This window comes from Lycorma delicatula, chromosome 2, assembly GCF_047948215.1.
Source record: "Lycorma delicatula isolate Av1 chromosome 2, ASM4794821v1, whole genome shotgun sequence".
Classification (NCBI taxonomy): Eukaryota; Metazoa; Arthropoda; class Insecta; order Hemiptera; family Fulgoridae; genus Lycorma; species Lycorma delicatula.
The window spans coordinates 213,232,304-213,304,392 of NC_134456.1; the positions used below are offsets into that span (position 1 = coordinate 213,232,304).

The 72,089-nt window shown below is 30.5% G+C and overlaps 1 protein-coding gene and 1 long non-coding RNA gene across 2 annotated transcripts; both read left to right on the top strand.

Moving 5' to 3' along the window:
* Positions 1-1,554: 1,554 nt before the first annotated feature.
* On the top strand, positions 1,555-33,674 carry LOC142319633 (nitric oxide-associated protein 1-like). Its single transcript, XM_075357145.1, has 10 exons — positions 1,555-2,529; positions 6,109-6,287; positions 10,159-10,408; positions 11,919-12,125; positions 17,344-17,495; positions 20,100-20,244; positions 23,483-23,658; positions 26,126-26,295; positions 28,765-28,985; positions 33,377-33,674. The coding sequence occupies exons 1-10, from the start codon at positions 1,977-1,979 to the stop codon at positions 33,562-33,564; spliced, it is 2,241 nt and encodes a 746-aa protein (XP_075213260.1). The 5' UTR covers positions 1,555-1,976; the 3' UTR covers positions 33,565-33,674.
* Positions 33,675-49,572: 15,898 nt separating this feature from the next.
* On the top strand, positions 49,573-56,200 carry LOC142320362 (uncharacterized). Its single transcript, XR_012755355.1, has 3 exons — positions 49,573-49,641; positions 50,884-51,038; positions 55,994-56,200. It is a non-coding gene; the product is annotated as an uncharacterized LOC142320362 (long non-coding RNA).
* Positions 56,201-72,089: the final 15,889 nt, after the last annotated feature.

Sequence of the window (72,089 nt, forward strand, 5' to 3'; positions counted from 1 at the left end):
ATTCCCGTCTACTCAGAGGACTCTGCCCAATGGACCCTGCACTGTTCGTTATCCTCATGATTGTGAGAATACTGCTGATGCATAACAATTAAAGTATTTAGGCTTTATAAAAACCTGAAAAAGAGACTAAATTACAAAAGACAGAATAAAAGTAGTTTTATTGTAATTAAAGTACACATAACTTTGACGACGAAAATTTCATAACTTATTTCTGTGCCATGGAGGCAGAAATATAGCAATGAAGTAAAAGGATTAATTTTTTTTCCTTAAATAATATCTTTAATTTACAACTTTACCCTCCTTGGTGGTGAAGAAATAATGTATATTTTAATGACACTAGGCCCTCAGTCTTATTATACCATGTTTACTCATGGTACCATAGTACTTATTATATCATGAGTACAATGGTTATATCATGGTACTCAGTATTATACCATGGAAGGTTTAAAACCTTCCATGGTGTAATACCAGTGTATCCTAAAACTTTGAAAGCAGTCGATCGGTTGGTTCTTCGAGATGAAATACATCCTAAAACCTTCTTAGTTATGCCAAGAAACATGGGTAAAAATTTGTTTGCGATTGAACGAGTAGTTTTTATTTCCTTGTTCGAAGTAACGGAAGTATTATGTGATTGGAAAAATTTTCGGTTTTCAAATTTCAAACGCAATATCCATTTTGACTACCCTGAATCCATTTTGACTAGTTTCGGCGTGACGTCTGTATCTCACATAACTCAAAAACGATTTGCTGTAGGATGTTGAAATTTTGTATTTAGGACTGTTGTAACATCTAGTTGTGCACCTCCCATTTTGATTGCAATCGACTAGACAAAAAGTGTCTAAATCCAAAATCATTTAGATTTTGGAATTTTTCTTAACTGCAACAATAAGCCCATATCATTGAGAGATTCTCAGTGATATGTCATATGTGGTACTTATTTTCATTGGTTCCAGGGATATAGGAAAATGAAATTTTAATTAATGAAGTATTGGATCTTACAAGAGAAAGGCACATCGATTCAAATCAGACTTCATTTTCTTTTTGCAACCTTTTTTAAAAATTATATTGATTTATTAATAATTATTACCTCTGAATGTAAAAAAAGATTTGCAATAAATAATAATTCAATAATAATAATAAATATATGGTATTTTTCATATGATGTATGAAAAAATATCATAAGTTATTAATGAAATAAAATTTTATGTACTTTTCATTTAAAAAAAAATGTGTATGTGTAATTTATCAGGCGTACAAGGAAGTTATGTAGTGTCCGCATCAAATTTTTTTGTTTATTCTGAACCAGTAAATATCCTTTTCTTCTTTATATAATAGTATAGATTGTATTCTCCTATTACATATATTTTAGTAACATATATATTAATGAGTTTAGAGTTACAGCGAGCTTCAGCTGCTCGGCAATATTGAATATACTATCCTTCGACAATGAATAGCTGTTGAGAGATCAATTAATTTTATTTTCTGAAACGAGCAATGGGCAATGCAAAGAATACTTAAGGCTTAAAAAAGCTAATTAACATACTTTTTTTATATAATTATGTAATAAAAATGTAAGTGGTGTAAAAAAGGAGCTATCTGACCGTTATAATTACTTAACCGAAATCTGAAAATTACTTGTTAAGACTACTAGTTTACAAAACTGATTCTAGTGAACGATAATAATGATCGATATTCAATTAATCAGCGCAGTATAGAAGATGGGCTACTAAAACGTGAGGTTGTGTTTGAACATGTGTAAGTTTGTATAAGTACGAAACCAAAACTTATGCATATTATGTGAACGATATTTAGTTTAGAATGTAAACTAAGCTAAACGATAATTACGGGAGATATATTTGATCCTATTTGGACGTAAAACCCGTATTTGATGGTTTGTCAAAAGTGAAATTATTGTGAACATAACCATACTTTTATGATGTTTTGATTATCGTATTTTATTTAAGTTTTGTATAAACATGAGCGGTATATTATTTTTTCGTCGCGAATTTTTGAGTGATTCAATATTTTTGAAAGTTTTAAATAAATCTTTGTATCGCAATTCATGTTTCGTTAAACGTAATTATTCTTTTAAAAGTGCATCAGAATTGAAAACAGATTATGAAAACTATGTAGCTTTTAAGGAATTGAGGAATAATTTTAGAGAAAAAGTGATATATCATTCGTTTTATAAATATGAAGATTTTTTGCTTCAAAAAAAGAAAGAGATTGGAAGAAGTAAATCAGAAGAGAAAAATCTCAGTAGGATTTCTTTAGCTCCAGCCTCATTGAAATATATTTTAGAGGATGACAATAGATCTTGTTTAATTACTAATGAGCAAAAGGATGAATTAACAAAAAGTGAAGAAACCAATTCCGTTGTGTTACCGTATAATGTATCTAAAGTAAAAGTGTCAGGTACCGATGATGTGAATTTTAATAATGCTGATGAATGCAACTTTCCAGAGAATGAGAAAGAATCAGTGAACTGTTTGTATAAGGAAAGTGATGTTCATAACTTAATAAAAGACAGTAAGATGTTTATTTATAATTTACACACACATGTTTATATTTTTTCTTAAAATTTATTTATTATTTTCTATTTTTCAGATTTCATTATGTTTGGTTACTTAAGTGCTAATTGCATTTAACAAAGTAGTATTGTCTTTCAAATAATTTAAAAAAAATTAGTTTAAGTCAGTATATGTAAGAGAAAGATATTTGACTGGTAGCTTTAGTTAGGTATGGTAGCTGGGGAATGCTTTGTAGCCTCAAGACTTAGGAAAGTTTCCATTGTTATCATGAATATGAATTTAATTGTGTTTAATCCAAAATTATTTAACATATTGGTCTGTTTGAACTGCCATTCTGACATTGTCAAATATTTTATTTAGTTTTTCTGAATTTTATTTATATTTAATGTGTATTCTTTATTGTATTAATAAGGAAATATTTTATATTTGTTTTCTCTCAAGATTTAGTTGAAGCTGTGCTGCTATTTTTTTAATTTTCTAATCAAAAGACAACTTTATTTCATTTTTTCTAGTTGCATCAATAATAACAGTCATTAGCAACTTAAATAAAGGTAAATGATCATACATAATTAGATAATATACACCAAACATTGAATAAAAAACTGGAACATGAATAAAAATGAGTAATAAATAATAGAACATCACCATTTGACTATTTTCACTGCTCACACAGTATTTCATAACTAACCTCATCTAAGAAAAATCGCTATATTGTGTTCTCCATCTCACTATCACATAGAAATTGCAACAGTCTTTTGGTGTATTTCTTTCGGTTGAGTAAAATACCAGATTTGGCACCTTGCGATTTTTACTTCTTTCCACAATTAAAGAGGAATGTTTCATTTCACCACAGACGATGAATTGAATGATGCAGTGTGATTGTGGATCAAGGAAATACTGCAGTATTCTTTAGTGATAGAATGAGAAAATTTGTTTACCGTTGGGAGAAATGTGTAGCTTTTAATGATTATAAGTGGAAAAATAAATAAGTTTTTTGTAGCAAATAAAATGTACTTTTACAATATTTGTTTGATTTGACTATCTTTTTTCATTTGTCGGTTTTGAAGGACTGTATGTTACATTTCAGCTACCCCTTGCATTACTTATATTTAGCATAATTTACATTTACTTTAACATTATTTCACGTGTTTGCATCTTAAGTATAATTATTTTGGCCTTTTTAATCTTGCATATTAACTACTTATAATTAATTGTATATCTTGTGATCTTCTTTGTTCAAAGTTTTACTGTGGTTTCCCTTGATTCATCCAGGCAAATATTGATCAGTTCCTTTTTTTTCTGTGGAATAACATACCACAAAATTTAATATTTATTTATATATAACTATGTCAAAATTTATACTTTTATAAAGATCTCTGCTTGATCAAAGCCTTTTTTTATATAATTTAATGAAAAATATAATTTAAAGTTATAGAGCGATATGTTTGTCCTTTCAGTTACACATATAAAAATTAAGGGATTGATGCAAAACCCACCAGGTTGGTCTAGTGGTTAACGCGTATTCCCAAATCAGCTGATTTGGAAGTCGAGAGTTACAGCGTTCAAGTCCTAGTAAAGCCAGAGTTTACACGGATTTGAATACTAGATCGTGGATACTGGTGTTCTTTGGTGGTTGGGTTTCAATTAACCACACATCTCAGGAATGGTCGAACTGAGAATGTACAAGACTACACTTCATTTACACTTATACATATCATCCTCATTCATCCTCTGAAGAATTATCTAAATGGTAGTTACCGGAGGCTAAACGGGAAAAAGAAAGTAAAAAGAGATTGATGCAAATTTGTGCATCCTTCTGAATTTTCATCAAAAAAATTGCTCACCGGGTTTTTAATATTTAAATAATAATATTATTTCTCTAAAATCAATCAGATAATTTATCGATCATAACCATAGTGGTATTTACCATGTGTAATGTTGTTCCGTCATATTACCACAGAAATTTTATTCTGATTCTCAAGAATGAAAACCAACCTTACTACAGGAATGAGAAGTGAAGTGGTTTCCTTTTTGCCGTCTCCAAATCAAATATATGGTTACATATCTGCATAAGAACGTTAAAATGTAGGTGGTATTCATCTTAACAAGCGATACCTATCAGTTTTACCACGAAATGCTCCTGCAATTGCCTGGTTGGATTAAGGGAAACTGTGGTAAAACCTTGATCAGAATATCATAGAATACATGATTAAGAAACAATACAGAATATATTTTATTTAAAAGAAAATTTTCTAATTCTATTTTAAATGGTTTGGTAATTTATTTAAGAATAATAAAGCAACCACTTTATTGTAAGCTGAATTATTGTTCTTTAATTATATGAAAACATTGCTTGGTTGTCTGGTTATGTGTAGATAAGGTTTTTTTTTTTTAATGAGCGACTTCAGTTTTTAACAAAGCTTGCATTTTATAAACACATTGTTAATTAGGTTTATTTGAGGTACCAAACAATGATCTGAGACTCCGCATTTTTTTATCTTGAAAATGTATGTATTCTGACTTTTTTTTTGGAAATCCCAAGAGGTGATATTTTACTTCAGAAGGGAAGATATAAATAAGTAAATATAAAGGGAAAATATAAGCTTAATAAATATTTTTAATAATCACTATGGCTTAATGTTTTACTGAAATGCTTCAGTGGAAAATAACTTGGTTAGGGATATACCATTAATTGAAATAATGTTTAGCATCTATCTGAGAAGCAGAATGAAATGTTATGTGTATTTAAATGGTTAAGATACATTCATTGAATAATTATTTGAACTAGTAGTGTAAAAATTAGAAATCCTTTTATATAATTATCATCAGGTATGGATTTAATTTTATAACCTGTGATGAGGGTAATAAATGGTTCTTGATTTTGAGGCATTAATTAACAATAAGAAAAGCGGAAGTGACTGAGGAGACTTCCCTGCAGCATTACATATTCTACATGTTGAAGTGAGGATCTATGTTTTACATGTGAATTATCAAAAGATAAAATTTCAGCCGCCTGTTTATGGTCAGTTACTGTAATCAATGTAAGCAAATCTACTTATAACATTGCTACTAAGTTTTTCATAATAAAAAAATGTAAAAGTTATATATAATAACTTTTATCTGCGATATTAAAATTATTTTTGGTACTTACGTATTAACGCCACCGCAGCTACAGCTTTATTTAAAAACAAAGTAGTCAATCGGATTTTGGTGGAAAATGAACAGTCTCTTTATTAATTTTAATAAATGGTTATTTATATTTATTTATTTTATAAATATAATTTAACCAAACTTAACCTACGCTTGCATCGCGTATAATAATAATTTGATTATTTAAATAATAAATAATTACTGAATTTATTAAATAAATATCAAAAAATTATGGTGTTAATTAGTCAAGGTTAGCGAGCATAAGTTAAGTTTGGTTAAATTGTATTTATAAAATAAATATTTATTTATTTATGTTAAACTCTATATCGGCCCATTTTCCACCGAAATTCGATTGACTACTTTTAAATAAAGCTGTAGCTGCGGTGGCGTTAATACGCAAGTACCTTATTTTTGACTGACTTTTCAGATACTAAACATATATCTAATAAAAAATGGATGAAAGATTATGACATATTTGAGGAAGAACAAGATTCAGATGAGGAATTATTAGAATTTAATAAACGTTCTGAATATGGTACACCAGACAGTACTATACCAATGAGCAATGTTCCTTGCGGCGGTTGTGGTGCCCTTTTACATTGCCAAGTAAGTTAATTCTCAGATGGGTTAAAAGAAAATATTTTTGTTATACTAAAATCAGATAAAACATGTATGCCATTGAAAAATATAATAATTCAGTTGAAAAGTATATAACCGTTAATAATTTTAAGTAAATAAAAGACCCGGCTAATAAATTTTTAAAGATTACAAAACGTTTAATAACAAATTGTAAGACAATTTTGGATTATGATTATAAATTGTAGTCTCCCACTAGATTATATCAATTTAAACCATTTGCCCTGAAACTTTCTGGTCTTCCTAAAATACACAAGCAAGGTAACCCAATGCATTCGTTAATTAAATATAAATCTGTACCTTGTTATTTTATTAAAAAAATAATCGATAAGATACTTAGATCTAAGATTGATTTACCATATAAATATATTATTATATAATATAATATTTTCTTAGTCAAAACTCTAAGTGGGAGTGTAGTGTGACAAGGTGAATCGTCATGATGCAGCATCCAATTGTCTTTGATGGCTGGTCTCACACAAGCAACTCTTTTCCGCAGTCTCTCAAGAATTTTTCAGTAAACATATTGATTTACAGTCTGTCTTGTAGGCAAAAACTCATTATGGACAATACCATTACTAATCGAAAAAACAAATTAGTGTGGTTTTGATTTTTGATTTCCTCATTTTTGCATTTTTGGGATGTGGTTAGTTTGAAGTGTGCCACTCCTTGCTTTGTCGTTTTGATTCTGGGTTGTACTCAAATAAACAAGTTTCATCACCAGTAATAACATTTTTTTAGAAAATCAGGTTCAGTATCAATTCACTCTAGAAGATCACGGCGCAATTCCACCCTGTTGTTTATCTGTTCAACGGTGACGCTTTTAGGGACCAATTTTGCATAAAATCTTTTCATGTCCAATTCGTTTGTCAAAATTTGACGGACTGTGGTATGGTTCAAATTCAATTGTTTTGCAATCATTCTGATAGTTAATCACCAGTTGTATCTTATCAAGTTTCTGATTCGCTCAATATTGTCGTTACTTTTTGATGTTAACGGTCTTACCGTTTGCCCTGTTTGATTATGTTTGCAGTTGATCGTCCGCAACTGATTCCCAACCCTCTGAAAATGGTAACATGAGCACATGACAGAATGTCATCTCCATACACCTTTTCAATTTTTAAAAATTGAAAATATCATTTTCTCAGAGTTTAACACAAAACCTGATCGAACAACATTGCTCATAATTAGTATCACTCATTTTTGTAACACAACAAAAACTTGTTTCACGAAAAGTTTATTGACGTCTCATGTGGCAACAACAAACTAAAAATATTAATACCTGATATAAATCAGCTGTTCATGTAACCATATGTTTACTAGTAACTTTACAGTGTTGCCACTTTGGCTGCTAAAAAATATTAGTCTCATTACTTAACTTACAGATCTCGTATATTCCCTAATATTCCTGTAGATCATACAATTTATATAAAAAAGATAAACTAAAAAATAATAATGAAATCCAAAATCTATTGATAATTTTCTCACCTTTATTAGAACCATATGTCAACAAAACTACTTCTAATTTAATAATGCATATTATACACAAGAGAATACTTTACTGATGGAGATTTCCTTTATCGAACGTCATCTCTGAAATTTATTTGCAGAAATTCGAAAATAAGATAAAATAGTTTATGGTATTACTCATATACACAAAATGCTATTGTGGATTCGATATGTTGATTACATTTTGGTTATCTTTGAACCTGTTATAAATGATGAACATCTTATAATATTGAAAAACTATCATGATAATTTAAAATTTACATTTGAAACAGATAAGCGCAGAAAAATAAGTTTTTTAGATGTTAATATTGAAATCAACAAAAAGTATCATATTATAACATCAATATACAGAAAATCTACAACATGTAAAATAACTATTAATAGAAAATCTAATCGCTCATGGTCACCCAAAATTGATTTATTTACAAAAGTGTTAAATAGAGCGATACATTTCACACAGAACAAGAAAAAAGTGGATGTAGAAATAAATATTATAAAGAGTATTGCAGTAAAAAATGGATGTAAAGCCTAAAAAACAAAATCTAAAAACTTAACAACGTTGTAACCTATAAATAATATATATAACACTGATAATATCTGTATAAAATACTCTTGTACTAATAATATTATTGAAAATTAATTAATCATTTATAATGATGAAAAATATAAACCAGCATATAAGTCCAACAATCATATAATAAAGCATTTAAAAAACCATGATAATAACAATTTTAATCGTTTATGTGGTATTTATAAAATAATATGTAATGATTGTGTTAAATTTGTATTGGAAAAACTAATAGATCATTTAAAGTAACATTTTTAGAATATTTTAGATATTATATAAACAATAAATTGGATTTTTCTAATGTTGCCGACCATCTAATAGTGAATAAACACTTTATTACTGACACAGAATCTAATTTAAAAATAAGTCACAAAAGAAAATGATAATAAAAAATTGAACATTTTAGAAAAATATCATATATATAAATAGAGATAGAAATTTAGCTTAATCAGTCTGCAGACAGAATGTGATAATGATACTCTTATCAAAGCTGCTATAGATAGCAGCACTTTTGTCAATATTAGGTAAAGTGTACATTGTATTAGTACAGTGTTGTATTTAGTGACTGGCCACAAACATGTTTAAAAAAATACAAAACGTTTTAATGTTTTTCAATTTTTAATTATTTGACATGCATATCATGTCTTATTTGTAATTATATTAATGTTTAGCATTTTATTGTGTAATTAATTTTTAATTTTAATTAACTGATGATGAGGAATTTCCTCGAAAATGCTTTTGATATGTAGAAAAGAGAGAGAAAAATAATAAGATAAGGTAAGAGCTCTTATTGATTCTGTATTTTGGCAGGTTAAGCTGAATTTTGTTTATGCTTTTGGAAATATATTATATATTAAACATTTAATCATTTTGATCTTATTCTGAATGCCAGACGTTTCTGTGCCTAACTTTCTCTATTGTGTGGTGCTAATTAATACACTATTTTTAATTTAGCGTCTACTTTATGGAATAGGAAATGTAGTTGAGGTCATCGGTCAGTCTTACAAGTTGACAGTTTACACGACATTAATCAATTATGATTCTCCTTTCCAGGAGAATGTTAGGAAACTGGACTTTCGGTTAGAGTTGCCCACTTCGTTTGGTGCTTTATTTTGCAACAAAGAATGATTTTTTGAAAAAAATATTAACTAAAGAACATTGTTCAGAAATTATTACAAATTCAAGCTTCACCTCAAAATGAAGAGTGAAACTGCTGGTTACAAGAAAATGGTCCTACTTATAAATTAAGTACTACGATATTTAACTTTATGAACATTGTATTTCATGGCTTCCATAGGAAACCTTGCATATGGTATCCTTTCCACATGTTCTACTGAATCTTTATATTAGATTTCAATTGAAGTGGTGTATCCAGTCTGGAAATATCAAATAAAAAACAGGCTAACATTTAAACATTCATCCAGAATATTCCAATGCAAAAATTATGTTTCTTTTTTTGAGTGGAAGAGGTCATGAAACATCAAGACCTACAAAAACTCCATGATGCGAAATTATACCTTATTAAGGCATATTTCCTTATGTAGTAGAATTATGTATCTGAGAAAGTAAAAAAAAATCATTTTGTGACTCAACCAACATTTAATCATTGTTTTCATTTTTTTTTCTTAGATATTCATTTTTGTGGTTTAATACGCATTATTTTCATTTAAATTTAGTGTTTGCTTTATCCTAGAATTTTTTTTTATGAATTTTGTTATTAACTTTTATTATAATCGTATTATTACATTTTTTGATTTATTTTAGGATCCAGGTATACCCGGATATTTACCGAGTAAAATATTTTCATCATGTACTGTGCAAGATTTACGTAGTATAACTTGTCAAAGATGTCATTTTATGAAAAATTATAATACAGCTTTATCTGTTTCTGTCGATCCTGAATATTATCCACGTTTATTATCAAAAATTAAAAATGAAGAAGCGTTAGTTATTTTAATGGTGGATATTACTGATTTTCCTTGCAGTATATGGCCTGGAATACTTAATATAATTGGTCAGTATATTTTATAAAGATTAAAAAAAAAATTATTTTACACGAGAACTATCTTGAAAGTAAGATTGTTCAGTATTTTTCTTTTGCAGATGCCGGTTGACCGGTTTTATTCAAACTCGATCTTCTATAAGTGGCCATAAAGTCCCCTTATATTTATAGGAATAAACATTTGTTTAATATATTTACTGATAAAACTTAATTTAAATTAGATCTGTGTATGCTCTTCCATTGTCTGCCCACATTTTTTCAATCACCAACTGTGTTTAGACATTCTTTCCCATGTTGAAAAATAAAAATTATACAGTCCCTAACAGCAGTTTTCAATTCATCAATGCACCTTACTTGAAAACGGGAAATGTTTCCTTGAATATGCTCCGATGGGAGTTGTCACCGGTTGTTAAATCTGGATTTGTGTGCAGCCACTGAATTCTGTGTCCCTACTGATCCACTGTTCTTCAAAATGTTCATTTAAAACGTTTTTTAGTGACTGAATATAATTAGTTGGAGCTACATGTTGCTGAAACCAATGGGTTGCTTTAGTGATGAACTTGTCATTACAGATCAGCTGATTTTGAAGTCGAGAGTTCTAAGGTTCAAATGGTAGTAAAGGCAGTTACTTTTATATGGATTTGAATACCGGTGTTCTTTGGTGGTTGGTTCCAATTAACCACACATCTCAGGAATAGTCAACCTGAGACTGTTCAAGACCATAGTTCATTTACATTCATACATGTCATTCTCTGAAGTAATACCTTGCTAAACAGAAAAAAAGAGCTACATCTTGCTGCAAAATTACAGTTAATTACATATCAATTAATCAAAGCCAAAGAATAAAATAATTTCAAACATGTTGAGTAATGAAATGCAGTTAAAACTACATTTAAAAAAAAATATTGTCGTAATAGATGAATTTCAGTATCGTTGTCTACATCATTATCTGCCCAGTGTAATTGAATTGAGAGAAAAATCAAAATTCGTTTGATCCCCAGACAACCTCTTGACCAAGTGATGTTTCTGTAGTCAAAATTATACTGTATTTAGAGTATAGTTGCTAAAAAAAAATCAAAACTTTTGGAAAAAAAAATTTGGATTTGAATTCTAGATCGTGGATACCATTGTTTTTTGTTGGTTGGGTTTCAATTAACCACACGTGACAGAAATGGTCCACCTGAAACTGTTCAAGACTACAGCCCATTTACATTCATACATATCATCCTCTGAAGTAATAGCTTACAGTGATTCCAGAGGCTAAACAGAAAAAGAAGTAGAAGTATTTGCTAAATTTCATGGTTTTAATGTTTTACTGTTAAGTAAAACTATATATTTAAGATATACTGGTTAATTATTGCATGGCAGTGTTTTTTGGTAATTTATAGTATCAAGAATTTGTCAGAGATTAGATTTAATGACATCATTTTGAAATTTAGATCGTACAACATATAACTGTGTGTTTATTAATTAGAAGTTGAAGGAGACTTTTCAGTAATTTAAAAAAAAAATATTTTTGTAGGTAGAAAGAGGCCATTATTTTTAATTGGCAATAAAGTTGATCTTTTAGTCGGCGATAGGAAAGGTTGGATTCATAGAGCTAAGCAGTCGCTTCAAGCAGCAGTTCCTAAAAATGCAAATGTTATTTATACGTCTTTAATATCTGCTAAAAGTGGTTTCGGTGTTGAAGAATTAATTAATCAGTTGTATAATGTATGGGAATATAGAGGTAAGTTTAATCAGTTTTTAATTGATTTACTCTTATTTTATAACAAACAGTTCAATAATTAAGTTGATATAACACTTTAAAAAATATCTATAGATCTAAACGTGTTCAGTCCTTAAGTCTGTCAACCACCAGTTTTCAGAAAATATTTTGGAATATTCAAATATGAGGTACTATCCAAAAGTTCATCAATCATTATATTTGGATCTTATTTATTGGTCCACCTTCAAAGTAGTTCAATTGGGAGCTCAGACACGCTAATTTCCAGTTCTTCTGTGTTGAATTAAATAATCTTGAAAGATTCTTTTGGTGAATGTGTTTAACACTGCCTGTGTATGATTCTGCTTGAATCATGTCAAATTTTCCATTCTTCAACTTGGGAAAGAGAAAGGATTCAGATGAATACAGTGGATGAAGAATAACCATTGTGTTGGTTTGAATGTCTCTTTTTTAAATTCAGGGTTTTATAAAAAAAAATATTAAAATTTTTTTTGATACTTTGACTGGTTAGATGCAGCTCTCTCTAAGCTTCGCTATGTAATGTTATTTTAATTAGTATTATTTAAAATTCATTGACAGAGAAAGGTTGTTTCCATGTAAGAAAGTTTTCTAATTTTATTTTGTTTTATTGATAAATTTATTAAAAAGGACCTTTCTTTTAAGCCAAAGTATTATGTTGTTGAGTTACTTGAAAATAGTTTTATTGACAGTGCTTTAATAGAGCTAGTGGATATTGTTATTGTATCAAAAAAAAAGCTAACAACAAAGTTGTTATTCTTTCCTGGCGTTGGCTATATATTCATATGTGGTGAAAATATAATGATACATGATACTTTGTTGAATGAAAGAAATGAAAAAAAATTCAACTGAAAATTGTACAACCAATAAAATATTACCTAAGAATTGTTTTTTGGGGTGGGGATGAATTATGATGAAACTTTATTGTAATATTGTATGTTTAATTAAATTAAAACAGTTTTAAAAAATTCAGAAAATTTATATTTTTAAACATTGATCTCCCTCTTTCTTTCAATATTGGCCCCAAAGTATTATTGTTTTTTCGCCTTGCAGTACTACTACGCTTAGGAAGACATAAAAAAATTCTGTTAAAAGGTATACAGTTGAGAAATTTAACCCTCAATCCCTCCCCCCGCATTGGAGATATTGATCCCAAAATTTTACTAACAAATTGCTTCATAAACACTTGTCTACAAAATTTCTATCTACAAAATTATTTTATCCAGTCAAACGTTATTAAGCTTCCAACATACAACACCCTTATGTACATATGTACAAACCCTTCACTTTTTTTTTGTTTTTTGGGGTCCCTGGATCATGAAACATTCAGAAATGCAAAAAAATCCTGTACTCCATTTTTTTGAATGATTACTATACTATCCTTTTTGCACCATAGCTCTAGAGTTATGGTGCCAGGAAGGTAGCTCTTCTATTAACAAAGTAAGTACATTTATAAATATGAACACAGAGGTAAGTTAACTTTTTTAATTTTCCAAATATCAGTCTACAAGATTCATACTTAATAAAAAATAATCAAATAATCAATTTTTTGATTATTTGTGCTCACTGTCAAAATTGATCAACTTTGTACATTTTTTTAAATTTCAATTGAGTAAATGATACAATAATAATTGTAATATTTTCCTGTTGTGTGTTGGTCTACTGTAACGTGATACCATGCAAAATCTCTTTCCCATACTATACCATCAATAACTTAACATGACACACCATTCAAGGTATGTTTGTTTTTTATGTATAGATTTGTTTCCTTACTGTCAGTTAGTTTGCTTACTGTTTCCTTATTATCAGAAATATGATTATTATCATATTTCTGATAATAAATTGTGACAATCGGTAGAAATTGGATGTCTACATCTGTTGACAGTGGGTTTCAATCACTAGAGGTCATAATCTAAAACGTCTTTGGTCATTTCCTGTGCAGATTCATGATAGAGGAAATTTTGAGCTTTATCTTTGTTAAGAGAGCAGTCTCTTTATTAATTATAATAAATAATAATATAATTAATAAATTAAGTTTGGTTAAATATAATTTAACCAAAATTAGCCAAAATTTAACCAAATTTAACCAAAAATTAACACCGTAATTTTTTGAGTATTTATTAAATAAATTCAGTAATTATTGCAATTATTTATTATTTAAATAATCAAAACACTCCTGTTAATTAGTTAGTCAAGGTTAGCGAGCGAAGCAAGCGTAGGTTAAGTTTGGTTAAATTATATTTATAAATATAAATAACCATTTATTAAAATTAATAAAGAGACTGTTTTGAAACTATTTTAAACTCTATATCGGCCCATTTTCCACCGAAATCCGATTTACTTTGTTTTTAAATAAAGCTGTAGCTGCGGTGGTGTTAGTACATAAGTACCGAAAAACCAAACAAAAATAAATGCATTCACTGGACAGAAATGGGTAAAGGTTTCTTAAATGAAAATTGTTCGCCACAGATTTTTTAATAAATTTTTTGATGATGTAATACTTGACTTTATCATTGAAAATTCAGTTTGTTATTATACTGAAAAAGGGAACAAATCATTTAAATTATCGAAAAATGATATTCACCTTTTTATAGCCATTTTGTTTATTTCTGGATACCGCCAAGATGAATGTATTGGGTGACCGTAGTTAATGTACAAAATGCCTCGGTGTGTAGAGCCATGTCCCAGAATCGATTTGATGAGATCATTAGGTATCTCATGATATACACAATCAGAGAGATCATATCAATCAGATAATTAACAAAGACAAACATATCAATCATATACATATTAGAGAGATCATGAAGTATTGTGAATACGGAATATTTTTGTTACAACTTGAAATTGAAAAATGATGATCGCTTTGGAAAAATTTTGGAATATGTTGAATGATTGATTGATGGTGTAAATTTTTTCCTGGTGATGTTAACAAATTCGTGATGCTTTATAGGAGATATGGTGCCAAACAACATTTGCATGGTAGGCCAATTTGTTTTGGATACAAAATGTGGGCTGTTTGTGTCAAACTCAGACGTATTGTTCATGCGGAACCGCTTCAAGGTGCTTGTATGGGTAATGTATACTGGGTGTTGGGGGTTCAGTGGTTGTTGACCTCATTTCTAGGATTGGTGGTAATGACTTATTTTTCAATAACTCTTATGTCATTTTGCTTTACAAATGCTTTTCAACAGTACGGGCATCATGCAACAGGAATGGTGAGTTCAGATTGTGTAGAAAAGGCACCACTCCCAAAACCAGATTTGTACAATAAAGAAAATCGAGGCAGTTACCTCAGGTTACAGATGAAGTTACTAGAGTAACAATGGTAAGACACCATGACAATAACATAGTTACTGTTTTACCTATAATGAGAAATGTGTCACCAACTGGATTAACAATATGGAGCAATGCCCTGAAAAAAAATTGATGTCACCCATCCAGCTTGTATACATCATTATAAAAATGTATGTCCGTAGTCGATCAAACAAATGAAAATATATCTAATTACTGAATCGATATAAGGAACAGAATTTGGTACTAGCTGATGATAGCTTTTTGTTTTAATGTATATGAATAATTCACGGCAACTATTTCACATCACACCTAAAGATTGAGCGGGTAACTTAGATGTGCTAGCTTTTACTAGATATTTGGTCATATGTGGTCAATTTATACTTAGGTACATGTTCTGTAGTCCGAGCACTTACTGGGAGGCCAAGTAAAAATGTTCCTTCGTGCTAGAAGTAAGGTGTGATGAAAAATCCAATTTTTTTAGAAAAAATCAAATCCTCATAAGGTGTACACAATGTGGGAAAGCAGCACAGAAAAAATGCAAAGTGGATCACCACATACACCGTGCAGAAGAATTTTACTCTGAATGTTGAAAGCCTGTAAATTTTGTCTCCCTGAATTTGTCAGGAATATCCTAAAAATTAGTAACTAGTTTTTATGTATATAGTATCAGTTAAATTTTGTTGTTTTACTAATGTCTGGATGGCAAATTACTTAGCAAAGTTTATTTGTTAGTTTAGCATGTAGATTTTTGTTATCATCTTTCTATATTTTAAATTCAGCATTCATAGGATTTAGTCAAGTGAATGATTTATATAGTAGTAGCAGCAATTAAAATCATTAAAATTAAAAAATGTTTAATGATTATATGCGATATTTATGATTTAGACTGATTCTAAATTCAGTATTTCTGTTATGTTATATTTTATTTACATAGGTAGTCTGTTTTTCATCTTGTGTTTTGTCTAGTTTTTTACTAAATTACATTCTCTAATAATTGTAATACCAGAAAATTACACGAACAGGCAAATCTAATTTTAACATTATATTTTAACAACAGTTTAGGAAATTGGAAACAAAAAAAGATTAGGGCACAAATGGGTTAAATATTTTATTACAATTTTTAAAATATTGCAAAAGGATTAACGCACATGAACATGTTGGTTTTGTAATGAGTAATTTAATATTTTATCTGGTTATTTATAAGCAAATATTCAGAATATTTTCCTTCTACTACTTGATACTATGTTGATCTATAATAAATTTTTTTTTCCATATTCTGCGATTACTCCTTTGTGAGTAATTATCTTTTCATTTATACGGTAGCGCTGTTCAGCTGCTTTTTAAAAACCCTAGTTTTATTATAACTCTCAAGAAAATATTTAAGTGTAGTCATTGGGCTTGGAGATCTACTCTGCAACTGTGACGCTCCTTTTCTGTTAATTTATCACTGTAGATATGATTCAGCCGCATTTAAACCAAAGTGAGATAGTGATTGCAATCTTTTTTGTATCAAAATATATTTGTAATATTTTAACTAAATATTAAGTAAACAACTCTAACTACCTTATTCATAAATGAAGTTGCAATCAATTTTCTATTTTTGTCAGTTTAAAAGTTATTTAATTTTTCAGGACTTTTCAAAAATACTGAGTGAAAATACTGAGTTTTGTTATAATTCTTAGGAATTGAAAATTATTGCTCTTTAAAACATTAAATGAATTAGTTTTACATTAAAAATCTAATTAAATATAACAGGATTTTTTTGTAATAATAAATATAAAAATATTTTCTGATTGTTAAAATCATTTTAGATGCATAGAATTTAAATTTTCATATTATTCGTAAAGTATATTCTCTCATGAGATTTCTGTTTATTTATATATTTATAAATTAATAATTTTTCTTGCAGGCGATGTTTATCTGGTGGGCTGTACTAATGTTGGGAAATCAACGTTGTTTAACGCTCTTCTTCAATCGGATTATTGTAAAGTGAAAGCTATTGACTTACTTCAACGTGCTACAACTGCCCCTTGGCCTGGAACTACATTGAATCTCCTTAAAGTACTGTATATATATATATATTTGAATTTATTTAGATTAAAATTTTGATAGTCCATTTTTTCCTCTATTATGTTAAATAACTATATATATAATATAATATTTTTTTAGCTTCCACAAAGTACAGAATTAGAGAACACTTTTAACTTTACTTTTTTATGTTCATCAAAACATTTTCAGGCCCATCCATCTTCAGTGATATTTTTTATTTTAATTAATGTTTCTTTGTTTACATTTACATATTAATTTTAGCATTTTAAATTTTATTGTGTAAAAATTGTTAACAAAATTTAAAACATTTAAAAAATTTCAGAACAAATATTTTGGGTGCGGGACCCAACTTAACAATTTAAAAAAAAATTTTTAATTTTGTATAATTTCTGATAATTTTTTTGTTTTTCAAGACATATACGTTATTAAAAATGCTATATGTGTTAGTTATCTAGCAAGGAGGTCAAACAGGAAAATTAAAATTTGTTTCCAAAACTTTCCATTTTTTTTATCAGTTATACTCTACACTATAATTTTAATGAAATAAATGGGTCCTTTGGTCAAGGTTATCGATTGAGGATCAAAAGAATTTTGATTTTTTTTCTCAATTTCATTTTAATACTGCATAATTTTAAACCTAAAAGTGTAGTTTTTTAAGGGCTCAAATTGATTGTATATCTTTTCTTCAATTATGCAAGTACTCTAAATATTGCATAATTAATAATCAAATTATTTACATTTAAAAACATTATGGCAAATCTGAAATAAAAATCTGTTAAGAATAAACCTATGAAAATGATATAATATATCATTTTTTTATATCGTAAAAAAAATGGTTATTATTTTATATTAAGATATAATATTATTTATCATGTTTGAATATTTAAAATTTTTGAGCACACATTTTGTTAATTTATTTATGAACTTCTTGTTTAGCCCTCTTGATATATATATATATATACTGGGTAATTATTAAAAAGTCTTTCCATTAAGGAAAAAATACGTCTTTAGTTGAGAAATAAGTCAAAGTTCGGTGGATTTGTGTGAATTATATAGAGCATGGGATAATGCTTTCCCTCATGACCTTCACTTAGTCCAAGCATTTACTTTTGTGTTGAAAAATTGGTTCATCTCTAAGCGATTCCAATTTTTGTATTCTGTATTTTATTTACAATTTTTGCTTGGTGCTGGCATCTTGTTCTACATTCAACTTTTTCTGTCGTACTGACTCTTCGATGATCATGCACAAATGTTATGTAATCTGTATTCATACGATTTTTATAAAGTTGTATAGATTCATGTTATACATATAAAAATATAAGTGTGATGTTTGGTAAAAAAGAATTGTTACTTGTGCTTTAAAAATAACAATATCTTTTTCTGTCAATTCTTATAAAAATGTGTATAACTTTTCAAGCGATTAATACTTTGATTGCAAGAAAGGACCTTGTTATTCTCTCATTACTATTTTTAATAATTTACCAAACTATTTAAAAAATAATAATTTTCCCACTGTTTAAAATAGGATTAAAATATTTTATTTAACATACTACTGTTTCAATAAATTTTAAAATAATATTAATTTAAAAAATATAAAAATAAAAATCCCATAGATTTCTCCATCTTGTTCAACGTGAACATAAAGATGTATTCAAGTAATTTTCATTAATATCTTCCGAACTATGAATTATTTTGTAATTTTTTATATTTAATATATTCATGTATTTACTCTTAAAATTAACAGCTCATTTTAATGAATTTTCTCATGAATGAAGGCGTAAAACCCGGTGAGATTTATTCGTGACTCCTTGCACAGTATGGTGATGAGACTCTTATTCACAGTAAAAGATTTGAATGGTTCAAACATTTTAAAGAAGTCCATACATCAGTGAGCGACTATCCCAGTCGAAGTGGTTCGGAGCCTATGTAGTCATTCCCGTGAACATTCAGCGAGTGGAAGAACTGATCCTTAATAATCGATGGATAACTTGTCAGTAAATTGAAGAAACAATAAATGCTTTTGCAGGAACTAAACAAAATCATTCATGAACATCTGAAGTTGCTTTCAAGAAAAAGGTGTTCTGTTTCTGCAGGACAATACTTGACCGCATGCAGCCCACTGCACGACATGTACACTACAAGATCTTTGCTGGGAGTTATTGCCCCCCCCCCCGTTTACAGTTGGACCTCGCTTCCAGCAATATTCACCTGTTTAGGCCCTAGTAATTGTTCCTAGGAGGCTAGCATTTCAACAGGAATGATGAGGTAAAGCAGTCGGTCCTATCTTGGTTTCGATGTAACGACAAACGTTTCTACACTGCAGGTATCCAGTTACTAGTGAAACTGTGGGATAAATGTAATCCAGGATTACATAAAAAAATAAAAGAATTTCTTACTATCATAAGTGTGCTCTATATTCATTAAAAATTTATAGTTCTAGATTGACACCCCTTGTATTATTAGAAGACCTTTTTGCAAAAATTAATTGTGTGTTGACCACATATCACTGATATGATTAAAATGTTTTGTCTAAACATGTTCTGGTTTTTTAAATTTATTTATTATTTTTTTTTTTTATTACATAATTTTGAATTTACTATTACAATTTATTTACAGTTCCCAATTTTACGTCCTAGTGGGGTAAGATTGTTTCTTAGAACACGTAGATTGCAAGAAGAAAAATCAATAAAAGCTGCTGAAAAACGATTATGGAAATTGCAGAATGCTCCAAAAAAACAAATTGAACCTGTCCAACTTATTGGTAAGTAATTGCTTATTTTTTCTTTCTTTTTTATTCATTCAGTTAAGAAACTCAGCTTTGGTTTAAATTTCTGGTAAAAAAATTGAACATTTTAATTTAATTATTGCTTTTTCCCTGCTAGGTTTTGTTGATTATTGTCACTAAATATTTATACCTGTTTTTTTACCAATTAAAAATAGTTTTTTTTTAATGTACTTTTAAAACATTGTTCTCTTTTAAAAAAAAATGTTTTAAATATTAAATTAAATTTTGCTACATCCTCTATGTTTCAGTAAAAAAGATATAAATAAAAGAATTTAAAAAAAATATATTATAAATTTAAAACTTAAAAAGTTGGCAAGGAATTGTATGACTTTCCCAGCTTCACTGAAAAAGTTATCCGACTCTGATTGTTAGGCCACTTCAAATACAAATTTAAGACTAATAAATTTTGGCTAATATAGTTTATTTTAAATTAGTTAAATTTTATTTTTATAAACAAACCTTACCAATACTTATCCATGAAACTGTGTGACTGTTTGACATTTGACATTTCATAACACTGGACCTCCAGTTTCAGCCAATATGCAAGGTGTTCTACACATGGGCTATTTATTCTACTTTGATTTCACGTTTTATTTTATTATTCGATTTAAATTTTGAGGTGCAGGATTCATGACAATTATATTTCTCTATTTCCTTGACTAATTGTAACCAAAATTAAATGGGCTCAATGAACCGTACTTAGATGCCAAAATTTAAAAAAAATGATTATTCCTATGTGAATGTATCAAACAAAACTGATGAAAAAACAAAAAGAGAAATTTAATGAGGTTTGTTATCCTTTATTCCGAAATGAGATTGCCTAAATATATAACCAAAGTGACATACTACTGTAATAAAATCGTCTAATCGGTACAAGAATGTGAGTTTTGAGTAAAGAAATAACAAAAAATAAAATAGTGTTTTCTACTCCTTTTTTAAGGGGGTTTGAATAAGACCAAACACCATCAGAAAGAACCATAGATACCTAAGGGGCATTAAATTATATAAAAACGTTTATCTATTTTTTGATATTTGGATCTGATGAGGTCTGTATCTCCCTGCTCCCTTAAACAATAATGATCAAAATTACACCAATTCCTCTTATACAGAAATCATAGCCAAATTTAATCTGAAATAAGCCCATCCAGTATGGAGATATCAAGAAAAAAACAGGCAAAACATATATATATTAATTAATTTATATTTAATAGATCAACTGTAAGTACAGAACAATTGACATAGGATGACTTTGACTGAAAAGTTGAACATGCATAGAGTTGCAGCAAACTTTGTTTCTCATTTGATGTTTGTCAGCAACTTCTTAAACAAGCCGATGTTGATGAAACATTCATACAAAGGATCATAATGGGAGACAAAAGTCGGGTTTATGGTTACGACATTGAGACAAAAGTTCAATCATCACAATGGATTGACAAAGGATCTCCACACCCCAAGAAAGCACGTCAGTCTGAATCCGATGACAAAGTGATGCTTTTTGCTTTCTTTGATTTTAATGGAATTGTGCATTTTGAATTATTACCTCAAGGTGAATCGGTGAACTGTGCGTACTAGCAAGGTGTTTTACAATGGTTACTTGAAAAATTTTGCAAAAAGAGATCATAGTTGTGATGGGACAACTCATGGTTTCTTCACTACAACAATGCACCTGCGTACTCAGACTTGTTGTCAATTGTCAGTTTTGTGCCAAAAATCAGATGTCTCTCCTCCATCAGCCTACCTACTTGCCAGACCTGGCTCCTTGTGATTTCTTCTTATTTCTGAAATTAAAATAAATGATGAAAGGATACAATTTTGAGATTATTAATAACATTAAAGCAAATTCATCATGGATCTTAAAGTCCATTTCAAATGAAGCTATCCAGGATGCTTTGTGAAGTGGAAACATTGCTGGGAAAAGTGTTTGAATAGAGGAAGGTAGTATTTTGAAGGAAACAAGAACTATTTGTAAAATTAATAAAATAAATAAATTAATAAAAAAAATACAGTTCAATTATTTTTTTAACAGACCTCATATATCCTTCTGGGATTTTTTCAATGCTAGAATTATGTGTTTTGGTAGAACAAAGACATGTAAAATCTTACTTGATAAGCATACACATAAACTGTATATTTATATATATATATATGTAGTAGATAGGTCTGGAAAAGCCCTGTTGGGCTGATGTTTTACCAAGCTGTAGTTTGACTTGACTTTTGTACTTCCTTACACGACAGCAGGGCATTAATTTTTTTCTCTCGATGGAGGAGGAGAAATCTCTAACAGACATAACCTTACTGTACAGGTTGTAGCGCCAGGATTGCACCGGCTAAAATTCATCCTCCTCTTACAACATGATGTTAGACCTGCCAAGATTGTTGTAACTCGGTATCACGAGTGTATTTCAGGCTCTCCGACAGATGTAATGTTTATTATACTTGCTTGGAATCCTACAGGCATCATTTACAGCAGCTACCTCTGCAAGCAGAGGCACCTACTGACTAGCCTTGCAAGCTGTCTTATCTCTGGGTACTTCGTTTACTGTCTTCTTTCTTAAGATTGTTGTCGTCATTTTCTTCAACACTGGATGATTCTACTTTCTTTTCAGCATTTTACAAACAATGTTATCAGCAGATATATTTATCCACAAAGGAAAAAGAGTTAGGGCTTCACTGTGATCTAAGTTACATGTTTGCTGAGGTCCAAGTAACTGGTCAAAGGCCGAAGAAACTAGAGAAAATATTAAACGTGTTGAAAATATTAAAAATGAAGCTGTTATATCTGGAATACAAATTATTGAACTATTGAAAAATTTTCTCACCAGTTTATCAAAAATAAATTTAAACGATTTTCTTTTTTAAAAATCAGTATTAATTGGTGGATGAATTTTTAAATAATACTCATTGAAAATTTTTTGTATAATCTTAACGTTTGGCATCTTTGTTCATCATACACATACATATGTGTGTCTGATAATTGTTCTCATCAATATTTACTACAGTTTCCCTTGATCCATCCAAGCAAATTTTATTGTAACTTTTTATTCTTAGAGTAATATATATATTTATTTATTCTTGATGTGATATGTATAATATATTCTTATTAAATACTGTTTAGAACAAAAACGTTTATTTATATAGCTTATATTAATTAATTATTAGAATCATTATTTTTTTATTACTAATTTATATTTACATGTTAATTTTTTTGTTAAAGGTCATATTGGACATTCTTTTAGTAAACGATTGGAGTCAGATGATACCCATGATCCATTTATGTATAATAAAGTTAGGGAAAATGAGTTACCAGAATCTGGTTTAAATCCTAATGATAAAGATTTTAAAAAGAGCAAATGGTTTTATGATACGCCAGGTGTTGTACACTCAGCGCAGGTATTTATTTTTATTTTTGTATATTTTTTTATTTATTTTGTCATTTATTCAGCGATTTGAATTATAAACAAAGATTGTTGTGACTGTAATATTTATGTCCAGCTTAATCAAAGTCTATTATCTAATTACAGTAGACCTTCATTTTAACAACTTAATTGGCTCCTAGATAGTTTTTGTTAATTAAATCATTATAATTGTCAGCCATATTATTGCAGATTCAACTGTAAGAAGATCCTATTTTACTGATTTTTTTTGTGTAGTTAGATTATTGTGGTTTTATTAATTAGATTCTATATTGTGAACTGTACAGGAACCAAACAGCAACAGTAACAATTGAAGAACATAAGAAAGAAGCCGTAATAAGAAAGGGAGTCCGACAAGGATGTTCCCTGTCTCTGTTAATTTTTAATCTTTACATGGAACTAGCAGTTAATGATGTTAAAGAACAACTTAGATTCGGAGTAACAGTACAAGGTGAAAAGATAAAGATGCTACGATTTGCTGATGATATAGTAATTCTAGCCGAGAGTAAAAAGGATTTAGAAGAAACAATGAACGGCATAGATGAAGTCCTACGCAAGAACTATTGCATGAAAATTAACAAGAACAAAACAAAAGTAATGAAATGTAGTAGAAGTAACGAAGATGGACCACTGAATGTGAAAATAGGAGGAGAAAAGATTATGGAGGTAGAAGAATTTTGTTATTTAGGAAGTAGAATTACTAAAGATGGACGAAGCAGGAGCGATATAAAATGCCGAATAGCACGAGCTAAACGAGCCTTCAGTAAGAAATATAATTTGTTTACATCAAAAATTAATTTAAATGTCAGGAAAAGATTTTTGAAGGTGTATGTTTGGAGTGTCGCTTTATATGGATATGAAACTTGGATGATCAGAGTATCTGAGAAGAAACGATTAGAAGCTTTTGAAATGCGGTGCTATAGGAGAATGTTAAAAATCAGATGAGTGGATAAAGTGACAAATGAAGAGGTATTGCGGCAAATAGATGAAGAAAGAAGCATTTGGAAAAATATAATTAAAAGAAGAGACAGACTTATAGGCCACATACTAAGGCATGCTGGAATAGTCGCTTTAATATTGGAAGGGCAGGTAGAAGGGAAAAATTGTGTAGGCAGTCCACGTTTGGAATATGTAAAACAAATTGTTGGGGATGTAGGATGTAGAGGGTATACTGAAATGAAACGACTACCACTAGATAGGGAATCTTGGAGAGCTGCATCAAACCAGTCAAATGACTGAAGACAAAAAAAAAAAATATTGTGAACAAAACATAAAACACAGACAACAATAACAGTAAAATATTACTGTTATTGTTGTCTGAAGAATAATTAATCTTAAATCTGGATAATCTTTTATGTACTCCCCCTGCTTAACTAGTTATTTTCACTTGTTACTGTGGACACATTTGTAAAATAAATTGTCAAAGGTGACTTTTCAAAGAACAGTGTGACCGACTTAAATAAAATTTCCTTTCTTAATTTGCATAACACTAACTATTTAAAAAACAATACAAATAATTTAGTTAAGATAAACATAATTTTTTAACCTATATTGTGTCTGAGAAGTGCCTAAACCTCTAGACAGAAGTATGTTGTGAACTAAGTACATATTTTGATTGTTTATTTATATTTGTACTTACAATTAATTTTCAAGTGCGTCTGTGTGTGTTTCATTTTGTTAAATGCACAGGGCTATGCATCTTCAAAGTTACGGTTTGAAAGGCTTCTCCCGTACTGTTAAGCAGTTCTTCATTTGTTGCATATTAACATTAAGGTACATAAGTTTTGATTATTCCCCACAGTGAGTTGTCGGGTACGGTAAGGTCGGGGCATTGTGTTGGTTGTTGCTTGCAATGGGCTGGTCATGTTTGTGAACTGTGGCTGATTCAGCAATTGTTCATTAGGAAATCACATATTCAAAGAGCAAAATTAGCTGGAGTCCCGTACTGCTGTATCCAGACAACTTCCACAGTACTCTTTTCTTGAAATCGAATTATTGATCTTATCAACATTTCCAAATAAGAATTGTCAGTCGTGTACTCTTCTAAAAACATGGCCTGAATAAGTAACATGATATGCGATGGATTTCTTTCCGACTTGGTACAACATGGCTTGTGAACTGTGACTAATTGTATAGTTATCAGCAAACGACAGCATTTGCCGCACGTGTCGTTCATTCACCAAACATGTCACAAACTGTTCCAGTCGGTGACATTCTAACTGCTTCCGCTCATATCAGCCATGGCTTTGTAACAACTGCAACAGACAACGGGTAAATGAGTGGCCTGTGCGATATCAACTGTAGTAAAGGAAGTATTTCTTAGCAGCAGGACTTGTGACTTTCAAAAGAGTAAAAAAATTTAATTGCATGGAGTGGTGTGGAGACTTCTTGGATATATTGTATTTTTAATGTAATTTTGTTACTATGTTGTGTTTATTTCTCAGATTATAGATTTACTAACTACTGATGAATTAATGCAGACGTTACCGAAAACACCGATTGTACACAGAGTATTTATTTTTAGACAAAATTGGACAGTATTCATTGCTGGCCTTGGTCGTATGGATTTCATTAAATTAACTGATAATGGTGATGGACGTGATGATTTTATTAAGTAAGCTATTTTTGTTTTTGAATTGCTTTGTAGTATTGTGTGTGCATGGGTTTGTTTGGTTTTTGAAGTTATGCCCTTAATTTGCCCAATTAACTTAGTAGTATTTACATATATTGTAATTAACAGTTTAAACATTTATTATAGGTAACAGGAATCCTGAACTTGCCTTGTCAAGATCAGTTACATATATTGGAGATTTGATGAAAGTGTTAATAGTGCTTGTTAAAGTTAGGTTTGAATCAACTTTTTTAACTCAATTTTTTGGGTTTCATGCCTTATTATTACTCGGGTTTTATTACTGCGGCTGAAATTCATCGACGAATAAGTAATGTGTACGGTGAAACTTCACTGATTGACAGCAAAGTGCGACAGTGGTGCAGGAACTTTAAAGGAGGATGAACAGATGTTCATGATGCAGGCGGTCAGGGAAGGAAGCGAGTGTCAACCGATGATCTCGTTGAGCGAGTGGATGAGGCGATTCGAGAAAATCATCGGTTCACTATTTCTGTATCGAGCGATTCGTTTCCTGAAATTTCAAGGTCGGCTCTCTACACCATTGTGAGCGAGAGTCTTCAGTACCACAAACTGTGTGCGAGATGGGTTCCCAAGATGCTTGGTAACATAGGCGGCTCCGTTCTATGACGAGGGTATTGGAAAGTTAGTAGTACCACACTACGACAAATGTCTAAATCGGAGTGACGACTATGTAGAGAAATAGTGTAAACTATGTAGTAAGTACTTGTTACAAATAAAAAAAATTTTATTTTCACTGTGGTTTTAATTTCGTGACCGATCGGACCTTGAAAAAACATAACCCTCATATAAGCATATATATAACATTTTCATTGTTTTAAATGTCTTCTACTTTTTTTCCGTGGTATAGTTTCTAAAATTACTGTCAGGCATTACTTCATAGGATGAATGAGGATGTATGAGTGTAAATGAAATCTACTATTGTTCGGTCTCAGGTGACCATTCCTGAGATGTGCGATTAATTGAAACCCTACAACCAAAAAACACGGTATCCATGATGTAATATTCAAGTAGATGAAGTAAGTATTCAAGATGATGTAGTCAAATGTGTATAAAAGTAACTGCCTTTACTAGGATTTGAACCTTAGAACTCTCAACTTTGAAATCAGCTGATCTGTGAAGATGTGTTCACCTCTAGACCAACCCAGTGGATTAAATGTCTTCTACCTGATTCACCAAACATGGTTCATGGTTCACCAAATATGATTCTACATGGTCACCAAACAGCTGATATTTTTGTAACCTTATAATTCATTTTGAATTTTGAAGAAGTACCAAGAGATGATTTACCGAAGATGTGAATATATATAAACATAAATATTTAATAATGATGCTTAGTGTTAAAGCATATTACACCAGTTGATATTTAAGTATGGAAACAGCTTTACTGCATCTGAGAGGTATTTGGAGGCAGAAACAGATTCTACGTAATTAAAAAAAATCTGCATTATGATGGGTTTTAATTTTTATCTGCCTTATTGAATTAAACTTAATTTTTTTAAATAAAAAGATGGACATATGACAATGAATTTCGATTAAAAATTTTACTAGAAAAAGAATTGTGTAACCTGTTTTTCTGTTAATGCTTTTGTTACTGAGTTATAAGTATTCAAAATTCCAATGTTGGAAAAATCTGTTAACAATAAAACACGCTGCATGAACAATATGTCTATATGTGATCCTCATGTTTCATAAAAGAAAAAAAAATTTTTCAATGAAAATTTCAAAATAGGCCTGTTTTGCTTAATATTGGATATTAAGAAATTTGGCATGATGATTTCTGTATATGAGACATGGCGGTACTAATTTTGTCACAGGAGCAAGGAGATATGACTTTATGGTTTCCATATTTAAAACTTTTACCCAAAGGGTAGATAAATGTTTTCACATTATTTAATGTTCCTCAGGTACATATTATATTTCTTATGATGGTCTTATTCAAACTTTGGTCTTATTAAAACCCCTTTCTTCTTTTTTATCATCTCGTATTTCAAAGTATTAAATGATTTAATTATGTCTGATAAGTGATACTTTCCTTAATGCAGTGTATACTTTATAAGTGTTGATTTTAATTATGCAGCTGGAAAACCAATTATTTTCTTTTTTTCTTCACAAAAAGTAATTGTAAAATCCTTTTGTAAGAATAAAAAATATAAAAACACTTATGCCCAATTTAATTGATAAATGTCAATTAATTTAAGGTTTTTTTCACTTGCTCCCCAAGATTCATAGAAAATAACAAATATAGCGTTTTTATTACCTTTTGAAGTGTAATGATAAGTATTTTTTCATGAGTAGAGACTGATGATGGACATTTTAATAATCAAAATGGGTATGTACTCTTTAGATTATAAACAAAATATGTGTAATCAGTTTTATTTGTATAATTGAAAAATAATTTACATTATAATAATTATTTGTGAAATATTTTTTCAGAATTGTTATATTCTGTCCAGAAACGTTACCTGTGACGATATGTGAAACTGAAAAAGCAGATGCTCTATATGATGAATTTGTTGGTACGCCGATATTTGTCGTACCTTCCAGTGGGAAAAATAGATTAAAGGTTTGGCCTCCGATGAAATCCTCAGATGATGTTATTCTTCAAGGAATATCTTTTGATGAAAGTTGTGCAGATATTGTTTTATCAAATGCAGGTGTGTTTATATATAATTACAGTCAGAAAACACGATAATAAATATACCAAATTAATAGCAAACTCGATATTAATTTACCTATTTATATTCAAATCCACCTTGGTTATCACATACCTTTTTTTCATAAATCAAAACTCATTGTTATTGTGATTACAATTAAGCCAGCTATCAAGACAGGTGCGATAAATTAAACAGTTCATCATTTTAAAAATTTACCTGTTCATTTTTTTTGTCAATATAATACTTTTTTAAATATTTCGGTCTTTCTATTATTTATTTCTTAATTTTTTTTTTACAGGCACTCATTTTAAATGTGTCATCATTGTTAACTTAATAAACTATAAAACCTACAAAGAATTTTAAGTGAGAAAGTTTTCCTTGATTTTTTGTTCATTAATAAAAAATTAAATCAAAAAGATTTTCCAGGAATATTTATAATATTAAAAATTAAAAACCATGACTGCTGGAAAAAAAACATTGCTCTTTTTGTTCTGGTTTGATTCCATCGTGATCTTGTATTATATTAGAAAATACTCCATTTGAATTTTGAAAATCGAACAGTTGTTGCAGAGGTATTATATGGGGTGCTGTTATAGCACCCCATTGCACCTCCCAAAACAGTGCCCCAGGGGTATCCCATTTGTTACTAGTTGATGGTGATGATTGGTCCAGCCTCACACAACGTGCTTGCATTACTTTACCACTGTAGCCTCACAGAATTTTAATTAAAATTTTTAGTCTTGCTTGAGATGTGTTTTGTTATTTTTAGTAACAGTTACACTGATGGGAGTTTCTTGTGGCATTCGCATTGGTGGCATCCTGGACCAAGGCGATTGAAAGATGTCATATACCGTAGTTTATAAGATGACCTCTGGTAAAGCCCATCAGGGCTAGGTAGAGAGGTGATAGTTTGAGGGGTGTCTTCCACTAGGAGATCAGGGTCGGGAATGAATGGTTGCACTTGAATAGACATGTAACCTACTCTGATGGTACAGGAAGGTTAAATGCAATATAAGAGAGGAAGTAGGTTTCTCTATTCCACTCTGACGACTCATAATTCGTCTCACCTCAACAACACCTTGAGGACAAACTTCATCGGTAAACTCACTGATATCAAGCTCCAAAAGGTCCCGACAAAAGATTACTCCTCAGCTAGTATTCAAGGATTTCAGGCATAGCTTTTATGTTAATACCACCCATATTAGGGAGACGCAACAGGGATCAACTCTGTTCATCACTAATTACCTCAACAAGTATCATGCTATCCCTTAGTTTCCTGATGTTTTTAGGTGAACCACTGAGCTTTATTGATCAGGAAATGTCAGACCTTTTGTAGCGAGCCTCCTTTCTGAAAGTGTGTTTAAGATCAACAAATCATACATTCTTTTATGTCAACGGTTAGCCTGTTCTCATCAACAGCATTTTTATCCTCATTAGAGAACTTATTTAAAAAGATGACATACTGAATAAGTAATTACAAAACTTCAAGAAAATGCATTTCACATAATTTCCACACATTTAATAGAGTGCTATGTACAGAATTGTTACTATAAATCTAATCCTATTGTAAACTGTGTGTAAGATGGGTCCCGAAAATGTAGTAGACTTGCATCCAGAAAAATCAGAGGATGGAATCTGCATCTCCATTGTTCGACTACTACAAAAGAAAGAGGGGAACGAATTCTTTCTCGTATCGTAACCGGTAATAAAACATGAATTTGATACATCAATGTCAAGTCCAAAATAACAGTCCATTCGGTGATGTCATTCAAATTCATCAAAGCTAAACAAAATACAAGCTGAGTCGGCTCAGACAGTTTTCTGGCCCAAAAATAGTGTCCTACTATTAAATTTCACAGACTCGGGGAAACAGTAATCAAAATGGAGATGTACTGTGACATTTTTTTAAAATAAGGTAAATACTTAAAAATCAATGCTGTCACCAGGATTTCTTTTCTTTATGATAATGCATGCTTGTGCTGATAAGAAGTTTCATTAATACATTTGGGAAGTTTTTGATTTAACCTTACAGCTCAATCCAGTGGTTTAAAATCAGCACCGTTGTAATGAAATCTTGACAGATTTTTTTTAATAGGGTGTTTTAATGCTTGTTTCTTTCTAAATATTATAAATACATAAAATATTTAGGTGACTTACTAAAAATAGATGCGTGTACATATATAGACGGGTAAACCTTTATTTTTTTTTTTTACTATATTTTCCGTTTTTTTGGCTATATTTTTTCTAATGATTTATTGAAATGTGGCTCATATTAAATACAGGTATGAAAATTTAAATAATTTTTCATGTTCAAAGTTGTGTTGTTGAGTTTTACGGGTGTGTCATTTCAACTACAAAAGTTATATTCATGTGTGATTATGCAAGAGGCAAAAAAAAAATGGGAAAATTTAAAGGATAAAATGAAATGAAATAACCTTTTTTAATTAATTTTATTTAAATCAGATTTAGGAACAAAGTTATCCATTCCATTTTCGTACTAGGTTATAACAATTATTACAACTTAAAGATTATGTATTCAGATGTCCACTTCTTATAAGTATTGATTATTAAAACCTTTTTGCTGAAGTTTCATTTAATTATCTGTGACATTTCAACAATAATGTTTGTGATCTCTTTACTAAAGTTACTTTTAAGTCCATCAATACTTCAAGGTTTATATTGTAGACTTTAAAAACCTTACAAAAAGTAATTTCATGTATTTAAATCCACAAATTGTGTTGGCTATCTATAGCCAACAAAGAACTGTTGTACTGTCTTGTTGAAATCAAGGTGACACAATGATTTGTTGTAACGGATTAATTAAAACTATTTTGATTATATTGTAGAATCGGACTGCATTAGCAATATTTTATATGATCATTCTTGTTATGGTCCAATTCTTAGTTCCTTGTATGAAAGAAAGGGAATTGTGATCTCAGAAAATTTTGGTTTTCAGATTTCAATGTAAATTTCCATTTTGACCATCCCTGAATCCATTTTGACTAGTTTTGGTGTAACCCCTGTATCTCGCATTACTCAAAAATGATTAGTCGTAGGATGTTGAAATTTTGGACTTGGACTGTTGTAACAGCTAGTTGTGCACCTCACCTTTTGATTGCAATTGATTAATCAAAAGTTTCCAAAAAAGCAAAAAATATTTGTATTTTGGACTTTTTATTAACTACAATAATAAGCCCTCATGTAGTTTTTCAACGATATGAAAAAAGTAGGTATCATAAGTAGTCTTTATTTTCATCGGTTCCAGAGTTATAGTCAAATGATTAATTTTAATTAATGAAATATTTAGATCTTTCAAGAGGAAGGCACATCAGTTCTAATCAAATTTCATCTCCATTTTTTGTATAACTTTTTTTTTTAAATTTAAATATATTAATTTATTAATAATTATTAACCTTTGATTGTAAAAAAATTACAAGTAAATAATTACTCAATAACAATAAAAAAAAAAGAAAAAAATATGAGGTTATTTATTAGTAAAATAAAATTTTATGTACTTCTAATTTAAAAAAAATGCAATATGTAATTTAATAGATGTATGTACAAGGAAGTCATGTAGTGTTCACATCAAAGTTTTTCAATTATGATTAGGTAAAACTTATGAAATGATGAATACATTTTTTGTGTAAAAAAGCTGCTCGTGAAGCTGTTATAGATTTTCTAATGTACAGTATTGGAAAATTTAATTTACTTACAAACCATTTAAGCCAAAATTTGCTTCATATGACATACATACAAACATAAATTGAAAAGAAAAGTTTACTCATTTTGAAAAAACTTAACACAAAAATTTTTAATGATTTTTAATTAAGTAATTTTTAAATAAAGTAAAATTGATCAGCTAAAAATGCAAACCTTTTGATAATATTCTTCGTAAACTTTATATAAAGTTTTGTTAACTAATCTCGAATGACTTTGGTCATCAGGTTGGATTTAACAAAACAGGTGTGTAAACTGTTTTTGCCTTACTGGTAGGAATTTTTATGCTGAGGATGTTCTTTCAGTACTAATCCAGGTATTTGTTACATGACCGGTAAGTTTATGATTATGAAGATATGTATCTGTGAAAACTCCGCATAAATGACTTAAGAACAGTCACCATTTTTTAATATGATTTGCTGTAATCATATAAAAAAATTTTTAAAAATGGCAAGTTGTGCATCACTCTTCACGTCAAATAATATCAGCAATATGGCTGTGCAATGGGACATATACAGACACACCTCCATAATCAGTATTGCCAACATTGCACGTACAATGTTGGCAAGACTGAAAGATTACCTGGTTTTTTGCTTCATCATGCGTAATATTATAATTGTAATTAATTTATTTTAGTTTCTTAATGTTTTATATTTTTTTATAATTATTTCCAGGCTGGATATCAATAACACCAAATGAAGAACAACTTTGTAAATTTCGATGTTGGACACCGGATGGTCGTGGAATATACGTTAGAAAAGTACCGTTAATGAAATATGCTGTTACCATTCACGGTCAACGCATTCGAAAAACACCAGCGTACTGTAGAAGATACCTTAAGGAAGCTGCAGACGATATTTAAATTAGAATTAATTTTTATAAAATTTAGTATCATACATATAAAAACTTTTTTACAAAATAGTTTACAGATTTCATTTGTATTATTAATTTTGTTAAATAAATAGAATTATTAAATAAGTGTTCATTATTTTTCAATTAACATTTACATTTTAGCCTGATTATACAATTACTAGATACATTTTTTAATGTACGAGAAATAATGTTGAAAGCCTTATCAGTAATCTCGATCAGACTTTCAGATGAAAGGCTGAGAGATAGAGAGAGTGAGAGGGAGAGAGAGAGATGCTACTGCTACAGCATAGAGGTTTGAATATATTGCATACATATTATTAACTTGCCAATATCTTTACTAAAAAGTTTTGATTAAAAGAGCAACATTATCTATCTATCTCTCTCAAAACGGATAACAGAATTGTTTTCATGTTGACTCAATAATACGTAATAAAATATTTCATGTTTTACATGCATCATGACCACAAGAAAGACTGTGACAGATACTGTCACAATTAGAGTTAGTACGTTAGAATGTACATAACAAAGTTATGTACAACCTTATCTTTTAAATGAAAAAACCCTGTAGTTTTTATAACATTTTTGAATACACAATTCTTAAATATCCTTCCCAAAACCTAACAGTTAAAGAGCTATACCTCATTTCAAAATGTACCAGTCAACAATATATACGCTGTAAGTAAAACTTAAGTCCAGTGTTGTAATTTTACGAGGGTAAAGTCAGTTATTATCCGCAATGTAGTTATAAATTTTATTGCAATAAAAACAGGAAACTTACATGTACATCATTTTTCAACATAGTTGCATTTCAACGTATTTGGTCTATCGTTGCACAAGCTTCCTGATACCCTCATAAAAGGAAGTTTTCGGTTGAGCTGTAAGCGTGGAATGCACCATTTCTTTCACTGTTTCGTCTGAGGTAAATCGACAGTCCCTTAATGCCTCTTTGAGTGGACCAAACAAGTGGTAGTGAGAAGGGACAAGATCAGGACTATACAGAGGACGAGCCGGTACTTCAAAGTTGAGTTTCTGGAGCTTATCAGCAGTGTGTGGATGGGCATTGTTGTGCAACAACACAACACTTTTGGACTGCAGTCCTTGGCGTTTGCTTCGAATTGCAGGCTTCAGCTTGGCAGTGAGCATCTCACTGTAACGCGCACTGTTTATTGTCGTGCCCCTTTCCTCATAATTTTCCAGTTCTGGGCCTTGAGTCCCAAAAAACCGTGAGCTTCAGTTTTCCTGCGGACGGTTGGGTCTTGAACTTTTTTTTGCGGGGCTAATTTGGATGTTTCCATTCCATACTCTGCGGTTTACTCTCCGGCTCGTAATGATGGATCCGTGTTTCATCACCAGTGATCATTCTGTCTAAGATGTCCCATTCATTACCGTAGCAAACCAAATGTTTTTGGCAGATGTCCAAGCGCGTTTGTTTATGTGACTGTGTGAATTGTTTTGGAACACGTCTTGCACAGACTTTATGAAACCAAAGTCTGTTGTAGATGATTTCATATGTAGAACAGTGACTAATTTTCAGATGTGCCGCTTCATCGATAGTTACTCATCTGTCTAAGAAAACCATGTCACGTGCACCTTCAATGTTTTCCTAATTTGTGGTGGTAAATTCTTAATTAATAATAATAATTAATGAATTTTAAAAAACCTGAATTTTCTGAATCCTGTTTAAAATGCTTTATTTTATATATTTCATATCTTCATGCATTCATTTTAAACATAATTTTTTTTACGTTTACATTTTAAATGATTATGTACGTTGTGATCAACGTTTTACTACAATATCCCTTGATCCATCCAGACAAATAACGGGGCAGTTTATTTACTTTGTGTAATAACAAATCTACCCATTCCTGAGGCGATCTGAATTGAATAAGCTTGAATATTTTATTTATTTATTAGAGAAATTAGTCGGTAAATTTGTGGAAACATGTGTACCTATAATGATTCCTCAATCAGATCTTAAGATACTATTTTTCTTTTAAAAAATACAAAATTGAAAAAAGAAAGAATTTTTTATTAACATTTTTTATTCTTTTGATGTGATGTAGAATACAAAATTGAATCAGCCAGGAATATTATTATTTCAATATGTATGTATGAAAGCCTTGGGGAAAACAATTTTGACGTAACACTAATATTATGTTTTACATGCATCATGACCACAAGAAAGACTGTGACAGATACTATAAAGAACAAAGTTATGTACATTCTAACTTCACTTGTAAATGAAAAAACCCCAGTTTTTATAACATTTTTGAATACACAATTCTTAAATATCCTTTCCAAAACTCAACAGTTTAAGAGCTATACCTCATTTCAAGATGCACTGATCAACAATATATACGATGTAAGTAGAACCTAAGTCCAATGTTGTAATTTTACGAGGGTAAGTCAATTATTATTCGCAATGTAGTTATAAATTTTATTGCAATAAAAATAGGAAACTTAAATTTACATCATTTTTCAACGTATGATGATTCTGTCTAAGAAGATGTACCATTCATTACTGTAGCGATCCAATGTTTTTGGCAGATGTCCAAGTGTGTTTGTTTATGCGACTGTGTGAGTTGTTTTGGGACCTGTCTTACACATAAAACTTTATAAAACTTAAGCTTTATAAAACCCAAATTTGTTGTGGATGATTTCGTAGGCAGAATCGTGACTAATTTGCAGACGATGTGCCTCTTCATCGATAGTTACTCGTCTGTCTAAGAAAACCACGTCACGTGCACCTTCAATGTTTTCCTCATTTGTGGCGGTAAATGGTCGTTCGGCTCCTTCGTCACTTAATGACCATTTTTGAATTTTTCAATACGTTTGTAGACACTCCGTTGTGGCAACACGCTGTTCCTGTACTGTACCAAAAGTACAAAGACAGATTATTTATATTAGTACAAGACTAATGAACGTTGCATCAAATATTTTTTTTTAAGATGAAGTTATCAAATAAACAACTAATGAAGAACGAACAAAATGAATTAAAAATATGTTTTATTTAATATAGGTAGTTTATTATTTATTATTAAATATATTTTACCAGTTTACCTCTTGGTTGTTTTTTGTCAAAACATTTAATCTTTAATTATTTCAATTAATAAAATTGCAATTAATTGTTATAATTTTGTTTTGCTCATGAACTAAGTATAGTATTTTCAATGTTTCTCCTTTTATTGTATCAACTTATATGTCTGATCTATTACTTGTTGCTGGGTTGCTACGATGCCATGTGGCACCTTATAAATTATCTGGTAGCCCTAGGAAGGGTCATTGTGCATTTGATGAGGTAACTCTGAAAAGATCTGTTGAGTCTGGTCGCTGGTGATATTGGCTTCAGCTTGATGGGGAGTAGCCGCTCCCATTGGAATTGGACTGAGCATCCCCTCAGCGGGTGTTGGGTTAGCGTCTTGCTTTGGCATGGCCGAGGTGGTTCTCGTCTGGCTCCGACTTCATCACAGCCTCCTGGCATTAGCAATCTTATCTTGGTGTTAGTAGTAATAGGCTGGCCAGGCTTGCTGTTCCTGCAGGAGTGTGGCCCTCCACCGGCAAACCCCATTTTGGGCTGCCGGCCAGGGCGGTTGAAGCCAGACAGGTTGGGTGTAGATTTGGTGTCCAGTGGTTTCCTCAGCAGGCCTGCCGCTCTTAAGGGAAAGTTTGCATTCACCAGGAGATCCCATGTTGAGCTGGACATGGGACTTTGTTGCCACTTATATAGCCGCCGGTGTGTGGCAGGGTACTGTGTGCTCAGCAGCGAAGGACTGATTGGTAGGGGAAGTGCATGATAATCAATTATTTTTAAGTAAAATATATTAATATTTTAATCCAAGTGGATTCAACAAGACTACATTTCTTTTAAAACTGTATAATATTTGAATTGTACTGAATTTTGATGTTGGCAAGCAATAAATATAATGAAACTGACAAATTATTTTTCTTTACAATTTAAAAAACAAATATTATTACTTCAGACAATACAAAAAAACTGTAATAATACAATTTATTAATTTAAGAAATTACTGACAAATAATTAAGTACAGGAATAAAATTTATGAAAATAAGCTCACAACCATCTGTATAAATAGATTAGTCTAATTTGTTTCAGAAAAAAAAAGTTATACAATGTTGTCAACAGAGAAAACTAGAGATATGGCATATCTCGTAAACAGTTGTATCCAGGGGAAAATGTCTTATTAGATGTTGTATCATCTGTAAATGTTACAAAAATTGGGTATTTCCATTTAAAAATCATGGAAATATGTCAGATATAAAAATAGGAAACTAGGAATGTCAAAAGAGTACTGTTTAATAATGCATTCAATAATCGAGAAAAAGTTCCTCGTTTTAATGTTTTCTGTAGTTTTTCTTGTTTTCGAAGTCTTAATGATTGTACACTTTAAATTACAATGAATTATACAATTATATGAATTATTGCAATGAATTATACAACAAAATGTATAATAAATGGTAATAATAAAAAAAACAACATATTATTTTTAAATAAAAATTATTTTAATAATATAATTAAATTAAAATACATATACCAAAATATATTTAAAATAAAAGATTACATTAAAAATAAATAAATGACTAGTACACAATTATCCTGTAATCCCTGCAAATAAAAAAAAAACTGTTCTCAGCTTTTAATGAACATAAACGTTTATCTTTACATAATTCTGAATATACAAAATTACTTAATGGAATGAATAAATAAATACCAAAAACCTTATGTAATAAAAATTAAAAGATTAAACAAAAATGACCCATATAATTTTAATTATTTAATAATAATAAAGTATGATGGATAGGAACAGGTGATTTTGAATTGTTCATTACCAAACTGTAATTTCAGCTGGCAACACTGTTATAATGCTACTTTATACCCCAGACAGTGCTAATTGTTTAGTTTCAATGTAATAAATAACATTAAAAAATGTTAAATAAATGAAAAAATAAGACACTACAACACAGTTATAAAACCAAAGCTTTATAAGGCAGCATCTTCCTCCTGAATGAACAATCAAAGACATCAGAAATCAAAAGAAGAAATGTAAAAACCTGCATCAATAAAAAGTACCAGGAAGAACGACAGTGATAGATTGTGCCCAACAAAGTCGTGTACAAAGAGTTAGAACAAGTCACTGATACCATGCGTAATAGGAGACTAGGATTCTTTGTTCATATCATGAGGATGCAAGATTCAAAACTTCTGAAACAGTACAGTACAATCTCGACTCGAAAAACAGAGACTGGATGCAGAGAAATAAGAGAGCTGAAGCAAATTGGACTTACATCACAGATAAGATAAAATTAAACAAGAAAATCAATAACACTTGTTTTATACTCACAGGAAAAACTCACAACACGAACATTTTCAACACTAGAAAGGGCACAAAAACTGGAATGTAAGAAAAATTACTGGGAGAACTGTTAAGTCCAAACAGTTCCATCGAAGAAACTTGGATAATCGACAGACTAATGTGATCCTATGCGGTCATAAAAGATAATAATAACATTAATGAGAAATGAATTGGGCTTTTGTCGTGAAAACATTTTGTAAGTCTGGTTTTATTAGTTCATAATTTATGGGAATGAATTGATCATTTTGAAATAATCGGTTCAGTATCGACAGAGTAAAAACATCCAAGCCCAATAATATAACCTGGGTCAATCAACTTGTTCTATTGATGTTTTGGGAAGGATTTTTACTAAGATCATACTTTAAATGATTCAGGAATTAAACATGCAGTTTTTAAAGGAGAGGAGAAAAATTCCTTAAAAATCTTAATGGGTTCAAAAGAAACCTGACTTTTAATAAATTAATTATTATGTAAATAAAAAGGTTACAATGTGGTGGCAGTATCATCAAAACGAATTATAGTACTATTTTTTTGTTTTTAAATTAACAACAGTGACGCGTTTGGTACTTCATATGGTTGATAACTTTACAGTGCTAAAGACCAACAGAACTGAAATATATTTCAAAGATGGAACAAGATAACTAATAAGAAAACAAAACCTTAAAGTGTCTCATTATAATAAGCTGTAACCAATGATGAAAAATATAAATTATCATTTAACAATTTTTTTTTTTAAATATGGGTATTATGTTCTAGCAGTTAATGGAACAGCTGCAATATGATTTCACATATATAATTTAAAAAGAGTTACTCAATATTTTTTAACACAACTTACAACTAAATTTGCTTTGTAATATATAGTACCCTTAATACTTATTTTTATATAAAATTGCTAAAATAAATGACATAGCTTTTGGCCTTTAACAACCGTCAATATGAAAATAGCAATTTTTTGAAAAATCTGTTCCTTTTACATCACTCCAAATTAACGCTAAGAAAAAAAACCAGTATATATTAACAATTCTTTATTTAATAATAAATATAATATAATAAAAATAGGTTTAAGATTTTTTCTTGTCGGTTGGTTTTGTACTACCTCCCCCGATGATTTTCTTTCTTTGACTAACCATGTGAAGATATAACATTGGGAAAACTGTAAATATAAAAAAAATTGATATAACAATATGTGAAAAATGTACATATATATTCAATAGTTAACTTATAAGTTACACTTGATGAAAAAACTTAAAGTAAAGTTTTTTACGGTAAATGTTAAAGTAAACATTTACCGTAGTTGTAAGAAAGAATCGTTATAGTGAACATGAATAAACTAACGTAATTCTATAAGAAACAAAGCATAATCCAAAACAACCCAAAATTTTAAAAATATACCTCTTACCAGTATAGATCCTGGCCACCACCACTAACAATAAGACATTCATCTTATGGTGATTCCAGTCACCACATCATCCCCTCAGTTTCTAGCCCCGACGATTTTTACTGGAGGTTGTCTTATTGAGCCTCAGACACTAATCGTCAGTCTCAGTGGCACGAGTGGTAGCGTCTTGGTTTTTCATCCGGAAGTGCCGGGTTTGAATCCTGGCATTTTCGCACGCTACAAATCATCCATCTCATCCTCTGAAGCAATACCAATTGGTGGTTCCAGAGGTTTAAAAGAAGACGCTAATTAAATACATAAATACACAGACATCAGCTAGGCCTCTGTCAGGATGTCGCTGATGCAAATGCCTCGATAAACATTTTATCAGCGTTTTTAGCTAACTATTGTCTTTGCTGTAAGCGTTTTTGGACATCTTTACTCTTCTCTCCTACTTAGAAGCCCTCACAATTGTGATCCGCACGTCTCACTCTGACATCAAATAAGACTATTATTTATTAAACAAATGCAAACAATCTAGACTGCAATATCAAATTTTACAACTGAGTCTAAGTATCAAAAGTTTAGTCTCACACCTAACGAAACTAGTTGAATGCAACAGTAGCAATTTTGACCTGTAAGATCTACCAATCATATTATAATTATAAATTAATAAACAGACTGAAACAAGTTGGAAACTCTTTTCCAGAAATGTATCTCCATTCCAAGGAAATTCTTCCCAAACTTTAACTGACTGAATCTGCAATCTGCTCCGCTTTTGAAAGTGAAGTCAGTGCCTTCACACTCCCACATCGCATCTCCATCAGAGTTCCCAATATTGATTATAAAACAGATTTATCACTGGTCGGCCTGCTCTTGCGAGGTTAGTGCCTTCACCCTTCTACACATACTTCCATTGCAGGATAGAAAAATTGTTCTGATCAGGGATAGAGTGCCAATTCACCTTCGGCACATAAATGCCAAAATGGGTCTCTAGTTACTCAGCCGACTACTCTGAATTGAACATCATACCCTTTCAGCAATTCTCTGCAGTGCCAGAAGCCTGAGGAAGCCACAAGCCATTCTCTTCGAGTCTTCTAACTGACCTGCAGATCTAGAATTAACTCTCTTGAACTCCCTAACAATTCTGGTACGTCTTATACTTTGGACAAGCATACAGCAGGTGGTCTACAGTAACATTGGCCCTACAATCCGGGCAAATGCTCGCATCAGCCAAATCAAATCTAGCTAATTTGATCATAAATGCATCATATCCAGACAGGAACTGAGTACTATAACGATTGGAAGAAATCCACAGACAAGTAACATCCTGGAAAATACCAGGTATGGAATGACCATTAGAAGATTCATTTTACCTAAGCTGCCAAGATTAAAAAACTCAGCTGCATTAGAAAGTCAAATACCACAAAGAGGAAATTCCCCCTTCTTAGCAAGTGCAAGTACTATGGTCAGGCTTTGTTTGTTAAAGGATGTTATTTCATTGTAGTTACAAAAAATCAAGCAATTTGAAAAGTTATTATTTGAAAATATAAATGCAGTAGGAAGCTGATTTTTATCTGGAAGCCGTCCAATTATCTGAAATGTTTACGTCCACACTAGGCAATTTAGAAAAAAATTAATATGCTATTTAAAAAAATGTAAAATACTGTTAAAATAAGGCTTTGCTTCAACAGGAAATTTTATCAATATTTGTTTTTAATGAATTTTTTAACTGACTTTTAACAATTTTTATAGCACACAACATTAGTAAATTTAAGCTGTATTAAACTGATTATAAAATTAGTGTTTGAATAGAGGATGGAAACACACTAATTGATCAAGCATGAACTACGATATGACTTGCATCCAATCCAAGGTTGTCATAAAAAACCTCATGAATATTTGTCTATTACTACGGACTAATTGAAGAGACAAATAGAATGTGATTCTACACAAATTCTTTGTTTAAAATGATTACATCATCTTGCAGCTCATAAAAGAAGAACATTAAAGCAAGTAAATATTACAGAATATTTTAAGAAGAAATTGTGTTCACAAGGTATATTTTGATTATTGGCTGTAAAAAAGTTTTATTCTATTACACAAGCTGTAATTTTTTTATATTTTTTGTAATATTTTAGAAATTACAGTTTTTATAATAAGTAAGTTTTAGTTTTTAAATTATAGTTTTTATAATAAGTAAAATAACCCAATTTTTCTTCGGAGAACATTTTTCTAAAACAGTAAAGTTTTTTCTAATATGTTTTTTACATTACTTTTTATAAAACAGTAAGGTAGTTGATCTAAATTTCTTTTGGACAATTTTTGTAAATTCTAATATTTTTATTAGCAAATTTCCACTCTTAATGATTTTTTGTAACTTATTATTGGATCTGTTTTTTTTTTACATTGTACGAATGTTCCTAGTAGCTTTTTAATTTTATTACATTACTTTTTTCATATACACATTTTCATATACAAATATTCATCCGGCTTGGCTTTAGTTTACTGTGCAGTTTTGCCTTTTAAAATGTAATGTTTGATCACCACATAAAATTCTGTTCAGTCCAATTTTCAGAAATCACAATGTATAATCGACTGAAACAATTGTAAAAACAGAATTATGAATGTATACGCATAGTGGAGATGCGGAAACAAAGAACGACCTCAACAACTGATACTCAAGTCATCTGTTGACCTCGTTCAACCTTTTCAAATAAATACTCCTTGTAAAAGTACAATATATTTAAAATTTTATTATTATAATAAATGATTACTTATGTGGTATATATGATGACATGATATATATAAGTAAATATCGGTAGTTAAAGGTAAAATTTAATGAGTTGGGAAGTTCATAAGTCCATAGCTTTGTGTCTCCAACAAACTGTTGAGCGGCATAAAAGCATAACAATTCACCACTAACTCCGATTGGATATAAGGCAAGAAATATGTGTACCTAAAATAACAGAAAAAGTTTTTTTTAATTAATAAATCTTTAGATGATGTTTCTTCATTAAAATACAAAGAATATTAGATTAAAAAGGTTTTTTTTTCTTTTTCTTTTAATAAATTTGAAATGACATTAATTATAATTTATTAGCAATTAATAAATCCCAATAATGAGAGTGCACCAGTTAACAGGAATATGGCTTAGATCATTGGCATTTTATCATTTACTATTCAATTTCCAGGTTGTTACTTTTTAAAGTATTCCTGGTGCAGCGGAAAAATTCTGGTTGTAAACATATGGGCTTGACAAACAACCATACACTTAGCTGTTCAGTTGAATACTAGTAGACATCGTTTACTACAACAGTTCACCAGAATTATTAGATTAGTTAGCCAGAATAAAACTAAGTTTAAAAATTGGGCAACATTCAATTTGAGATTTTAGTAAAACTGAACAAAATATTGACTGAATGTCTTCAAATGCTTACTGAGGCTTATAACAAACATTGCTTATCTCATGCAGGTGTGTTAGAATGGCAATAATTGTAAAAGTCTAATTGTATACAGATATTGGCGCGTGTTTGTGGCTCAATCAGGATATTGAGAGTGACAATTGAAAATTTTTAATAAAATTACAATTTATCGTTTAAAGAACATAACTAAAACAAGGCAAATCAATAATAATAATAAAAAACAATAGTAATAATAAGCAACAATAATAAATAACTCACAATAATAATGTCAATAATAAACAAATAATAATCGTAGTAATCCTAACCACAACAATAATAATAAGTATTTATACTCCTATCCTCTTTATCTGCAGGACCAAACCTCAGATGAGTGTGAGAATGATCAACTACCCTCATATAATCCATGAAATTTCGAACCTTGGTCCAGTAACTCTTCTCACGGAACAACATCTGTTGAGGTATGTCAGTGGACAGTATTACAAAAGATGATTGTTAAACAGGCCTGTTATCTTTACTAAAAGAGTTTCTATTAGCCCCTTTCTGGATTCCTTCCATTATTATATTTTCTACTACTTTCTTCTTAACTGGTAGGAAATCGTGAGTTACTCAGGTCTGTTATACTGATCTTGTTACAATATTTACGCAGTTATGTAGCTGGTTTTAGAACGTACTGTATTAATGTCAATGCAAAATCAGTAATAATAATAATAATGTAGACAAATATTTCCAAAATTTAATAAATTGTGAGAAACCAAAGAAACTTCTAATTTCAAAATTAATCATAATGCACAAAACTCTACAATTACACTTCTGGATTTGGATGAAAATCAAAACTTAAGAGTAATAAAGTTTCTGGGGAAAGTTCAATTATAGCAGAAATGTGGAAGAAGACAAACATAAATGCAAAAGAATCCCTAGTCAAAATGATTAGTGAAATATGGAATAACAAGAAATTTGCAAAGATTAGATGGATGCACTCATCTACCCGCTTCATAAAAAAGTATCCAAATAGCTGCAGGGGATTTTCGCTTTTGGAAGTTACATACAAGATTCTATCTAAAGCTCTTCATATTCGTTCCAAACCTCAATGTGATTCACAACTGGGTGGATTTAGGAAAAATAGATCTTGCGCAGAGCATATCTTTAATCTCAAAAATATAATGCAATACTGTAAATGTCAAAATAGAACATATGTTATAACTTTTATTGATTTTCAAAAAGCATACAATTTAGTAAATATTACATCACTTTTTTCAACATTAGCAGAATTAGGTTTAGATAAAACGGCAAACTTAATCAAAGTAACATTAACAAACACATACTCTAAAATAAAATTTCTAAGAGAATTATCAGATCCTTATCCCAACGAAATCTGCATAAGACAAGGAGATGTATGTTCTCTACTACTTTTTAAGTGTGCTCTTGAAAACGCAGTTAGAGAATGGAAGAAAAATTTAGACAAAAATCATGTTTAGCTATTGCTGATAATATAGCATTATTAGCAAAAGACTGGAATGAAGCTGAACAAAAAAAAAATTACAAAAACAACTTGCTAAAATGGGACTAAAAGTTGCATTTGAGAAAATTTTAATTTGACTAATGATAAAAACTGCCCAAATTTCTTTAGTAAAAATAACTAGAGAAAGTGGATAATTTCAAATATCTCGGAGAACGGATCAGTTGGAATTCTTTAGATAATAATGTGTTGACAGTTAGAGATAATAAAATTTGAATTAACTTTCCAGCTAACAAAAAACACATACGACGAAGTCTTTATCATGGAACTCAAAATTTCAACACTATAAAATTGTAATAAAGCCGGAAACACTCTACATTGCAGTAACCCTAAGACTGTGCAACAAGGGAGGTCTACTAGAAAATCTAAAAAAAAAAAAATTTTAATTATGAAAAAAATGTTAATCCTAAATTACAAAATAATCAGGTAAAATTAATTCCAGATAAAAAATTTTATATTAAATTGAAAAACTGTTAGCCAGGTGATGAGGAATAGATGAATTACATTTTACTCCTATTTATTTAGAATGAATATCAGTAGATCGACTAAACAAATTTTTGATTTCTTTCAAAGTAAAAAAAACTAAAGGCAAATGGTACACACAAATCTAACCGAAAAGACCTAAAAGAACTGAAGGTAACTAAAGGAATTATTAGAGAAAGAAAAATGGTAAAGATAATATTATAAGATGAAAATAAAAGGTTCCACAGAGTCAAAACGCAAGAACAGAACTTAATTTTCTGAAGAAAAAAGTAAAGAGATATCAGAAATAATGAACAGGTACTGGGCAGATAGAAAAACTGAAATAATCAAAAATAAATGATCTAAGATGTTGTAAATAGATAAAAAATCTGATGTGGACAACATGTGACTTCCTTATATGCCTATTAAATTACATTTACACATTTTTTTAAACTGAAGACTACGTAAAATTTTATTTTGTTAATAACTTCTGATATTTTATTATTATTATTATTGAATTATATTTATCATAATTTTTTTTTACAATCAGAGGTTAATAATTATTAATAAATCAATATATTTAAATTAAAAAAAAAGATGATGAATTCAAACCGATGTGCCTTCCCCTTGTAAGAACCAAATATTTCCTTAATTAAAATTTTATTTGGCTATAACTCTGGAACCAATGAAAATAATTACCACTATGATATATCATTGAAAAGCTCTCAATGAAGGCACTTACTGAAGTTAAGAAAAAATCCAAATTCAAATTTTTTTGGATTTTGGGCTTTTTTGGACCCATTTGGTTCAGTCAATTGCAATCAAAAGGGGAGATCCACAACTAGATGTTACAACAATCCTAAATCCATAATTTCAACATCCTATAGCTAATTGTTTTTGAGTTATGTGAAATACATACATATATATGTTAAATGTCACACCAAAACTAGTCAAAATGGATATTTTCATTGAAATCTGAAAACCAAAACTTTTTGTGATCATAATACTTCATTTACTTCATACAAGGAAGTAAAATCATGCAAAGCATTACAACTTATTGTGTTATTATTAATAAAAGCAATCACACAACAACATTTTCCTACTGACCTTTTATATCTGTCATTTACTGAACTAAAAACTGAATATACTTCTAGCCTGATGTAAATTAATCATGAAAAAGTGATACCTAAATCTGAATGGTGACAATTTGTACTCCTGTATCATTACAACTAGGGATAGGATCCAAGCATGGAAATCTAAGGCGCTCCACGGTAGATTTGTCCATTCCCACGAAAATGCTGATAACGACGCATTTACGCGTTAGCTGAGGGACGAATTTCTATTTAGAGAAACTGAAGGTTTTGTACGTGCCATCCAGGATCAGGTCGTTGCGATGAACAATTACAAGAAGTTCATAGAAAATCAGGACATCAGTGATGAGTGACGGATGTGTCACCAATTATCGGAGACAATTGATCATTTGTTAACTGAGTGCGCCAGTCTGGCTGACAAGGAAATCTGCATCACCACGATCTTACATTAAACACTGTTCATCAGGCGTTGGCGTTGAAATTAGGACTCGTAGATGACAGGGAGCAGTGTCCTTGTTATGAATATAAGGCTAGGCCTGTACTGGAAAATGAGCACTATAGACTGTGTCTATAGCACTATCGCTGTTTCAGGTTGCATCTGCTCACAAGGGAACGCAGCAAGTAAGATTTGTGTTTATATTGTGGCACCCTTGATGATGTTGAGAACATGATCTTAGTGTGTGTGTCAAGTGGATGAATCCAAGTTCAAATCCTAGGAAAGGCAGTTACTTCTATATGAATTTGAACAATAGATCATGGATACCAGTGTTGTTTGGTAGTTGGGTTTCTATTAACCACACATTTCAGAAACGGTCTACCTGAGACTGTACAAGACTACATTTCATTTACATTCATATATATACTCTGAAGTAATACCTTACGATGGTTCCGGAGGATAAAATGAAAAAGAGTAAGGAGAGGCCTGACGGGGATGTACGAGTTCTATCGGTACCCGTGGGCTCCACTGCGTTCCTTGCCGACCACTTTCTGACAGGTCCGGTCTTCAAGAGTTATTTGTGGGGGAGGGAGTTTAGATGATAAGAGCCTACACCAAAAAAACGACTACTAAATTCTTATAATATATATGGAGCACGTATTTAAAAAAAAAGATAATAAATTTGTTTCGGTTTGTTGTTACGGAAGTATGTGTTTTTAAATTAATATCATCTCTGACCGTCATCGACAAAAAGCTATGAAGTAATTAAAAATGATTACTTGTTGTTTAAGTTATTAACGACAATGTTACTTGAATTTTTATGTTCAACTACTACATTTTCGTATTACTTTTATATATAAGGAAAACATTATTATTATCTTTTCATCTCAGAGATAATTCACATCCGGAACTCCAGTACGAGAGGCCATTGAGGCCTCATTTAGTGATGTGGTACATTTAACACAGTCTGTACAATCCTACACTTCTCCAGAATTACCGATCTTTTGAAATTTTGAGTTTAGGATCCAGGGCAACCTTTTCTATCAGCTTCTTCAAATTTTTATTAATCAATCAAGTTGCTGTTATCACAACGGGAATGACTTTACTGAGTTCAGTCTGTAAATTTCCTTATACTCTATTGCCAGAGGGTTGTACTTGGTTATTTTATCTGCTCAGCCTTATTAATATTGTGATCAGATGGATGAGTGACATCAATGAGAAGAGCAGTCTTTTCTTTAATTTTTGGGAGAACCATGTCTGGCCTATTCACAGCAATAATTTTAGCAGTATTTACCGAGAGATCTAACACAGTCTATAGTGCTCATTTTCCAGCACAGGCCTCGCCTTATATTCATAACAAGGACACTGCTCCCTGTCATCTACGAGTCCTAATTTCAACGCCAACGCCTGATGAACAGTGTTTAATGTAAGATCGTGGTGATGCAGATTTCCTTGTCAGCCAGACTGGCGCACTCAGTTAACAAATGATCAATTGTCTCCGATAATTGGTGACACATCCCGCACTCATCACTGATTTTTTATGAACTGCTTGTAATTGTTCATCACAACGACATATCCTGGATGGCATGTAAAAACCTTCAGTTTCTCTAAATAGAAGTCCGTCCCTCAGCCAACGCGTTTATGCGACCTTATTAGCATTTTCGTGGGAATGGACAAATCTACCGTGGAGCGCCTTAGATTTCCATGCTTGGATCCTATGTCTAGTTGTAATGATACTATGTAGAAATTGTTAACATTCAGATTTAGAGGGGAGTAACCCTTGTCAGATGCAACTACTGCTTTGTCCAATGATGATGTTTCAGATCTGGAGAGAAAATATCACTTCATTGAAGCAATGTGTCTGTTACAAAGTGATTTTAGGTCGAGACCTCTATCATTTTCTTTAAGAGATATTTAGACATTTGACTTCGGATTTAGGGTGATGCATTCTGTATTTTGTCGGCGATGCGCGTACAAAGATGTTCATGTTTCAAGATATCTGGGACCAATAAACATCTCCTAACAAGTATATGAGAACATTGTTATTATTATTAAATGCTGGCTTAATATTTTTATTTTTATTTTAATAAATTACAATCGCTTCTAAGAATTTTATGAAAATTTCAGTACATTTTTTATTTTTACATTAAACCACTTAACTTTTCCGTGAATGAAAAATTATTTTTAAGTATGTTGTGCAATATTATACGTATGTATATATATATTTTTTCCAAGATTATATCCAGAGGTCGTATGTATTAAAGTATACAATTGCATGTGTTGGCATCACTGATCAATTTGTGGGAAAGCGTTGTTAGGAAGAGATGTAGTAGATGTTCTAATTTTATTATTGTGTACATGGTGTTTACTTTGTTTATCTGACTAAGTAAGTAATGTTATGCTATTCAAATATAAATCAATAGAATTTAAGTTTGAATTTTTTGTATTGATCAATTATTGGTATGAACTTTAACCAGTCATGTAAATTGTTCTAATTTTAACCCACCGGTCTGGTCTAGTGGTTAACGCGTCTACAAAGGTTATATATATATATATATATATATATATATATATATATATATACACACACACACACACACACATAATTTGAAATGTAGAATAAAAGATGTGTGTAAACAAAGATTTACAAACCAATATTATCAATCTATTTCACTGACATATAATAAAAAGAACTTCAGTGAACCTGTGCTTATTGACATCTATATATTTAAACAAACTTGCATTGTTTTTTGAATTCTGCTTAATCTGAATAATGTTAGTATTTTTCCCTATTTTTGGTAACCTTTATTATTGTGGGCATGTTGAAAAAAAATGTGTATTCTAAAATGGGGCATACAAATTAGAAAAAGTTTTTAGATAACAAGAGTGTGGGCTGGTGGTTCAGCTTGTAATGGAATTTATTATTACCTTTTTGTATAGTTTTTGTTTGGGGATTCCTCCATAAAATCCAAAATGGCAGCTTCCAACTCGTGATGTTTTGTAGTAAACTTAATTAAACATTTTTATTAAATAGTAAGTTATTTGTATATTTTTAGTCACAGGAACCAAGTGGTATAGTGAGTGTTCAAATCTTATAACTGGGAGATCTTTAGTTCTAGTTTTCATGATGTCTTATTTTTTTTTAACTTATTATTTAAATAAAACACATGAAATAATGTTAGGTAAATATATTAATAAGAAATAGCAAGGTGATCAGGATGCAGAAAAAATATTTTTTTTAATTTAATTAAAAATTCATCTTCAGAGTAATTATTTAATAGTGCCATCACAAATGAATCAATATCAAATATAACCTCATTCAAGCCACTATAAAACATAAAGAGCAGTCATTAAGGAATTATAAGAAAGCTGTCTATGAGAGGTGTTTGGAAGAGTCTATTTAGTAATGTTGTTAAGTGTTTGATTTAATTCAGTAATATTTTGAAAGGATTTTGTTTGTCAAAGGTAAGAAGGAAATACCTTTGTCGTTATTTCATTCTGTTTCATCTGTTGTTTTCATGATTGTTTCTGTAATTTGCTGCAGTAAAATTAACCCTTCAAACCTTGTTATTTAATTTCTGGCTGATTTTGCATATTTTGATTTAATTATTTTGTTTGGATTTTTCAGTTCAAGTTGCTAGATTTTGAATTGAATTGTTACCTTGGCTTCTTGGTAGTTTAATGATCTTTTAAAGTACTTGCTGGAATTTTGCAATTGTCTTTGCTGTTGTGGCCTAATTTTCTATTTTTACCCTAAAACAAAGACTGTACAATTGCTATTTGGTAAGTATGTTAAATTTTAAATTGTATTTATTTATTTAATTGATATAGACAGGCATGAAACCCATGAATACAAAATCATATTAAAAAACCAACATAATTACATAACAAAATTATCATTCATAAGTTAGAATAGCTCTTGAAAAGGTTAAGGTATTAAGTGTACTTTACATAGTATAGGTGGCATAGTAATAGATAATCTATGTGAGTTGATTGAACCATGAAAATTTTGAAAATTATACCAATGATTGTAGTTAATATGAAAGTTAAAAAACTGCAATAAATTAGGATAGTCAAAATAATTACAAAAAATTTTAGTAGCAAATATTAAATCTGTCCTGAGCAGAAATCTCTCAATTCTTGGTATTTTTAACAAATTAAAGATATGAATAAAGTTATGATTGGTAATAGAATCATAGAATTGGCATAGAATCACTGATTTTATATGCAGCACATGTAAAAAAAATTCTATGTGGTATTTCAGGTAATTTTAATTGCAAGTCAGCAAAAGGTCACCATACAACAGAGTTTATTAATTTTAATTTAGTACTTCATAAATGCATGACCTAAAATTTTAATTAAAATTTGTAGAGTCTCTTAATAAAATTTATCATTTTTAGTGACTTACAGTATTACCAGTTTATTCATTGAAGGATAACTTGCTATCAAAACATACAGCTAAGTCTTTAATAGAAGATACCTTTTGTATTGCAGTATTATTTTATATTATTCAGTTGCACAATTATATCAACATTTTCAAACCTTCCAAATTGAATATGAAATTAATTTTTTTAAAGTTAGCAGAAATACTATTTTTGCTCACAGTTCAAGTTGATCGGAAGTAATTGAATATCAACTAGATTTGTAATCGGCTTAAACAATTTCATATATCATCTGCAAAAAATTAAAAAATGCGAATAGCATATGAATAAACAGTAATTTATAAATACAAGGAAAATTTGAGAACCCAAATGCATGCCTTGTCTTAATCCATATCTAACATAAATAGGCTTAGAGATAAAATTATCAATTTTAACATAAGGAATTCTGTTTGTACGAAATGGATATATTCAAGACAACAATTTATTATAAAATCCACACGCAGCAAGTTTTTTAATAAGTAATTTGATATTAACTACACCAATGGCACAACAAAAATCAGTATAAAATGATTCAAGATATGAAAGAATGATTGAAGAGTTTAGTTAAAAACTGTACAAAAAAGACAGAGCGTTTCTTCACTAAAAGAGGATGATTATATTCTGGGCCTATGAAAGAGTTATCATTAACTCAAATGGCCTTTTCAGTATCATTCTCAGTTAAAATAATGCAGGAATCGTTACAGTTAAATGTAATTTTAGTTAAGGAAAAATCGTTAATATAGACACTTTCACATTTTTAAGCGAAAAGGTTATATAATATTGGCGCCCTTATTAGCATACTCACTTCAAAAAGCATACAAGATGGATAAGATCTGCTGTTGTCATTTTTATTAGCAAATTTAAAAAAAAAATCTTTGACAAAGAGTATTGCATACAATTTTTTTAAAAATAATTCTTAATAATAAATAGATTACGTTTTTGAAGCTTATGGAATTTTTTGTTATTAATAATTGCGATAATAATTTCACTAGAGAACTGCTTCGAAAATTAATTTTTTTTTATAAGTAGTTTTGGTACATGACATTCAACAATATTACTGTATTACTGTAGTTGTCACCATGAAAGATGCTACTTGCGTTTAAACTGTTGTATATGTGTTAAAAAAAATCACACAATAAATGAAGGTGTTATTGGAAACTGTAGTTATTTTTTAACTAAATGGATTCAGCCAATTTTAGTTACCATCATGTATTTCAAAATGAGGGATGGGTCAATCCATTTGATGTGAGCCAATGATGGTTTGACCAATTCAAAAAAAAAAATTGAAACTTACCCACTTGGTTCCACATGTCTCAGGATCTTAAAAGTATTCTTTTAAATTTTTAAAATTTTTTTAGTAAATCAGGAGTATTTTGTATATTCCTTCACAGTGAAAGTTATTTAGTTTATACAGTCTTAATAACTAATTTCTAACGGTTTTATTTAAGCATTTTACCTGTGGTGGCCATTTTTGTTACGGTGCGCACACTTTTTTTTGTGATTGTAAGGGCTTACAAAAAGATTCATAACTAAAGAAAACCATTAGTCCTGAAAGGATAAAACAAAAACAATTTATTCATATTTTCTCAAGGTATAAGATTGTTTCAGTGGTTTATTTACATATCTCTCGTCTTTCTGTGAGAAAATTACCAATTAAGTTGAACATGAAAAATACAGAAATTTCACTTTTGGTCATTTTTTTCAAGAGGCAGTGATGGCATGCACAGTTTGAATTATTATTTTTATATGTAGGTATATGTTAGTAGTTTTACCATAAATAATATTAATGGTGATATACATACCCCTAAATTTTTATGATTTTTTGAAAACTAATTTTTTTACAAAAAATTTTGGCTTTAAATAACTTTCATGGGGTTAGCAATAAAAATCTCTAATGTGGACAGCTTAGTCTGAAGTAAAGTAATATCTTACAATGCCTTTTGACACAAGAACATATTTATGGTAGCTTCTAATACCTTAATTTTTATGGAAGTGATACACCCAAAATGCTACAACCAACATCCAATCGTTCAATTTTGTGATGTGGGGCAATATATTGCTCTTGGTTTTTACATTCGTGTAGATCTTTGTTCTGCTGAGAAAAAATACTTTTGAAACAGTTAACAGAAAAAGACTTTCCAGGTACTAAATTTAAATTTGGAAAACTGTGTTCTTTTAGAGCTTGCTCTAATGTTATTTGTCAAGATTTTCTTAAGTGTTTTTTATGAGTTCTCAAAGGGTTGCAACAGAACTGTCAATGCAGGTGACCGAATGTTGACAAAAACATTTTCATGATATTTACAAACACTAGTGACATCTGAATTAACATGTAAAAAAATCAGTTATTTGTTTTCATCAGTAAATCACAAATTTTAATGAGTTCTTTTGGCACTGTACCAGTACAATGTTTTGACACTCTTCATTCACATAAATTCCTATGGGACATTGTTCTTCCATTGTTTTACTTGAAAAATAATGTAAAAATTTAAATAATTTAAAAATTTGCTAATATAATAATGAAAACTTATTTATTTAATAAACACTTTCAAAAACAGAATGAAATTTGCGACACTTGGTAAAGAACAGGTCACTGTCAATGTCAGACACACCAGTCTGTAACTGCGAAGCTAGATGATGCAACAAGCATAAATGATCATGTTGCAGCATGAATTTTCCTGATGACTGGAAATGAATTCAAGCGCCTGTTATAACATGAGCACTGCAATTGAATGGTTCAAACAAGTCTATTTCAACTGTAGTATTAAGTATAAAAATATTAAATCGCCAAGAAGATAAGAAATCCCTTTTATTAAGTCAAAATTGTATTGCTTGTAGCAAGTTTTTCATGATTTTTGAGAAGTTATAATTTTTTTATTGGCACAGTACACAAGAAACTATTTTATTTTCCATAAACATCTACAAAAACACTGCAAGCGGTGCAAATTTGAAATTTTTATTACCAGCCCGTCAAAATTATTTGAAGCCAAAACATAAATCATGTAAAAAGATTAGTTTTCAAAAATCTAGGGTTAAGTATTATATCACTATTGATATTATTTGTGGTAAAACTACTAACAATACCTACATGTAAAAAAATAATTCAAACTGTGTTTGGCATCCTCACCTCATCAAAATAAATTACCAAAAGTAAAATTTCACTGTTTTTCAAGATCAAATTTATCGGTAATTTTCTCATAGAAAGAAGAGAGATAGGTAAATAACCGCTGGTCCATTCTTTCACCTTGAAAAAATATGAATATATTGCTTTTTGGTTCATTCTTTCCGGCTAACAGTTTTTTAGTTACGATTGTTTTCATAAACCCTTACAATCACAAAAATAGGTGTGTGTACCATAACAAAAATGGCCGCCACAGGTAAACTGCTTAAATAAAAAAAAAGGACTTTTTTTTAAGGTCCTGAGACATGTGGAAAACAAGTGGGTGAGTTTGAATTTTTTTTGAATTAGTGTCAACCCTTGGGTCACATTAAATGGATTGACCCAGAAAGATATTTGGAATATATGTAAATTTGTACAATGTATCAAAAAATAAATATGGTGGAAAAACAAAAAAAAGTTTCTATGTGTAGAAATTTACTTTTATAATTGAGATTAATAAATTCCTTAATTTGTGTGTGTGTGCGCGCGCGCGTGTGTGTTTCCTGAATGAATTGCAAAAATTCAGTTAAAAACCTCCAGTAAAATAAACACTGATAAAAAATAATTCCTCTGTAGCAGAGATTTGAGTGTACAAGATTACACATTGTTTACATATCATTCTCATCTAATTGGCCCATGGTAGGGTAGTTTTATTGTTAACTACTTGAACAAATTGCAACATACACATTAAGGGAATAAAAAGTATACATATATATTTAATAACCCTTTGACAACATTTAGAACCATTGCTTTCTTTCCTTTCCATATTAATTCTACACAGTCTAATATGAATTTAGTTGTCAACATTATTTTTCCCTCCTTATCACACACTGTATGAATTTCATTTTTAATTAAAGTAGATTTATATTGTTTTTGTAGCTTATGGAACTCTCTTCTTATTAATACATTTATATTCATGATCAATATCAAATCCGGCTTAGGTGTGACATTTTTCATACACTATAAAGTGACATTTCCATGTTCCATGCACTAGCTTCATGCTTATATTGCGATAAAAAAAATTAATATTGTTTACAATCAATTTTTATGAGAAAATGTAATGATATATTCTTATTTAGTAAATTCTGACAATTATAAGATGAATATTTTTTAATCTGTTAAGTATTTATGAGAAATAAAATTAGATTTCAAAATTTTAGGTAACATTATCTCTGATGATCGTGATAAATTATATTTATCATGATAAAAAATTTCACCGTAAGCAATATTAACACTACTATCAGTAAGATTAGAAAAACTAAATCATGAGAATTACTCGAACAGTTTAACAAATTATTTGATTGCAGAAGCTTACAATTTGTAAAAAACAACATCATCTTGTAAGGTAGTGTTGTTTTCAACACCCATTTATATGGTGAGTAACAGCATTTTTAATATTTAGATTTGTATGGCAACATTTAGCAAAAGAAACATTTCTTAGGTTTTCCATACAAAACCTGGCACAGTAAAATCACCTAATACTAATAAAAATTTAACTGTTGCTGCGCTGTTTGTGTATGATAAGCGAATTACATATACAGTTTATTTTACTTTGTAGCATTTATTTATTGTTTTTTATTACAGAAAATAGATTCAGTACAACTGAAAGAGGAGGAACTGCTTGAAATTATGAATAATCAAAACACATCTCTAACAATTGAGGAGTTTAACTTAGTTAAACCAGAAAATTTAAAAGTTGAAAATGAAGTGGTAAGTGTTAGATTTTATATACAGTGGCACACCAATTATCCAGATGGACATTTCAAGGCCAAATCTGGATAATTGAAAGGGGTAATTTAAAAAAGGTTGTGTGATTCTATATTTAATGGGTAATACAATAACTAAAAAAAAAATAAAAAGTAAATGTGTTTCAGTTAAATTAAGAAGAAATTTGAAAAATGAAAATACAATGTACAGTGTAAGAAAAAAGAGATAGTAATATGGTACAAAAGTACACTATATAGACATTTGCTTTTATAATCAGTTTTACAAAGGTTGGTATATATATATATATATATATGTATATGTATATTTTGTTACTAATATTTGTTGAGTTGCAAATAGGCAGTTAATTAACACTGCTGTAACATCTGATTTTTGAAGTCAAAAGGTTGTAAAGTTCAAATCCTAGTAAAATATAGTTGCTTTTATAGACAATTAAAATCTAAACCATGGATACCTATAGACTTTGATTGTTGGGGTTCATAAACCATGTGTCACAGGAATGTTACGCTTGAGTGCACAAGACTACACATTGTTTACATGTCATACATATCATTCTCATTTAAGTAGACGTTCGTGGGGTAGCTTTATTGTTCACCAGTTGGTTACTAGTTTCAAAAAGAGTAATGACAATATTAGTGGTGTAGCCATGATTAAGAGTTTTTACAATTTGTGTACCTGCACCTACGTACGCTATCAAATTTTATTTTCATATATCCAGTTTCTGGCTCTGAAATGTCTTAATATCAAAGTGTGCTCATTTTATTCTAATAAAGTGAATGAAATTTAGCTTACTTTTCCAATAAACTTTCATCATCTGCTAAAAGTTTTTCTGGTGTATATACATCTCTGAATTTTTTAACAAGATAGTCAATAATCGATTTTATTTTTTGGAGATTTATTAGTATTATCATCATGAGTAAAACTGAGGGAATACAATAAAAGTTTGATTCTTTGGGCTAACACTTTTCCAAATCCAAGAGTTGTAAAAAGGAGATTGTTTGTGTAATAACTTTCAGTTTGTGGCTTTCAGGTAATTCCTGATAGCATATATACAGCTACAAACAAAAGCATCTCATAATTATCAGTCTGTTTCCACAGGTGAAACCTCAAAAACTGGTTTAGTAGTTATTTTTTTAAAAATAAATCTTTGACATAAAGATTAGTCTGCTTGACATAAAGAATGTCAACTAATTTATTTGTAAAAAATAACCCGAATAATGAATATACATTGTTAGGACATATAGAATAGAGAAACAATATGATACTACCGCTTCAGCAATAAATTAGAGTAAAAATGGAACTAGACTCGCATATGTTACAGTAACCCATCAACAAACACAATTAAATGGGTCAATTTATAATTCATCAGTGGCACTTTTCAGCAAAAAAGTGGATGACGAATTATTTCGTCAAGTAAATTTTTATCAGGGTAGTTATTTGATGAGTTATTTCATCAAAAACTATGAAGGGGTTAAATAAGTTGTGTCTTCTTTTCTGTCTTTGATGGGTTGAAAGACCTTTTTTTTTAATATTTTTTTAATTTACAATGGTATATTTAAGTTTGTCAGAATAAAAAAAGATATTTTATTGAATATTAATTAATTTCAACATTTTTGTAAGGTTTTTTTCATCTTATTTTTATAGAAATCTGAGATCTCATTAAATGATAACATTCCACCTCGGATTAATCTTAAAATTAATGATGTACACACTATAAAGGCAGAAGAAGAGGAGGAATTTTATCCAGGTCATGTAAGTATTTATAATTATTGGATATTGTAACATACATGATGAGGTTGGACAGAACCCTGAAAAAGAAACTAAATTATGAAATATAGGTAATAGGAACTATAGTAACTAAAGTACACACACCTTTGACAATGAAAAATTCATAACTTATTTCTTTGCAATGGCGGCAGAAATATTCAGTAATGAAGTAGAAGAATAAATCTATCTTTTCCTTAATGAATTTCTTTAATTCACAACTTCACCCATCTTGGGAGTGAAGAAATAATGAATATTTTTAATATCTCAATGTTCAAGGGAGCTAGGGCCTCGGTTAATGGCTTAAAACCTTCTCTGGGGTAACACATATGTATTCTGAAATTTGAAAGTAATCAGTCAGCTTCCTCTCACATGATGCATGAGCAAACAGACAAACTATATATATATTCCCAGTTTGAATTTTCAAAATCGGATGATTGTTTTCTGATATAAGAGCACCTCCAAAAAGTGGTCCAGGGGCACCCCGTTTGTTAATAGTTCATAGTAATGATTGGGCTAGCCTCCCATGAGGTGTTCGTATACCTCACCACTCTAGCCTCACATGCATACCCCAAGGGAAGGTCATTATTAAACAGAAAGAAATTGTTCAAAAATTAATATTACTCATTATTTTTGTAATATTTTCAGTCGACTGATATGATGCATTCAGTTCAACCTCACCTCACACAGTGATGACTCACAGTTCATTAAAGAGTGTGCTTCAACCGGAAAATCTCCACTACTGCAGATATATACTCATTTTTTTTTTTGAGATTGAAAACATATCTAAAAACCTTCTCAGTTATGCTGAGAAATGTGGGTAAAAATTTGGTTGAAAGTGATTAAGGAGTTTTTTTGTTTATCCCAAACAAACGAAAACCCTCTGCCTTTTTATATAATAGTATAGATAGAGATAGGAAGTATTATCAGCAAGTACTGCTTTGTTAAAGTGAAGCTTAATTCTAAGAATATATATTAAATTAATTTTAATTTCACCCAAAAAGATTTTTAATTTGAAAAAATTAACAGATTGCTGGCATGCAGGAATAAGAAAATGAGTGAAATATCTCATACACAACGCAGCAGCTGTTTTAACATATGAATAGATGTTTTTAACATTTTTATGTATTCATTCAGAACAAATAAATTTTGCTGCTTTTGCAAAATAAATTCTAATTTTCTTATCATTAAACTTTAAAATCCAATATCTTCATTGTTTGCATACTATCTAATTCATAAATTATCTACAATGCTAACTTCACTCATCGTAAAGTTCTTGTTCAGCTATTATAATTATTATTACTGTACATCCATTCTCAACATTGAATATTTTCTCAATGTATGGAAAATAGCTGAAACCAATCAAACTAGGTAAACTACCTGATGTTATAACATCATATCGGCCGCTTAGTATGAGAAGTGTGCAGCAGTAACTGACCCGCTAGACACAATCAATGTAATAGATGTCATGTTGTTAGAGTCGTGAAATGGACAGTTAAGGCCTGTAACTGTAATCTGTGCAGATGGGTGGTGTCTGCATAATTAGTTCATGTTGGATTTTGGAAATGAAATCTTACTGCTGGTTCATGGCAGTTTAATAATTTTTTGAAGTACTTCGTATATTTTTGCAATTGTCTTTGTTGTTAAGGCCTAATTTTCCATTTTTATTCTCAAGCAAAGGCTGGGTAATTGTATTTGGTAAGTTTTTAAATTTTTGCAAGAGGTAAATTTTTTAATTTATTTATTTATATTTAATAGACAGGCATGAGACCCATGAATGCAAAATCATAAGTACATAATAAAATAGAAAATAGTGTTTTTTTTTTGTTTTACATCGGAAGTGGGAAAACATGCCTAAACCAAACGCTCAGTAGCCTGTACATACTGGGTCTGAGGTTCACCGCCCACTGCAGTGGACTCGCTAAAAGCCCATTCCCTCAGGCAATGTGGTACTGGAACTGCTGTAAAGGCCCAACTTCAGCACTATGTGCATCACAGGTACACCTCATATTCATGAAAATATTTACACACCACATTCACATGATATTTACAACTCGATATTTACTATACAAGTAGATTCTTAACTCCACACAGCTATGCCAGCCTTAGATGGCAGGAATGCATTTCATGGGAGAAATTGCTGATGGCAGTGTCAAGGCACACCTGTCATCTGCCCCCAAAGACTGGTGCCCAGCACTACCCTACCATACAGTACAGTACAGTTCCAGCATTCAGGGAAGCTTCTATTTTGTAGGCCGTAGCTGGCTACATCGACTATTTCCCAAGGTACGATTCTAGCTATTATCTTAATGATGGCCGCTGGGATGCCATCTGGGCCGCGGCTTTTCTTATTTTTTAATTTATTTATAGCTTCCATGACCTCTTTTTGTGTAAATCTTCCTCCCTGGCATTCTATCACCTCTCTATTATATTGCTCCTCCGTTCTGGGGAATAACTTTCTGATCTGCAACGCAGCCGTTTCTTCATTCAGTGTCGGAGCTTGTCTCCCAAGCCGCTTGGTTACTATTTTGAAAGCCTTTCCCCATGGATCAGCATTCAACTCCTCGCATAGTTCTAAACATTTCCTTCTTTTGGCCTGCTTTATGAGGAAGTTAAGCGTCTTTCTCGCTTGCCTATATTGCTCTGTCGCAATGTTACATCCTATTTCCGAACCAACTCTTGCTCGCAACCTCTGGGCCTTCCTCTTGTGTCTTTGCATAATTCTACGCTGTTCCTCTATCTCCCTGGACCACCAGTAGACCATATTATGTTTAATATTATTTCTCCTCTGTATGTTCGCCATCTCTTCTTTAACTATATTTTGGAATATTTCAGGTGTTATCTCAGTACTATTTCTAATTCTAATTGCCGCATTATTAGCCACTCTATATATCTGTTGATCAGACAGTCTGATATTGTTATTTATCTGTCTTATTTCTGGCCGTTGCTCTCTGAAGTTAACAAAGATGGCTCTGTGATCGCTGGCTGTTTCGTCATTAAGAACCATGAAATCAGCTGCATCAGTGCCCATCCTTCCATCAATTATAACTAAATCCAGGACCGATTGATGCCCTCTTGCTTGGTAGTGGCTGTTCCGTCATTAATACATGTCATTCCTGTCGCTGCCAGCAATTCCTCCAGGAGTTTTCCTCTAGCGTTCGAGGAGACCGCTCCAGCTAGAACAGTCCTGCAGTTAAAGTCTCCAAGGACTACAATTCTCTTCCGAGCTCGTATAATGACTTGTTGGAGGTCAAGGAGTCTGTTCTTAACAGATTCCCTGCTGCAGTTATGGCTGATATATACACCTATTATAATCTTATCACTTACTTCAACAGCAACCTCTACCATACAGATCATAATCCACATTTCCAACGATCTTTCTAATTGCCACATCACCATTCCCATCGGTCAGCCACTGTTCTCTGGCCGCCGAATACACATTAGGTTCGGTGGCCACCAGGAAGTCCGCTTCGTATCTAGCTGCTATTTCTATGCTCAAATCACTAGAGAGTAGGCTCCTGTTATTATTAACTAGTATTACTTTAGTCATGACCTTTGTTACAGCACGGGTTCCCGGTCCTATGTGAAGTGGCTCCACAGTCCAGGCAAATGGTCGCCTCCTTGCAATCTTTAATTACATGGCCGGGTTTACCACAGTTGAAGCAGAGGTTTAAACGGTCCTGGCCTCTGCACTCTTCTGCTGTGACAGACATCCCAACATCGATAACATTTCTCTATATCCGTCCGGATGTATGCCCTGCAACTCACCCACCCTACTCTCAGCCTTGCTGCAATTAATTTTGTTGCATTCCTTTGACTTGTGACCACCGTGGAATTTTTTGTGTTTCCAAATGCATCTCTTAGTGATTTGACCTGAAAGTTTCCTCCTTGTCCTAGTACCTTCTCTACCGCTTCCCTGACCTCTCGCTCAGTAGTGTCGCCTAGCATGTCTTTTACATGAACGACTGTTCTGCGGTCTCCTCTTGTTCTTATATCCACCTGGAGATCCTCTGCTCTGTTCTTCAGCAGGGAGGAAAACTCCCCCGCCTTCTGCGCCCCACTAATTCAGACCTCTAGTTGTTGATCCCTTCCCTGTTTAATTGACAGTATTTCGCCGGCCTCCTCAACCTTAACCTTTTCTTTCATGGTTTTCAACAGATCGGCATAAGATTTACCGGGGGCCCTTACTACGACCGTTTTACTTTCAACGACCGGGGGGGTTCCCCTTCTTGTTGATACCGACCTCGACCTTGCCCTCCCTTGTTCGCTCAGGCTGGGGAGTAACATCCTCAGCAAGGTCTTACCCTTCCTCATCATGTATATTACTATTTTTCTCACTATGATGCCCGCTGGACCACTGGGAACCACAAAGACAGCTGACTCCAGCTTACCTACAGTTCTTCGTAAGGCCTTTATAATATGAGAGGCCATTATCTTATCTCCTTCTCTAGAGTCATAGATTACCGTGTACCTAATTCCGGTATTTGTGATCTTTCCATCTTCGAGGATGGTGGAGTCTTGTAAGATCATTGCCCCAGGTGCCATCCCAGCATACCGGCTGGATGGCTTTAATCCATTCAAATCGATGAAAAAACAGCTGTCATCTCCTGGTCTTAGATCTTTCTCCTGGGTCAGCCTGTTCATTACCCAGGTTGACCATTGTGTGGGTAATCTGTCTATCAGTTGTTCATCTGTCATCTCTACATCTAGAATATCTGACATCTCGTTCCTGCCATGACTTTCGGTTTGCGTACTTTGGTCAACTGTGTCTGGAGTCTCATCATTTATTCGTTGTAAATCTTTATAAATTTCTGTCAGCTCCCTTTCATGGGCCTTGATTGCCGTTACACTGGCCTTGCCAGTTAGTTGCCTAAGCTGTAATAGTGCATTACCCAGCCTGTACGTAACCTCCTTCAGATTAAGGGGGGCCTCCTCTTCTTCTGATGAGCCTGCTCTCGGCCGCTTGGTGGTTCTCCCCTCTACTGTCTTCCACTTTGCTTTTCCTTGATTTAATCCTGTAATGTCCATGTCTTCTGAGACTTCAGAAACACTATCCCTCCTTCCGGCAGTTCCCCTCGAGGGCCCAGCCTCTGGAGAGGCCTTATCTTCTATTGGAAGCGAGCTTCGGATTCGAAATCAGGGGTTGATTCCGAGTCCTATGATACCCCACACGGGCGGGTGCCCCCCAAAAAATTTTGGGGGGGAAGTAAAATGTATGTGTCCACATCCGGGGTCAAAATATGAGGGGCGGTCAGAAGGTCAAAAATCTTTGGTTTCGGATAGATATTTGGGAATTTTGGTTCTATGGTTAAAACTATAGGAGATATGGAGGATAGGAGTTTGCCCGTGTAAAGTATCGCAACCACTTAGAAAAATTTCTACTAGTACACAGTAAAACTTCTGAAAATTTTACAAGTCCTTATTTACTTGTATTTCAATGACGTCACGAACAAGCTTGACTTGCAAAATTTGTCTCTATATAAGTTAAATGTATATACTTAAACACTTAAAAAAAAAAAAACCTTATTCAAAGTACTTTTTAACTCACTCTGTCCGTGTAGTTGTATTTACTTACAATCCCACACCCCTTCGGTTCTTTACCGTTGTCCAAAAGGGCAGTAGCAATAAAAGTTCTCTACACTTTCCTCAAAATTTTGTATTTAAAAAAAAAAAAAACCGAAACTCAAAAAACTTTGCACTTGTGCCCATTAACCATACCACTATAATTTCCGATGTCCGTATCCAGTAAAAAATAAAAAAAACCCAATCAAAAAGTAAAATATCGCGGAGCTAGGAAACACGTCTGCAATCGGTGCCGTCCACAACTCGACTCGACTTCTTCCACCTCCTGCTATTCAATAAACATACGGGTCCTTGCCTTCTGTGATCCTATCCCTTTTTTCCTTGGCTATGAGGTCAAATGGTGGCATTCACACCACCACTAGTGAAGCATCCAAGGAAACTGTCCTATATAATTGGGCTACCCTGATCGCCAACTTCCTATACTTGCTGTTCAGTCTGAAGGCCTCCCACCTTACCGCCATACATACAATATTGTATGTGATAGCAGTAGTATCGGCTATATATCCAACACCACCGTAGACGCTAATATCCTGCGTTTAGATGCCCTGGGACCTCCGACATTGGCCAATAGCCTCATCAGTGTTGAGAACATTCGCTACGCCTTCGTGGCCACCTAAAATAGATTTATCATTGTTTTTGTTAGCTTATTTTAAAAAAAACTTTGGAATCATTACATAAAGATTCCTCAACTTTAACAGTATAATTAAAAAATAAATCTCGACTTAGAGTATTACAAATATTTTGTTCTTAAATATATCTTAATAATAAGGTAGATCCATGTTGTTTTTGAAGCTTATGGAAGTTTTTCTCATTAATAATTGTGTAAATTCTCAGTAGAGAACTGCTTCAAAAATTAATTTTTTATAAATATTTTTGGTACATGAATATCAACAATATTGTTAATATGTTTCATTTTTTTGTTTTTTATTACAGCAAGTAGATTTACTACAGCTGAAAGAGGAACTACTTGATATCGAAAAAGATCATTTAGCAATTGAAGACACCAACTTGAATAAGACAGAAAATTTAGAAGTTAAAAATGAAGTGGTAAGTAAGGATATTAGATTCTGCATACAGTGAAAACACCAATTGTTCAGATGAACCTTTGCAAGGCCAGATCTGGATAATTGGGTAAAAATTTACTTTAATAAGTTTTAATACATATATGTTTTTGCTAAATGAATTGAAAAAAGTTAAATTAAAAAAACCAGTAAAATTAAGATCGATAAAAAAAAATCCCTATTGAAGTGAAGATTTATTTGAAAAAATTGAAATTATAAGTTAAACACAGAGAGAGAATTAGAGGATCTTCTCAGCGGGGCTACCTTTTTTGGAAATGACTATGATGAATTTGAACAATTTTCTGTCTGAATTGAAGAGGATTGTACGTCTCACCACTTTTCTTATGTAAACTATGAGCAATACTATATGTAACTATGAGCATAGAAATAACTAAATCATAAGAATTACAGCAACAGATTAACAAATTGATTGTAAAAGATTACAATTTGTAAAAAACAATACCACCTTACTGTATTGTTTTTTGTTATGTCCTTGCATGTGAATGCAGTTAGTTCATTTGTGAACTCGTATATATTAATTATTTAGCAGGTTAAACTTTTTATAGTCGCATTTTTTTCTCTCTGTACATAAATGCCTATATGTACGATATAATATTCTTTCAGCCTCTGCAAAGCACGGAATTAGAGAAACACTCTTGCCTCTTAATTTCTTACTTCAATACGCTTTCAGGCCTAAGCTCATTCTCAGTGATAAATTTTATAAATTCTTCAACTATTCACAATTTATATAATAACCATTAGCTTTTTACATTTTGTAAAAATTGTTAGTTTAAAATAAAAATTAATAAAACAAATTTTAAACTGTTTTTATGGATTTTTTATTTTTAACAAATATTTGTCAGTCAATAATGAAAAAGTATTACAATAATTATTAATTTATCATATCTTATCTTTGGATACAAACTTAATTTTAATAAAAGTGTCTCAATCAAATTCTGTTTGCAGATTTATAAGGCTGAATTCACGTTTATATATATATATATATATATATATATATATATATATTCATCTTCAGTATTAATTTTTTCAACTATTTCCAAATTATCTTCTAAACTAAATAATAGTTTAAAACTAAATAATATACAAAATTATTATAAAATTGTCAGCAACATTCGAGAAACCTATTATTCTATTTTTAAATGATTTAAAATCTTCATTAAATCTATCTATAAATGATCTATTTGTTTTATATATCTATTCTTTTACTTCCTCTTTTTTCTATTACTTCCTCCTCCCAAATCTTAAGAAATGGCTCATTGGACAAAGATTCATTTCTAATTATGCAAAGGTGAGGGAACTGCTTATTTCGCAGAGTTGGACAAATCACATCATACTGATAATATAAAAAGAGTTTGAAAATCTGGGTAAATGAATCAAATTGCAAGAGAATTAAGTTGAAAGTTAAAAAAAAATTCTTCAAAACCTTCCTGAACAACCGCCATATTTGTTTTAAATTGACTTATAAAATCAGTTTTCTCAGAATTAAATTTGTGATTAATGTGTTTGCTATTTTGTTATTTTTTGCAACATACACTTTGAGAAAATAATAATAAAGTGTATAATATATATATATATATATAAATAACAATTGTAATATTCTATTAATAGTAAATTCATATAAAAATAAAATTAAATCAGTTTTGTTGTTTTTTGGCCTAATTTTGTCATATAATATTTGGATTTTTCTAAAATTTTTAGCAAGATAGATTTTAATGGTATTTACTACCAAAAATATTTATTTTTAGGATATGTGATTTGTATATAAGTGGTATTACTACTAAGTTCCAGTCAGAAACAAAAAAAAAAAAAAAACATTTATTGGAAATTAATTAGTTTGTAATATGATTTCTTTATCTTTTTTTTAAAGGAATCTGAGATCGTATTGAATGATGTTTCACCACTGGTTAATCTTAATATGAAAAGCAATGAACTTCGAATAAAAGATTTTCACACAGTGAAGACAAAAGATGGGATGGTATTTTATCCGTGTCGTGTAAGTATTAGCTATTGGCTATTGTAACAAACAAGATTTGTCTCTTCTTAATTTCATTACTATGTATATATTTCAATGTGTTCGTTTTTAACAAAATGTTTGTAATTGTATTTAGTTCATTTTAATTAATATCGATTTATTGAGATGTTTGTGACTGATAAATGGTCAATGTGTGAGAGCAAAGTGTGTTTTTGAAATTCATTGATGACTGAAATATGTGAATTTTAACCTGTTGATGGAGTTGACATTTTAGTAAGCTTTGGGTGATTTGTTGTTAATTGTATTCAGTGTTCATGTTTTAATATTTATCAGGTAGGCAGTTTAAAGTGGACCTGGTAAGACTAAACATGGTTGTGACATAAAATCTGTAAATGAAAAGAAAATAATATAAAATCTAATTTTGTGATTACATTAGGAAGACTTAACATATCTACCATATTTTGACAAAAGATATCCGAAGTGATCACCCTGCACAGCTGATGCATCAATGCTAAAGTAATCATATTGAGAGTCACCTGATGCAAACTGTTGTCATTGACTTCAGTTATTTATTGTGAACATTTGCCTTCAGTTATTGATAGTGTAGGACTTGCAACTAGACAAATCGTCTAGTCAGATTTGCACTAGACAAATCGTGGTGACAACGAAACCACTGTTCTCGAAAATTATTGCACTGAAGCATGAATAGTTTACAACAAACAATAATAGATTAGAGTAGTAATATACACCTCCAATAATAGTGCTAATAGGAGCAGTGTAAAAGATAACACACAAATACCTGTAGTTCAAGCTCTCTCAGTTTGGTTTTTAAGTTTCTTGCCCTGTGTGGAAATATATATATATATATATATATATATATATATATACATTAGTGTTTCTTGCATGCGCACCACTTCATCAGATTTATTTACAAGTTTTTTTAAATGTTTTTAATATATTGTTATAAGAGGACGCGAATTTAGAAGAATTAAAAAAATTATATATTTTTATTTTGTTTATTATAAAATTATACATTATAAATCATGTTTTCCAGTTTGACCATATATATATGATATATGATAACATATATATATGTTGTATTTTTTAATAAAAAATTCAACTTGAACAACCCAAGTACAGAATTATAAAGTAAATGAAATGACACTTACCTTATTTTTTATTCCAAAAGCACCTTTACAGGATCCTGCATCATCAGCTGTATATAATATATTTATATAAAATTACATATCAAACATAATAAAAAATTAAAATATTGTAAATAGTTAATTTTAATATTAAAATTTCCATGTAGTGAAAATATCAAGAAATTTAATTTAAATAATACTAGGTAAAGTTTAGACATTTTTCAGATATTTAAACATATAAATACAAAAGATTCCAACTTGATCAACTTTCAGACAGAATATGAAGATGACAATTATAAAGGCAGCAACATTTTTATATAAGGCAGCACATTTTTATATAAAAAAAAGAAATAATCATAATTTTTATAAATAGCGTGATTTAAATCCACTCAGTAATGTAAATTGGCTTTCCAGGTTAAATAGCGTAAATTTATTCTATTTATTTTATTTTTAAATTTAATTGTTATTTACAGTAGAAGTAGTTATTTTATTTAACTGACTTCATTTGTTTTATGTATATGATCATAGTTGTAATTTTTTATTATGTTTGATATGTAATTTTATTTAATTATATTATTTACAACTGATATTCAGGATCCCGCAAAAAGGCTTTTGAATAAAAAATAAAATGTTATTTCATTTACTTTGTAATTCTTTACTTGGGTTGTTCATGTTGGTTTTTTATTATAAAAATACAATATATTGATACAGAAGAATATGACGTTTTACTATAATCTACAGTGTCCAGTCTAAAAGTACAGCTTAAAATTAAGAGAACCAGTTAACATAACTTGGCAACTTTTTTTTAAATAAACATCAACTCTCGCAATGTTTTAATGTAAATTTGTCTACTTCAGTGTATGCACCTTTTGTTGCTCTTCAGATGCCTGGAAAATAATCTAACTCCTGCCAGGTGTTTAAGAGCATCAGCTTCATTATTAGACCTACACCTTCAATTTTTTTATTTTAAATCGTCCAAATCTCAAACTTTTTTTTGTTACAACTTTTAATGGAATTTCAAGCAAAAAAGTTAGAGAAGTGATATCTGAGAGATCTAGCTGGCCATGCAGTCCGTACTTCATCAGATCTTACTTCTCTGGGGAAGTGTTGTTCAGGAACATGGTAACATCTCAATATAATTGTGGTGGAGCACCATTTTGTTGGAAATGAATCCGACAGGATCTGAGGAACCGGAAAATTCTGAAACAGGTCGACGTAAATCTGCCCTGTCACAGTGGGCTCCATGAAAATAATCAGTCTGATTACACAATTTTTGTTTCATCATAACTAGACATTGACTATGGGTGTGTCCCTTTCATTTTTGATTACTGCATGGGGTTTTAAGTACATTAAATTTGACAGAGTGTCTTTAACTATCCTGCACAAATGAAAAGTTGTCTCACCACTAAATAAGATATCTAACTATAAATAAGAGTTGTAACTTGTATTCTTGCAAACTGAGTGCTTATGGTAATGTTGTGAACAGTAGAAAGAGATATTTGCAGTCCATAACTAGGTCGCCTAATAAAGTTAATGGGACGGGCAGTGAATGCGTCGCTTACTTGATCCATAGCCTCATCACAACTGTAACCTTTGATGATTTCTGTCTCTTAAAGTCATACCTTTGAGGACGTTAAACTTTGACGTAAAAGAATTGATATTCCATTCAGTTTGTACAAGCTGTTAAACATATGTACATGATTGAAACTCCATTAACTAAAGCATGCACTGAATGGTTTTTGTGGGATCCACATATTGATGGACTACAATCGCATTGGGGTCAGCTTGTCTGCACATCATACGCATATTTTACTGACTATTAAAAGTACCCTGAACAATTCTTGGAGATTTATGCTATCATTTGAGTCTACTAAGAAGTTAGGACTTATTTCCTAAATATAGGCCATTTGTTTTGGATACCTTTAGCCCAGACAATCTGTAAAGTTTCAGCTATGTGTATAGATATGCAATAGGATAAGTAAAGTTTGTTATTACATTAAACTTTACTTGTGAATCATTAAAAAATATTCCAAACGATGTTTATTTTGAATATATGTTTAAAATGTTCAGTTTTTTATCCATATTTTGTGACTTTTTACAAAATAGAATAATGTTATTGTAATGGAAATAATTTTATATTAATTAATAATTACTTTTTAATTGTTGGTTTAATTTTACAGGTTATTATTGATAAATTAACCATCAAAGGAAGTACCAAGAATTGTCTTACTTGTAAGAGTAGTGTAAATAATTCTAACTTTTGTCAAAAGTCTGTTATTCCAGAAAATAATTTAAAAACACAACTTATTAAGCATAACGAAGAGAAGAATTATGTTTGTACCATTTGTCAGAAGACTTTTAATCAAAGTTCTGAATTAAAATCACATTTAAACGTTCATACAAAAGAGAAAATTTATTATGTTTGCAAAATCTGCCATAAGGTTTTTAACTGTAATTTTAATTTAAAGCAACATCTTAACATTCATACAAAAGAGAAGAATTATATTTGTAACTTTTGTCAAAAGTCATTTAATCAGAAAGGCAATTTAAAAACACATCTTAATATTCATACAAAAGAGAAGAATTATATTTGTAACTTATGTCAAAAGTCATTTAATCACAAAATCAGTTTAAAAAAACATATTAATATTCATACAAAAGAGAATAATTATATTTGTAACTTTTGTCAAAAGTCATTTAATCAGAAAGACAGTTTAAAAAAACATCTTCATATTCATACAAAAGAGAAGAATTATGTTTGTACTGTTTGTCAAAAGTCATTTAATCACAAAAGCAATTTAAATAAACATCTTAATATTCATACAAAAGAAAAGAATTATACTTGTAACTTTTGTCAAAAGTCATTTAATCAGAAAGGCAGTTTAAAATTACATCTTAATATTCATACAAAAGAGAAGAATTATATTTGTAACTTTTGTCAAAAGTCATTTAATCACAAAAACAATTTAATAATACATCTTAATATTCATACAAAAGAGAAGAATTATATTTGTAACTTTTGTCAAAAGTCATTTAATCGCAAAAGCAATTTAAAAAAACATCTTAATATTCATACCAAGGAGAAGAATTATATTTGTAACTTTTGTCAAAAGTCATTTAATCACAAAGACAGTTTAAAAAAACATCTTAATATTCATACAAAAGAGAATAATTATATTTGTAACTTTTGTCAAAAGTCATTTAATGTCAAAAGCAATTTAGAAATACATCTTAATATTCATACTAAAGAGAATAATTATATTTGTAACTTTTGTCAAAAGTCATTTAATGTCAAAAGCAATTTAGAAATACATCTTAATATTCATACAAAGGAAAAGAATTATATTTGTAACTTTTGTCAAAAATCATTTAATCACAAAACCAGTTTAAAAATGCATCTTAATATTCATACAAAAGAGAATAATTATATTTGTAACTTTTGTCAAAAGTCATTTAATGTCAAAAGCAATTTAAAAAAACATCTTAATATTCATACAAAAGAGAATAATTATATTTGTAACTTTTGTCAAAAGTCATTTAATGTCAAAAGCAATTTAGAAATACATCTTAATATTCATACTAAAGAGAATAATTATATTTGTAACTTTTGTCAAAAGTCATTTAATTGCCAAAGCAATTTAAAAAAACATATTAATATTCATACAAAAGAGAATAATTATATTTGTAACTTTTGTCAAAAGTCATTTAATCAGAAAGACAGTTTAAAAAAACATCTTAATATTCATACAAAAGAGAAGAATTATGTTTGTACCTTTTGTCAAAAGTCATTTAATCACAAAAGCAATTTAAAAAAACATCTTAATATTCATACAAAAGAGAAGAATTATACTTGTAACTTTTGTCAAAAGTCATTTAATCGCAAAGGCAGTTTAAAATTACATCTTAATATTCATACAAAAGAGAAAAATTAGTTTTGTAAATTCTGCGAAAAGGATTTTAATCGCCTTTCTAGTTTAAAGCGACA

What these genes read in the sequence shown, in the direction of transcription:
- LOC142319633 (XM_075357145.1), top strand. Translation starts at nt 1,977, where the DNA reads ATGAGCGGTATATTATTTTTTCGTCGCGAATTTTTGAGTGATTCAATA. An exon ending in TGGAATACTTAATATAATTG is followed by an intron (nt 10,409 to 11,918) that starts GTCAGTATATTT and finishes ATATTTTTGTAG; the next exon opens with GTAGAAAGAGGCCATTATTT. An exon ending in TATTGTTTTATCAAATGCAG is followed by an intron (nt 28,986 to 33,376) that starts GTGTGTTTATAT and finishes AATTATTTCCAG; the next exon opens with GCTGGATATCAATAACACCA.